Below are 72,089 nucleotides of genomic sequence, written 5' to 3'. Positions count from 1 at the left end.
ATACATAAACAACCAATTATATCCCTGTTTATCTGATGTTTCAAAACAACCGTAATGGTCAACAGCTTAGAAATACAGATGGCTACATATATTTGTAGACTTTTTTCCTGAGAAAATCAACCAGATATACTAGATAGTGTATGTATTATCCTGTCAAATCCTATCTGCTTATTTGACATCATATCATAAAATAATATTTCAAAATTAGCTTAAACTAATTTAAAATTAGCTTAAACTGCTTTGGAGAACAATTATAAAGACTGGCAAAAGGCCCCAAATTTATAGAGAGGGTAGTGACACCTGTCATTGAAAAGGATGTGTCAAGGAGAAATTTTGGAAGGGTTGGTGTAAGTCGCAAAATTCTCTAGTATTAAATTAATGATGTAGAAAGGGAAGCAAACTGCACATTAGTGGGATATGTGAATGATAAGGGATTGGTAGGTGTACAAAAGAGGAGACTAAACAGAGAAATAAATCGACCTGTGCAGATAATGAATATAGTAATAAACATAAAAAACAAAATTCAGCTTGAAAATATGCAATTATGTCAGATCGCTACCTCCAGTAGTGATACTCAGTACTTTTAAAAAGAGCCTAAGTTAAAATTCAACAGCTTTATAGGAAGACCAGAAACAGAGAAGGGAATTGTGTATTTGTTTCTGTGTGTGTAGATTTCATTGTATCTAAAAAAACAATCCAGCTCCACCGGCTTCTATTCTGGAACATTCTAGAGCCACAACAAACTCAGGGCCTCGTGGCAAACATATTGACAAGAATTAGAGCTTTAGTGACTAGAGTCTATAACAGAGTGAGGATAGGCTAATTTTACTACTTAATAACCATGTTTCTAATCTATTTTTCCCCTGGAGTTACCTCACCACGACTTTTTTATTATTATTATTATTTTAAAATGTTTTATTTTAGGGAGGGGCACAAGAGCGATGGGAGGAGCAGAGGGAAAGAGAGAGAGAGAGAGAATCTCAAGTAGATGTCACATTGAGAGAGTTGCCCTACAGGGGGCTCGATCTCACAACCCTGAGATCACGATCTGAGCCAAAACCAAGAGTCAGACACTCCACCAACTGTGCCACCCAGGCAGCCCCCCTACACCTTTTAATGTTCAAATGTAACAGAACACAGTAAGCATCAGAACTTTCTACATACCAGTCTACTCAGAATTGAAGTCTCCAGTTCAAATGAAAGCACTTTCAGTTTTTTTGCCCATTTCTTGTCATTTGTCTCAGAACTCTTTCCCCCACCCACCCTCATAGTCCATATTTTATAGATAATTTCCTACCTAACTGAAAATAGATATAGAGGCAAGAACTAAAATCTACAGAATATTCCCGAACGATGTTTTAATCAGTAATAAATCTCCCTCCTAACTGTTACATGTGATTAATGTTAGTAGTTATAAAATCCCTCTATTCAAAAGGTGGGTAATGATATGAAGTGATCCTTCCCTCATAAAATCTGATCGACTTTAATTATTCTTATCTACATCTCAGAGCTTTTTCAGAACTCAGGGGTTTAAGGCTTCAAGGATTTCACAGAGATTTATACAAACAGCCTTCATGACTCATAACTCAGAATTTCCCAAAGTGTTTCATGAACTACCAAATTTATATACATTTATATATACATGTATTTTTCAAACAGTTCTGTGAGCCAAACGTTTACAGAAATTTTGTGTTTATAACATTGGAGAAGAGAATTAAACCAGCTTATTTTCTACACAATTTACCAGTTTTCTTTGCTGTGATGGATATGCTTATGTCATTGATTGTGGTGATGCTTTTATGCGTGTTTGTCTCCAAACTCATCAAGTTGCACACATTAAATACGTGCGGCTTTCTGCATATCGACCACACCTCAATCAAGTGATTAAAAAAAAGATTTCTTTGTCGATCTCACTTTTCCCCCAAACATATTAGGCCCAAACTTCATTAGTAAACTTTTTTTCATTAAAAAAAAAATATGAACAGAAGAGCACACAAATCTTAAGTATAGACTTGAATGCATTTTTCACAAAATGGAAACACTTAGAATCGGATCAAGAAGCAGAACACCATAAATAATTCAGAAGCTCTGCTTATGATTGTTTTCATTCATGACCCTCCCCCAATCTCGACATGTACCACCATACGTTATTTTGCTGGTCTGAATTTATAAAAATGAGACTGCACAGAATGCAGACTTTTGTGGCTGCCTTATTTTTAAACCATAAAAAATTTAAACTATTTTGCAATGGTTGTAAATGCACATGAAGATTTGAGAAACAGTATACAGAGATTACATATATCCTCACCCAATATTCCCCAATGGCAGAATTGTGCCTAACTGCAGTACCATATCACAACTGGAAAAGGGACATTGAGACAAGCCACCAGACTTACTCAGATCTCAAATATTTACATGCATTTGTACGCACATGTATTTAGCTGTATGCGATTTTGTCACATGCCAATATTCATGTAACTGTCGCTATAGCCAAGACGTAGTCCCAAGAATGGTTTTAACATCACACTGGTCCCTTACGCTTTGCTCTCTCTTGGATAGCCACACCAACTTCCTACTGCATTCTCTCCCACCCTTCTTCTCTTCCTTCCCCTTACCCCTAACCCCTGGGAACTGGGAATTCCTTTTCTGTATCCATTATTTTATCTCTTCAAGAGTATTACAGGGGGTACCTGGGTGGCTCAGTCTGCTAAGCAGCTGCCTTTGGCTCAGGTCATGATCCCAAGGTCCTGGGATTGAGTCCCACATCGGGATCCTTGTTGCAGGGCGCCTGTTTCTCCCTCTGTCTATTCTGCCAGCTGTTCCCCCTGCTTGTGTGCCCTCCCTCTCTCTCTCACAAATAAGTGAAAGAAAAAATAGAGTGTTACAGGAATGTAATTGCATGGTATGTCACTTTTAACATTTGCTTTTTCACATAGCATAATTCCCTTAAGATCCATCCAAGTCATTGCATAGTTCAGGAGTTTGTTCCTTTTCATTACCAAGTAGTATTCCATGGAATGGATGTACCACCGTTCTTTAAAAATCCACCCAATGGAAAAAGAAAATTCACCCACTGTAGGATATCCGAGTTGTTTCCAGGAGTCAGTTATTCTGACTAGAGGAGTTCTGAACATGCATGCACTGAACATTCATTCAATGAACACACACACTGAACATAGATTCTCAATTCCCTGGGATCACTGAACAGGAGTGTAATTGACAGATCCTACACAGATGTGTGTTTAGTTTTGCTGTGTTTTGTTTTTCAGACACTGCTAAGCTGATTTCCAAAGTCTATCATTTTATACTCCCACTAATGTATGAGCAATCTGGTTTATCCACATCCTTGCTAGCATTTGGTGTTTTCACTATTTTTTATTTTATCCATGTGGATAGGTGTGTGATGGTATCTCACTGTGCCTTAATTTCCATTTTCCTGAAATGGCTAAGAATGTTGAACTTTTCATGTCCTTACTTGCCATGTGTATATCTTCTTTAGTGAAATATCTATGTCTCCTGCTCATTTTCCACTTGAATCATTTTCCTATTTTTATATTTTGAGAGTTCATTTTTTTAAACTACACATTTTTTTTTGTCAGATAGGCATTTTGCAAATATTTTCTCCCAGTATGTAGTGTGTTTTCTCATGCTCTTTACAAGATCTTTCAAAGAGAAAAAGTTCTTTTTTTAATTTTATTTTTATGAGGGCCAACTTACTCATTTTTCCATTTACGGTTCATGATTTTGGTGTCAACTCTAAGAACTTTTTGGCCAGCCCTACATCTTGTCTTGTATACAAAAAAAAGTTAGTATTTTAATATTTTAATAGGAATTTCATGAAACCTACAGATCAGGTAAGAGAGAATTAACATCTTTACTATCTTGATTTTTTTAATCTATGAGTGTGGTATGCATCTCTGCTTATTTAGCTCTTTTCAAAAATTTATTTCATTAGCATTTTATAATTACCATATAGATATTGTACATGTTAAGGTTTTAACCGAAGTAATTTATTTTTCTTTAGATGGTGTTTCCTTCTATACTGAAAGAGTTCCACACTTTCCCATCTTCCTGAGAACTTGCTATTTGCTGTTTGTCTTCTTAATTTCTTTTTATTTTAGTGGTATAATATTATAATTAAAATATTTCTTGGGGTGCCTGGGTGGCTCAGTGGGTTAAAGCCTCTGCCTTCAGCTCAGGTCATGATCTCAGGGTTCTGGGATCAAGCCCCGCATTGGGCTCTCTGCTCAGCGGGGAGCCTGCTTCCCCCTCTCTCTCACCTACCTCTCTGCCTACTTGTGGTCTCTCTCTCTCTCTGTCAAATAAATAAATAAAATCTTTTAAAAAATTAAAATTAAAAAAATATTTCCTGATCATTAACAATGTTGAGATTATTTTCTCATTTCTTCTCTTCTACAAAGTACCTGCACAATTCATTTTCCTATTTTTCTATAGAGTTGTCTGTGTTACTGATTGGGAGTAATGAACACACACACAAAATTAAGTATGTATGTACACACATTAAAAATACATATTCTAGATATGTTTTTTGTGAAATGTATATATGGTAAATATCTTCTCCCCACACTTTTTGTCTAATGTATATACTGTAAATATCTTCTCTCCATACGTATTTTATTTCTTATTCTATAAGTGGTGTTCCCAGAAGAACAATTTCATAATTATAATAAAGTCCAGTTTATTGAATAAAGCTTTTTTGTGAGTTTAAGAATTCTTTGTCTACTCCAAGGTTATGGATCTTCTGCAAGTTCTTCTCCTCATGTGCTTTATATTTTGACCTCATACCCCTTAATTAAATAAATATTTTGGGGTTTCTGGTTGGCTCAGTTGGTTAAGCATCTGCCTTTAGTTCAGGTCATGATCCCAGGGTCCACTCCCCAGGGTCCTGGAATCAAGCCCAGAGTCAGGCTCCACACTCAGTGGGGAGTCTGCTTCTCTCTCTCCCTCTGCCCCACTCATGTACTCTCTCTCTCTCCCTCAAATAAATAAATAATCTTTTAAAAAAAGACAAAGAAACTTTTCCCCACACAGCACAGATAGAGAAATGTCACTTTAAATTTCAGAGTTAAGTTTCAGAGTTCTTTCCATGGAATATGTAAATATTCATCATAACTGCACTGAGACTTCCTAACAGACAACATTTACGGGTTTCTCTTTTCTCTCAGTTGGCAGTGCTTCGGATGACTATCCCAGTATTTCTCATAGCAGTAAGACAGTAACCACACAGTGAATGATTTAGAAGCTTCAGGGAATGATATCAACTTAATATCTTAATTAAATCAGAACTGTGATTCAGTCTAGGGTCCATTCCAGAGTTTTTAACAGTAATAAGAAAAAACATGGTGATTTTCGTTTCTGTCATTTTTGGTCTAAATTTAGGTCACATTATCATGAATAAAGGTGGCTGTGGAAATACATCTTGGGCTCAAAGCTGTGAGGCAGTTTGGCATCTCCTTCAGAAGCTCCTATCCTGAGCCTCCAGCTACTCGGGGTCCTGAACAATGAGACCAAAACCAGTTACATACAATCTAGTGAAATGCTCGTTGGTATACTTTTTCTTAGGAATAAAACTAATGTAGAGAGGTATGAGGGAAATGCAAGAATTTACAGGTTTAAAAAAAAAAAGCAAACACAACATATGCATATATTTGTGACTAAGAATAATAAACACAAAGTGCTTGAATTTTATATGTTGAGTGTATATATTATTTGTTAATACATTGGGGTTATACATGTAAACATCTGATCTTAACACACATATTACTTCTGAGTGTCTTATATTTTTAAAGATTTTATTTATTAATTTGTCAGAGAGAGAGCACAAGCAGGTGGAGCAGCAGGCAGAGGGAGAGGGAAAAGCAGGCTCCCCACTGAGCAGGGAGCCTGATGCGGGGCTCGATCTCATGACCCCGGGATCATGACCTGAGCCAAACACTAACCCACTGAGCCACCCAGGTACCCTAGCATATTATTAAAGATGTTTTATTATTACACAAATGTCATTTTTGTAAGATTTGAGGGTGAAGCAATTTTTAGAATACTTTTAATATTACACTTTTCACACCTGCATCCTACGAAAGTAATAAAACATGAGCTTAAAGCATTAGAAAGAAATTTTAGTTAATAATACAACTTAATTTAGTACTTATAACAAATACAAAATCAATAAGGCAAAACACATTATAATTATTTTGATATACAACTTAATATGTTTGAAATAGATGCTAATTACAGAATCAGCCAATATTGGACCTTTAATCATAGATAATTAGCCTTGTGATGAATAGTAACAATATTTAGAAGCTTCCGCATGGTGGATATTTGCTGTACGGGTCTACTATTTGTTGGATGTTACCAGATTCTTATTTTGACTAGTTATACACTAATGGGATTTCTTCCTACAGTTTTATAAGATTATTTTTATCTTTGCACATAAAACCGTGCAATATTAAATCATTCAGCTGAAAGGATATATCTGAGATTCTATTGTTCTCCATTGTTACAAATTGTTTTTACTGAGACCTCCATCCTTATCCGAACGACATCGTCTCACTCAGATTAAGGTGGCCTGCCTCTTCTCTGCTAGGATGACAATGATGATGTTTTCTAAGACAGAAGGATCTGTTATTTTCAAACACAACTGCTTTCCCACATCATTATTACAGGTAAAGATGTGATAACATTTCATTTTACTTAAAATCAGCTCGCATCACACATACAACATATACTATAGGGCTCTTTGGGCTAAATATATCCAACAGAAGAGTTAGAATAAAAGCTCAAAATACTTTGTATGTCAACTAAGATATTAAACTCTTTACCAAATTACAGGATAAGGAAAGCTATGTAAAATTGCTTGACACAGAGCATTATTTTAATTCTAGGCTCCTTAGTACATGTTTATGCAAAACACTCACCCTCCCCAAGCCCACCATGCCATCACCAAGGCTCATGTACACACGTATCTTTAAAAAGCAGTAGAGGAGGGCGCCTGGGTGGCTCAGTGGGTTAAGCCGCTGCCTTCGGCTCAGGTCATGATCTCGGGGTCCTGGGATCGAGTCCCGCATCGGGCTCTCTGCTGAGCAGAGCCTGCTTCCCTCTCTCTCTCTCTGCCTGCCTCTCTATCTACTTGTGATCTCTCTGTCAAATAAATAAATAAAAGAAATCTTAAAAAAAAAAAAAAGCAGTAGAGGAGAATGTTCCTTCAAACTTTTCAGTTACCTTACACATATTGCAAAGGAATAATCCTAAATACATCCTTTAACTGAACTTCCCACCTGTAAAAACAGATGGTAAGGCTCAGACCTACTGTAGCAGAAAATGCTTCCCAGAAAAATTGGATGTTGGGGCGCCTGGGTGGCTCAGTGGGTTAAACTACAGACTTTTGGTTTTGACTCAGGTCATAATCTCAGGGTCATGAGATCAAGCCCTGCGTTGGGCTCTGTGCCGGGCACAGAGCCTGCTTGAGATTCTCTCTTTCCCTCTCCCTTGCACTGCCCTCCTCCCCGGCTCTCCCTCTCCCCATAATTAATTAATTAGTTAATTAATTAATTTTTAAATGGAGCTTATGATGAACTAATTGTTTAGAAAATCACTGTCAAAACTGCATAAACCACCCATATCCAGCACTTTCTCAGAAAGCTTCCAAGACAAGGAGCATTTCCTATCTCTTGTTTGTCCTTGACACCTTCATTTTTTTCTCCTCATGCCCATCCTCTAAACACTTTCACCAGTATTTCTTTATCTTCCAAATTACAAAGATCTTAACTCACTCATGTAGCCTCCATCGGAATTATTCTTTTATATGGGCAAAGACTGTATTTCTGAATGCACAGCGATTTCTTTTAAATAAACCAGTGGAGGACAAATAAACTTGGGGAAACAATAACACTAGAAAAGTCTGACATTGGATTTATCTTCTGCTTGTTCCAAAGTCATATTTTAGGGATCACTTTAAAAACAAAGACTGCATTTGCTTGAGCAGAGTTTTATTATTTATGCCCTTGGACTACAGTTTAATTTTGTACTACAGACAGATGATGTTTCCACTATATATTGTTAATTTAGGGAAAAAAACAATTTTTATTGTCTTTGAAAGCTAAAAAGTTGTGTCAACTGGCATGTTACTTACACAGATGGTTTAAGAAGAACTTCGAGTTGCTTTCTGAGAAATTGTTTACTAGCTTTTTTGAATAATGAGAAAAGTTTCAATTATTCAATTATATCAGTCCCTGCCAAATCTCTGATTATTTCAATTCGATGGCAATGTACTTATTTAACAGTAGCGACAAGACGTTCTCCAGGCACTCAGTAAATGCTGACTGATTCTATAAAGTGAGTATAAGTGACTTAATCCAGTAAACTCACAAAACTCCCTTCTGTAGAATTTATGGTTTGTGTGAGGAGAAATACACACATAATAAAACGTGGAAATTAACTTAGATATAGGAGTTTTGAGTTAAAATGTAATACACACAGAAATATACTTGGGACAATTGGAAAGGAGGGAGTTCCCTGAGAAACTGTGATCTGACCAGGTTTTTGAAAATCTTCGAGGCGCTTCGAAGACAGGTAACACTTCAGTCTGCTCCTAGTGACACAGAAGTGAAATTACCATCACCGCTGCTCTGTGCCTCACGCGGGCTTCTGTCATTCCATCCCCAACAAAACTCTACTCCGGGGTGTCCTGACATCCACCCCCCAGGGCTTTATAAAACTGACACATCTCACTATTGTTTCATCAACCATGTCCTGCGAGCCCAGCATGGAGCCAAGTGCTGTATATGGAGTAGCTTTTTATTTAGATGTGGTTACAGCTCTCTAAGTTAAATACGAAGCAATAAAACCAAGATTCAAACTTTGGTCTCCTTTTAGACTTTAAACTATTATTCCCAGGTCCCAGATTCAGAAACAAATAAAGCTTTTTTTCTTTTTTTTTTTTTTTTTTAAGATTTTATGTATTTATTTGAGAGAGAAAGCATGAAGAGCAGGAGGAGAGGCAGAGGAAGAAGAGGAAGGGGCCGACTCCCAGCGGATCAGGGAGCCAGACACTCAGGAGGGCCGCCCTCCCCTGCAATCCCAGGACTCTGGGATCATGACCTGAACTAAAGGCAGTGAACCAACTGAGCCAGCCAGGCATGCCACCAGGGTAAGTTCTTGAGGTCATCTCTCCCAACAGCCCTTGTAATCAATAATCTTCCCTCTCTTCCAGAGTTTTCCCCTATATGTCTCCTAGGTTAAACCACCATGTGGCTTACCAAAACCCAGCTTCTTAAGTTTGAATTGATCAATACAGCCTCAGCCTGGGAGCCCCAGAGAATTCTACACATAGACTTTAATAAAAGGAGCTCTGCCCTGCTGTCTGCACTGTGTCTTGACCTCCCTCTGTGGCCTCTCAAAGTGTCCCAGTTTTTTCTTCCAGGACCCATGAATAATAAACCTGATTGCAATTCCTCTTGCAGTCTCTGATTGAAGCAAGCCTCACCATCTGGTACCCTGTGCTTCCCTAGTAAGTGTTCATTTGACAAATTCATAATAACAGATAAAACCTTTGACTTACAGAACACTTCACTTACTGTGCAACTTGTCAGATTACTGAAAATTTAAATAAGAGGAAACGGTAAGAAAAATGAACAAACACCAGGAATCAGACTCTAAAGGATGTAATAAAGAAAAACTGCAAAAGAGCAGCAGTCAGATGTTTAATTTTCTGCCCTTTCTACAGCCACCTGCTATAAGGAAACAGACAGAAACCCTGGGACACTAACAGGGTTCACCATCTGATTCCCTGATTCCCCCTGTTCACTTACTAGCTGGCTTTGGCAAGTCATGTAGCCTGTTTCCTTCCTTTTCACATTGGTTTGGTTCATAACAACTCTCCTAATTTTTCAGGACTGGCCATACTTGAACTACAGGGATTAGCTTAGAGTAGCTGCCCCATAAAGAACAGGAAATGGGGGGCGCCTGGGTGGCTCAGTGGGTTAAAGCCTCTGCCTTAGGCTCAGGGCATGATCCCAGGGTCCGGGGATTGCTGGCTCTCTGCTCAGCAGGGAGCCTCTCTGCCTGCCTCTCTGCCTACTTGTGATCTTTGTCTGTCAAATAAATAAATAAAATATTTTAAAAAAAAGAAAGAAAGAAAAATGAAACAAAATAGTTCTCTCCAAAAATTACATGACTAAAAACAAAGGCACGTTTTTTCCAAACAATATTATTATTGATATTGGGAGCAAATTGGAGTACAATATGAAAAGAGTAGGAAACATTTACATATAAATCAAGATGAATCTCATAATCAAAATAAAAAAGGTTAAGTGGAAAAATATTGTTTTAATTTTTAAATAAGAACCGGGTTTGGAATCAGAGAATGTTAGAAGTTGTAACTTATAATGTAAAGGTGTATAAATTAAAGCATAAAGTTGCTTGAAATATAAACAAAGAAAATGAGCTTGAGACAATAATATCTGAAAATTAATAAAGCAGAATTTAGAGAGGAAATGCAGAAAAGTAAATTACAGGGAAATATTCCAGTATTACATAAAAATGGAAAGCATGGCTGCTCTTAACAAGAAAAATAAAGAGAAAGGCTTACACAAAGCAAACCAAATGTTTATTTTTCTTACTTGGCAAAAGGTGCCCTATTGCTATATTAAAGGGAAAGAAAAATAAAAGGCTGAGTTTCATTTCTTATGAATAAAAGGAAATATGGGCGTCCCTGACTCCCAAACTTCCTGACCCTAAAAAGGCATTTAGCTTCCTTCTTTGAATTTCGTATCTTTATGATTTTAACCTGGTCCAAGACAAATATTATTAGAGCTTTAAAACGTCGAAGCCCTTTGAAAGCACTAACAGTTCCTTACGAAGTCTACTCCATTGGCCACCTCTACAAAATAATGGTTATGTTTCTTACTTTGATTTAAAATTAAATTCCCGGTTAATAAAATTGAAAGCCCTTGCTCTATTTTCCCAGTGATGTTTTAAAAGTTGTACTTTGTTTATTTTAACTATATCCATCATGTTTTTATTATTTTAGCCCAGACCCATTGAATCCCTCTTCCCACATAGTTTCACTTCATAATGGAGTTTATGGATTCTTGTCTCTTCAGCTTGATGCTGGCTTACAGTCATGATTTTTCCCTCACTGATTGGTCCAATCTACTTCTAAAGCATTAGTATATTTACATGGGCAGACTGTAGTTAGTAGTGAGAATATATAAACAGAATGTACAATCTGAAAATCTATTTTAGGACTCATAGAGATTTCACTTAAAATAATAGATCCTTTGGACAATGAACAATTTTTCTCATAATATTTGAAGGATAAACAAAGCGTTTAACCACCTCGTGACTTCAATCAGTGTTACTCAGTATGGTACGGGATTTAAATATACCAAGTACTACTGGTCTTTGTTTTCACGCAAAGTTGATAAATGAAAAATTCGGAAACCTCAAACTGTTTTGTGTCAGTCTGTCATTGTGAGGTCTGTATTTTCCTTTATAAACCATTTCTGATAAAACGACTCTTCCATAAGCTTCATAACCACTTTATGAGGCAAATAGTTATTTTCTGTTTTAAAGCAATAAACTGAAGTACTGAAATTTTAATTGGCTTGGTAACACTCATGCAGCTAGGATCGGCTATTGAGAATCAAACCAAATAAACCCATATACAAACATATATATCAAAACAAATATACAGATGTATAAATTTGCCCCAGGACTGGTTTAGTGGATTCGCTTAAGTTGATATGTGCCACGGTTTCATTACTATTCAGTTTAAAACATTTTCTAGTTTCTATTGTGATACCATTAAAAATCCATGGGCCATTGAGAAGTATATTTGCTAATCCTGGGGATTTTTAAAGATTTTATTTATTTATTTGACAGACAGAGATCTAACAGGAAGTCATCGAGTGCAAAAGCCCATACATGCTCATTATGTAAAGCTGGGTAAGATGTTTAAATCTTTTGTTTATTAGGAGATATCAATAAGAGAGTGAGGAGGAAAGCCACATAGTGAGAACACATATACTAAATATTATATCTAATGGAGAAATCTTCCCTTAAAGACTGAGCCCAAGACATCACTATATAAACCAGTATTTAGTCACTGTTGTTAGACATAAGCTACCATTAAATTAAGAGTAAGAAATAAGAGGTGTAAGTTTGGAATTGAGTGGTACTATTACTATAATTATATATGACTATCATCGGCACAGGAAAATCAGGAAAAACAATGGCTGCATCAGTATGGAAGAAACGAGAACTCCCTAAATAGCTTTGTGAAAATGGATTAGATATTTGGGGAAAAATAAATTTAGATTGGTACCTCACGTCTCACTGTATTCTGATGAATATTCCATTCTGATGGAAATTTAAATGTAAGTAAGAAGGCTAGTGAGAGAGAGAGAGAGAACATAAAAGTAGTAGAAGGAGAAAATATAATGTAGTATCTGCGGTTTAAAACTAGGAGTGGGCGTGAGCTTTTTTAAGTATGACCCCAGAAACTAGAACTCGTCAAAAAAAAGGGGTACAGTGGTGCCTGCGTGGCTCAGTCAGTTAACTGTCTGGCTCTTGACTTCAGCTCAGGTCATGCTCTCAGGGTCATGGGATCAAGCCCTGTCTGTGTAGGGCTCTGTGCTCAGGGCAGAGTCTGCCGGTCCCTCTCTCCCTCTGTTCCTCCCCACCACTCTCTCTCTATCTCTAAAATATATAAATAAAGAATCTTTAAAAAAAAATGATGGGGGGGGCGCCTGGGTGGCTCAGTGGGTTAAGGCCTCTGCCTTCGGCTCAGGTCATGATCTCAGGGACCTGGGATCAAGCCCCACATCAGACTCTCTGCTCAGCGGGGAGCCTGCTTCCCTTCCTCTCTCTCTGCATGCCTCTCTGCCTAATTGTGATCTCTGTCTGTCAAATAAATAAATAAAATCTTTAAAAAAAAAGATGGTATATCTAACAATTAAAAAATAATAAAGTTCCCTAGGTACCAAAATTATGATGTATTTCAAATGCCTATATTCCCCACAAGACCTAATTCTATGCACTGACAAAACAAACTCCAGGTATATTGTTATAGGGTATTAACCAGATTAATCTTATTTTTATTGAAACAAACCAAAGATTTAAAAAAGCTGAAAAGGTAATGCAAATATTGACTAAAATGAAAAACAAAGAACTGGTATTTGCTCTTCAATTTATCAAGATATATTATAAAATTTCAGGAACTCAAAAATATGCTAACACTTCTAGAAGAGACAAAAGACAGATGGGAGAGAGAGTTTAGCTATATTCAACTGTAACATGATTTGTGTTATTAAAGGGGAAGGTGTAAACTGTATAAAAGATGGTGTTTAGGAAACTGGCTTTCTATGTGAAGGGAAAGAAAGTTTACATCATCTATGGATTCAATCTACAAGTATTTACTGACTTCCTGTTTACTGACTTCCTTATCTTCCAGTGACTGAAGATATATCCATGAACCGAAGTCTCAACCTTTATAGAACTAAATACAGGATGTATTAGATGACAGCATTCACCCTGAGAAGAGTCAATCAAGAGGGTAGGCAGTTTGAGAAGTTCTTTATAGATCCTGGATATCAACCTTTTGTCTGTACTGTCATTTGCAAATATCTTCTCCCATTCCCTGGGTTGCCTCTTTGTTTTGTTGACTGTTTCCTTTGCTGTGCAGAAGCTTTTGATCTTGATGAAGTCCCAAAAGTTCATTTTTGCTTTTGTTTCCTTGGCCTTTGGAGACATATCTTGAAAGAAGTTGCTGTGGCTGATATCGAAGAGGTTACTGCCTATGTTCTCCTCTAGGATTCTGATAGATTCCTGTTTCACGTTGAGGTCTTTTATCCATTTCGAGTTTATCTTTGTGTACGGTGTAAGAGAATGGTTGAGTTTCATTCTTACACTGTTGGTGGGAATGCAAGTTAGTGCAGCCACTTTGGAGAACAGTGTGGAGATTCCTCAAGAAATTAAGAATAGAGCTTCCCTATGACCCTGCAATTGCACTGCTGGGTATTTACCCCAAAGATACAGATGTGGTGAAAAGAAGGGCCATCTGTACCCCAATGTTTATTGCAGCATGGCTATGGTCGCCAAACTGTGGAAAGAACCAAGATGCCCTTCAATGGATGAATGGATAAGGAAGATGTGGTCCATATACACAATGGAGTCTTATGCCTCCATCAGAAAGGATGAATACCCAACTTTTGTAGCAACATGGACGGGACTGGAAGTGATTATGCTGAGCGAAATAAGTCAAGCAGAGAGAGTCAAGTATCATATGGTCTCACTTATTTGCGGAGCATAACAAAGAACACGGAGGACATGGGGAGATGGAGAGGAGAAGGGAGTTGAGGGAAACTGGAAGGGGAGATGAACCATGAGAGACTATGGACTCTGAAAAACAACCTGAGAGTTTTGAAGGGGCGGCGGGGGGGTGGGGTGGGTGGGAGGTTGGGGAACCAGGTGGTAGGGAGGGCACATACTGCATGGAGCACTGGGTGTGATGCCAAAACGATGAACACTGTTATGCTGTAAACAAACAAATAAAAAAATAAATAAATAATTAAAAATTTAAAAAAAAAAGAGGGTAGGCAGTTGTGATGGTGCTGATGGGGACCCTGAGGCAGGGGTGCAGCTGGAATTGGGATGGGGTGCCGGTGAGAAGGTGGTGGTATAGTGGCACTTGCAGTCATGGTGGTCTTGGTGGTCTTGGTGCTCATGAGGGTGATGGTATAGGTGTTCCTTAGATTGGGATGTGTGGTTCACTTTATTCGGTGTTGGAGAAGACCTCATGTTAGGTGTTCTTTGGCTGAGAAATGAAAGAAATAAGGAAGTAAGGAAAGCAGATGGTAAAGTGTAGAAGCCAACTTTATGAGTTGTGTTAGGCATGCATTAAGAAAAGGAAGGAATCTTGTATGCCTGGAGTGATAGAGGACAAGAAGGTATATTGAACAACTGGGCACACTCATGGTAATCAGAGAAATGCCCTGAGTTAGCATGCAGAAAGCAAACACACACACACACACACACACACACAAAGATGCACATGTATAAAGTTCTCCTTCTAATGAGCCTTTTTCTTTCATTCAACATTTAATAACATTCCCACACGTTGTTTTTCCTGCGGTCTAAACTGCTCATATTTACTGCTATTACAATTTATATGAAATCTTTGGAATACTGTGAATGTTCAACCTCTTCACCTCCTAATATTTTTTTCTATATCGAGAAAAAAAATCGAGAATAGTCATTAATGCAGATGTGGGGATTTTTTTTATGCTTAACCCCTCAATTTTAACAACTTAGCCAACTTCAAAGTCACTAATTTCTGTCAATTCTTAGTAATCCTTTAAGTAAAATGATACATTTCCTGGTACTTTCACTCAATATTCATTTCATTTTAAATAAATCCAGAAAAAGCCAACAAAAGTTCACACGTCAATAACTGGGTTAAGCCACGTATCTTACTTAGGTGAAGTAAGTCAGATTTACATAAATAAGTCCAAATTTCTGGCTTAGTATTGTATTCTATTAAACACAACACTACATGTTGAAAAGAGCAATTTCTAAATAGGATTTCTGGTGAATATACTAAGACTCTGTCTCTAATGGTTTTTACTATATCAGTCCCTTTGGTAGCTGAGATTAATCGGTTTTACCTTGACTTGTTTTAACTTGATCTTCTATTTAGTCCCACTGAAGACCATGAAGAGAGACAAGAATCTTAATGTGCTTAGGTTAAAAACTATCTTGGTGAGAATTCTACAAGGCAAATGTTATTCCTCATCCCTTTGCCTGATGTTAGGTCATCAGGAAATAAGATGTTTAATCAGGAATCCACATTCTAGGTAGATAAGCTCTAGTTAACCTTTTGCTATCTGGCAATGGTATGAGGCATGTCCTGAAAAGCAGTAATAATAAAGAACCTTTGAAATATATAGGTAATAGATTAATGCATTCTCCCTGGAGAACTTCTAAAAATGGAAATAATACTGAATAATTTTTTGAGCTCTATGAATCTTTTGAGCCTCTATCAAGGCTAACCCATATTATTAGGATTTTATACTTCTAGACCTTATTCTATATATTTACAGAAAACATAAGCATCTGTCAGATATATTATCAAGTACACATCTGGTATGTATCAAGTGTATCTAATATGTATCAGTCTTCTGTGAGTAATTCTTTCTTCTATTTTTAAGGTTCTATGAAATATGTGTGTGTGTGTGTGTTTATGTGTGTTTGTGTTTGTATGTAATATATTTTTAGGTAAGAAGGAGAAGGAGAGAAAGAATATCAGTAGGCTGCGTGCCCAGAGCAGAGCCTAACCTGAAACTCAATTTCACTACCTTGAGATCACAACTTGAGCCTAAATCCAGAGTTCCATGCTTAACCAACTGAGCCACCCAGGTGCCCATGAAACATATTTTTTTGTTTGTTTGCTTTTTACATCTATATAGACAATCTAAAATAGGAAGTAGAAAAAAGATGCAAAGCCTACTATTTTTATGACCCTAAAATTAAGTTTATTGTGTTATATTAATTTTAGAAAGTAGTGCCAGGGTCAATATTGACTATCCTGATCCTTAATGAAGTCTTGTGCTCTAGTTTCCTTTGTGTTCAGTAATGTGAACACAGCACCTAGACATTAACTGTCATGCTACTATGTGCTCAGAAAGTGAGGTACCCTCCAATGAATGAATGGAATGAGGGAAAAAATTTGTTTTGGCGAATTAAATCCAAGAGTATATCTATAAGGAAACATCTAGTGACCCCATCACTCAAAACAGATTGATAAGCCTGCAGCACTGTTAATGAAGTATAATTTCCTTTCCCAGGACAGTGTTGGCCAGAGCACTGGAATCAGCACTGGTGTGTTGGATATCCTATTTACATCGTCATCACCGTCATTACTATTACTGTTACTTTTATTCCTACCTGCTCTTCCATTACCTTGGTTCAGTTTGCTACCCAAATAAGTCATGCTTACTTTAGGAGCTTATTTTCCTGTCCCACAGACAGTTCCCCCTCAGTTATCTGAAGAGCCATTTCGGACCCTGGAAACTTCTAGAGGTAAGAATAACTAATGAGCAGGGCACCTGGGTGGCTCAGTGGGTTAAGTGTCTGCCTTAGGCTCAGGTCTCAATCTCATGGCTCCTGGGACTGGGCCCTGTATCAGGCTCCCTCCTCAGTGCTAAGTCAGATTATCTTCTCCCTCTGCCCCTCCTCACTGTTCCTGCTCTCTCTTTACCTCTCTCAAATAGATAAAAAATATTTTATTTTTTAAAGATTTTATTTATTTATTTGACAGAGAGAGAGATCACAAGTAGGCAGAGAGGCAGGCAGAGAGAGAGGGGGAAGCAGGCTCCCCGCTGAGCAGGGAACCCAATATGGGGTTCAATCCCAGGACCATGATATCATGACCTGGGCTGAAAGCAGAAGCTTAACCCACTAAGCCACCCAGGTGCCCCAATAAAAGTATTTTAAAAAGAATAATTAATGAGTGTTATTCTGTCACAAATAAGATAATACTGATTTAACCAACTCATACATGAAAAGAGATGAGTACACTGTTGAATATATTAATATACTTTCCTACTTGCATTTCTGTATGTATATTTCCCCCATACTCAAAATCTTTTGCATCCCCAAATGAAACTTCATCTAGAAATGTAATCATGATACATTCAGTAATGAAAATACAGCTTCTTCATTCTTCTGTCTGATTAGATTCTCCTGACAAGCCATTATCCCATAATCGACTTTTCTTATTTGTGAAGCTAAATTCCTTTTGACAGCTAACATCACCAAGTCCTTATCCAAGACGGGGTGCTTTGCACCCAAACTCCAAAATGCACCAGTGCAGTTCAGTCAGGGCTCCCGAGGGACTAGACACAGTGTCCCATGTGCCATTGACATATGAAAGTTGAATAACTAATTTGGCTACGTCACAGAGGCCAAGTGTGAGAATTCCATGCACTACAGCCTGCACCAGCCACACAGACTCAGCTGTTCTTCGTTTACTCTAGAGCTGGCAGCCTTTCAGTTAGCCAAATAGTTTCATCAGACCACCCAGGCATGCGGTTGATATTTCCTACAAAGTCATAAAGCCAAGTAAGTGTGTGCTGTTTCTGTCTTCCACTTATCTGAAATGGTTTGAGCTCAAAATAAATAGAATTTTAAAATGACATCTATTTGCTCATTAGGTGATCATATATTTAATCTAATTATGCCTTAGTTGTTCTGCAGTGTTTAGTCACTATTTTAGATAGTGAATTACTAGGACAAGTTTTATCCATTTTTTTAAAGATTTTATTTATTTATTTGACAGAGAGATCACAAGTAGGCAGAAAGGCAGGCAGAGAGAAAGGAGGAAGCAGGCTTCCTGCCAAACAGAGAGCCCAATGTGGGGCTCGATCCCAGGACCCTGGGATCATGACCTGAGCCAAAGGCAGAGGCTTTAACCCACTGAACCACCCAGGTGCCCCGTTTTATTCATTCTTAATTATTCGCCCCCACAATGGTGTCTTCATGATAGTTCTTGAGTCATTAGTAAGTGAAAAGTCAGTTATCTGTGGTATGTTCTCTACAATTTTCCAAGCAAGGCAGTTTCTTCCTTAATTTCAGAAACCATGCTCTTTCTTTCTAGAACTAGGACAACACCAGCTCTCAAGAACATTCAACTCCTCTTCCATTATAAGTCTATTAAGAATTACAATGTCAGTGATTGAACTGTACACTCCATCCCTATAAAATGTCAAGTTGCTACAGTTATACTATCGATTATTATTATCATTGATAACCTGGTGATTCCTTTGAGAAATATACCTCTACAGACTTCAATGCATTCAGCTCTCTGATGGAAACTTTTGGACTCGTGGAAATAGCAAATCACTAAATCATTAAAGCTCTTAATTCTCATTTTGTGTAAAAGCAATTCACTATTAGAAAATAGTTTATCACAGCTAGGGTCATTCCCACCAATTGCTCTTTCAAAGGATTTTTTAACTGTGTAAGGAAAATGTATTCCGGAAGAAGTATGAATAGACGTTATAGTTGGATGTGATGTGAAACCTTAAAATAAACATTTAGTTGTTGGTCAAGAGAATTTCAAGATGAACTAGTGTGAAGGCAATGTCAGCAATGATAATATTCACAGAGATGATGATAATTTTGTCACTGCAGTGAGAAATGTATCCTGGAAGATATTATTAGGAAAATTAGAAGTGAAGACAATAAAGTCAGATCTTTGACTTGGTTTGTCGATTCCTTATCAACCTGAGCTTATTATATCTTCCCCCAAAATTAATTAAATAAAACTCAAAAAGATCTGTTCCGTTCAGAGACTGGAAGGCTCACCATTGTCAAGATGTCACTTATTTCCAAATTGATCTATAGAATCAAGGCAGTATTAATAAAAATCCCAACATGTTATTTGTAGGTATCACCAAGCTAATTCTAAAGTTTATATGGAGAGAAAAATACCCAGAAGAACCAACACAAAAGTGAAGGAAAAGAACAAACCTGGAGGATTGACGTTACAAGACTTCAAGACGTACTATAAAGCTGCAATTGTCAAACAGTGTGGTATTGGCTAGAGAATAGAAAAAAAGATCAATGGAACGGAACAGAGAGCCCAGAAATAGACCCCTGTAAACAGTCAACAGATCTTTGATGAAGGAGTAAAGGCAATAAAATGGAGTAATTATAATCTTTGCAACAAACAGTTCTGGGAGACATTCACATGCAGAAAATGAATCAAGATACAAGCCTTTCGGGCACCTGGGTGGCCCAGTTGGTTAAGCGACTGCCTTCCCACTCAGGTCATGATCCCAGGGTCCTGAGATCAAAACCCACATCTGGCTCCCTGGTCAGTGGAGAGACTGCTTCTCCCTCTCCCTCTGCCTGCTTGTGCTCTCTCTCTCTCTCTCTCTGTCAAATAAATTAAATAAAATCTTAAAAACAAAACAAAATAAAATAAAACTGGGCTATGATATTTAGCAAACTGGAGTAATAGTGGAATCAAGATAATAAGATGGTTTCACATACCTATAAGCCCCCATAGCTATAAAAACAGAGCTAAATTGGATATAAAGTGAAAAGAAATTAAAGTTATTAATGGGTTCATATATGGAATAAATGTATCTGTGATTAGGAAATGAAATGACATAAATCTTGAAGCTACTGGATTGGACTGGTGAGCCCTGGGTCTGTATACAGTCACCAGCTGCACCTGCAAAGACCAGACAGAGTTGCCAAGAAGGTTGGATGATGGATCAGACCTCCAAATTTGAAGCCAATGCCAGGAGAAGGATTAATCCTGCTTAAGAAAGAGGCTAGGGGCGGCTGGGCGGCTCAGTGGGTTAAAGCCTCTGCCTTCGCTCAGGTCATGATCCCAGGTCCCACGATCCCAGCATCGGGCTCTCTGCTGGGCAGGGAGCCTGCTTCTACCTCTCTCTCTGCCTGCCTCTCTGCCTACTTGTGATCTTTGTCTGTCAAATAAATAAATAAAATCTTAAAAAAAAAAAAAAAAAGAGCCAAGCACAAATGCAGAAACAATCAATATCAAAGAGCTCTGGATGCACTACAGGGTATGGAGGGATGTGAGAGAAGAGCCTGGAATTGTTTGAGGCCCAAGTTGGAAGCTAAAATGTCTCCCTTGACTATATTTCTGAAAGCCCTCAGCAAAAGAGGAATCATTTCCAATTGCCATTGACAGAGAGAGAGGTTAGGGAGGTGGGTGAAGTATTCCTAAACCATGGCTTCTGGCTTCTTGATGTGAATATGGGAGGGGAATCTAATCATTTTAAAAGGCGGGACTATGCTGATGAAGTCCCATTGAAGGAAGATAGTTTTTTTCTCTGGTCCTCAGGACACTCAGTTCATTTGGTCAAGTTCATCAGTTGATTACTATAGTCTGCAAAAGACAGAAGAGCTTGTTCCATTTGCTATCAAGATTGAGATTTGTGGGGTGCCTGGGTGGCTCAGTGGATTAAGCCGCTGCCTTCGGCTCAGGTCATGATCTCAGGGTCCTGGGATTGAGCCCCGCATTGGGCTCTCTGCTCTGCAGGGAGCCTGCTTCCTCCTCTCTCTGCCTGCCTCTCTGCCTATTTGTGATCTCTCTCTGTGTCAAATAAATAAAATAAAATCTTAAAAAAAAAAAAAAAAAGATTGAGATTTGCTTTTAGAAGTACCGGAGAAGTCGCACAGGGTCAGTATGATCCAAAATGAAAGTTCATGACCTCTGGTTATTTGAAGCTTCTGGTGCTCATGCAATGCTACATGCTATTCTAGGCTCCCTCGTGTTAACTTTCTTTTTTGTACATTTTTGTTTTCTCAAGACATTTTCTCCTTTTCTCCTCTTACATAGATAATACAGAGTCATTCCATAAATACATAACTATTTATGTCTAAATAAATGCATGTCTTCTCCTTCCTGCTGCCTAAATGATCTACCTCTTATCTACTTTCTACCTCTATTGTCAATAGGCAAAGATCCTTACCTTCTTAAAACCCTGAGTGAAATGAAAGCTTAACTTCTGCTGTCTTCTGGCACTGTTTTTCTCATTTCCTCCAAAAAGTCTTGAAGTAACAATCTAAACACATTATCTCCAAATCTTCACTGTAGACCCTTGACCTGGTCATAGTTTGCAGATCTGAGGGCCCTTGTAATTCTACAATTTTGGCAAGATGCTAGAGATGTGAGGTTACATGTTTATAGATGTTAAAGATTCTTTTTTTTTTTTTAAGATTTTATTTACTCGCTTGACAGAGAGAATGAGAGAGCACAAGCACGAGGAGTGGCAGAGGGAGAGGGAGAAGCAGGCTCCCCGCTTAGCAGGGAGGATACAGGGCAGGATCCCAGGATCCAGGGATCATGACCCAAGCCTAAGGCAGATGCTTAAACAACTGAGCCACTGAGCCTCCTATACAGGTGTTAAATTTTCACACTAAGTCATATCAACGTAATTCTGTGCCACTTGTGGGCAACACACACATTCCATCTTTTCATATCATAATAAAACTCAAGTCATATACATTTATGTACTGTCATACTTCCACTAAGGATGTTTTAAGATTATTTGGGGACGGGGCGCCTGGATGGCTCAGTGGGTTAAGCTGCTGCCTTCGGCTCAGGTCATGATCTCAGGGTCCTGGAATCGAGTCCCGCATCGGGCTCTCTGCTCAGCAGGGAGCCTGCTTCCCTCTCTCTCTCTCTCTGCCTGCCTCTCTATCTACTTGTGATCTCTCTCTGTCAAATAAATAAATAAAATATTAAAAAAAAGATTATTTGGGGACACTACGTTACATAAACAGTGTTTTATTTGAAGGACACACTAGAATAAAAAAAAATGTTGACTATCCAATGGTGTGTATTTTTAAATAATATGAGACTTTGAAATGTAATTCAAATTCAAGGATAATCTGATTAAAAAGACTATTCAGCTAAAACTATTAAAAATGTGAGAACCTTACTATTTCCTCAGTGTAATCCACCAAATTTCATTTCACACATTTTTTCTTTCCCTCTTTACATTTCCCTTCTGCTCCTTGGGTTCATACTACGTCAATATTGCTTAATATTGTAATCTTCTGACAAAAGGGACTCAAATGTTTCCTAATATAAAATCTTTAAACCTTATTGTATTCAATTCTCTTTATTCTGGTTAAGGACTTACTAAATCCTTGCCTAGGAAAGAAAAATTTGTTGAGGAATTCAGTCTTGTCCTGGGCAGATACATTCTAGGCCTTCCCCAGCTCTTCTAATTAGTCATTCATTCATCCATTCATTCATCCATCCATTCATTTATTGGTGTAGTCAGAAAATGAAAAACTGTCAGTATTATACATAAGGTCACTGGAGATATTATTGTTCCATTCTTATCCAAAAAGAAAAAAGGAGCCAGAAGCTTCTGACAGACTATGAAAAGGTTTCAAGGGAGATTGTGAAACCCAATTTCCAATGACCTAAGTAAAAATGCAGGAAGTGGGAAGAACTATCTTTAATAAAAGAATCTCAGAAACGATCTTTTAATAGAACAGGCCCAATTTGTCCAGTGTAATTCCTTTCACTGCCTCTTTACTTCTACCTCAGAATTACAGCTCATGTCCCTCAGACCTTCCCCTTCTTTTTTTTTTTTTAAAGATTTTTATTTATTTATTTGATAGAGATTGCAACCAGTCAGAGAGGCAGCCAGGGAGAGAGAGGAGGAAGCAGGCTCCCCGCTGAGCAGAGAACCCAATGTGGGGCTCGATCCCAGGACCCTGGGATCATGACCCGAGCTGAAGGCAGAGGCTTTAACCCACTGAGCCTCCTGATGGCAACCTTCTTCATTTCTTGCCACAGGCAGATCTCACTTCTGCCCCCTTTCCTTTCTATTTCTGTCTCTCATGGAAAACTTGAGAGATTAAATCACCAGGACTTTTTTTCTCATTATGTGGGTATTCAAAACTGTACCGTATCCAGATAAACAGATCTAACACCTCAAAAAATTTGATGGAAAGAGCAATCATTAAACTTCAATTATTAATATATGTTGGCATCTTATTTCATCAGGCTAAAAGCTGTAGCTTAAAGAAAAGTATTCAATTTGAGCTTCATAATGGCTTAATAATGAGTTTATTAAAGCTTTTAAAAATAAGAAATGTTGAGCTCTCAAAGCTATGGCATAATTTTTTAAAATCTTTTAAATTTTAGTTTATTAATATAGAGATTTATAAACTGTCTTAGAAAAGAAGCCCATAGAACACTCCCGATAAACAGATGGCATCTCAGACAAATTAGAATGAATCCATCATGTTGTAAAACCACACAGAGGATGAAATAAGCCTCTCTTAGAGCAACTCTCTCATAGGCGACAGCTGTAAGTTCCAGAAAGAATACAGAATGTGTCTTCTAAAAGTACTAAAGAGAGACCAGAGGTAGGTGATTCTGGAAGGGGGCTTTTGTTTGGAAGAAGAGAGTGGTACTGGATGATTTTCACATTTTTTAAAAAATATTTTATGTATTTGACAGAGAGAAATCACAACTAGGTAGAGAGGCAGGCAGAGAGAGAGGAGGAAGCAGGATCCCCGTGGAGCAGAAACCCCGATGCGGGGCTCGATCCCAGGACCCCTGGGATCATGACCTGAGCCGAAGGCAGAGGCTTTAACCCACTGAGCCACCCAGGTGCCCCGATTTTCACATTTTTATGCCTTCTGCACTGAGACCAGACACCAGTTGAAACATGGGAGACTGCTAAAAACTCTATCTGGCCTGAGGAACCAGACAGAGTATGAGACAACCAAACTTGTAGACATAGAGAGAATCACATAAAGAAGAGAACCAGAGAGGGGTTGTTCCAATTCTGGACATCAACCCTCCATAATCTCCAAGCAACCCAGAGTCCTGTATTAGTTGGTGATACGCTAAGCAGCCCAGCCGAGGATAGAAGAACAGAACTGAGATTTTTGCCCTGACACCCAAATATGTCCAGATGTCAGGTCCAACTCATTTAAGGACTAGTAGCTGAAAGAAAGAACTCAATACTCTTCCAAGGAACACAGCAGAATCCAGAGTATTCATGGTACGACACTTACATTGCATTTCTTTTTTTTTTTAAAGATTTTATTTATTTATTTGACAGAGAGAGATCACAAGCAGACAGAGAGGCAGGCAGAGAGAGAGAGAGGGAAGCAGGCTCCCTGCCGAGCAGAGAGCCCGACGCGGGACTCGATCTCAGGACCCCGAGATCATTACCTGAGCCGAAGGCAGTGGCTTAACCCACTGAGCCACCCAGGCGCCCCTTACATTACATTTCTATATAATTCAAGGTATCTTCTTATTCCGGTATCCTGATTTTGGGCACTTGACTAATCCTACACAATCCATGGTGATTTACTAATATGTATTATTGTGATATGCTCACAAACACAACACTGGCTCAAAGAGAGATTTTCTTTTTTAAGCAGTGGAAATTTCAGAGACATTATTTCAAAGGTGGGCAGAAGCTTTGCCTTAAAAAAAAAAATCCTTTCAAAAACAACAGAGTTAGCTTTTGCCCATGCATAAATTTGGCAGTCTGCATTTCCTCTAAAATGTATTTGAAGCTCTTTTCCACAAATATGTATGTTTTTTTAACTTAATGCACTGGAACTCTGCAGGATTTTAGCATTGTTTTCCTCAATTTGAGCTCTCATAAAGCACTGTACATTGTCTTCCTCTTGATACCAATTTACATCATTTAAAAAATTCAATAGGAAAAACTGACAATAAGTGAGAACTTTTCTAAATCTATGAAAATCAAGTTCTCTTTATTCTGCCTGACAAAAGCAGGCAGTCTTACTAGCTAAAACTGATTCCAAGCAATAATGCACTGAAAATGACAACTTCTTTGTGGAAATAAACAATATATTCAATTAGACCCATTTCCTTTGGAAAGTACATCCCAGAGGTGAAACATATTTTTTCTTTCTGATGGTAGAATTTCAATAATGATGAACAATTGAACATTATTTTTTAAATACAAAGAGAGTTGTATATTGGGGTACCGTGTGGCTCAGTTGATTAAGCAACTGCCTTCAGCTCAGGTGATTACCCTAGGGTCCTGGGATCGAGCCCCATGTCAGGGTCCCTTCTCCTTGGGTAGCCTGCTTCTCCCTCTCCCTCTGCCAACTGCTCCCAGGCTTGTGCTCGCTTTCTGTCTCTGTCATATAAATAATTAAAAATCTTTAAAAAAGAGAGAGTCATGTATTATAATTACTATCAATTTTGCAAATAGAATTTAGAAGAAATGATTAGTGGTAGGTCCAATGTGATATTTTTGGGGGTGGAAGGAAGCTAAGGTTAAAAACATGGTCAAGAAAAAATTCCAGAATATAATACTTCTGATGGAAATATTGAAGAAGTTAAAAAAGAAAAGAATTATAAAGAGAGTCCTTAAATTACATGAAGACTCTGAAGGTCAACATAAGCAGAAAAGTGTGAATTACTAAGACAATGTGTAAACTCACTAGAGAGCCAAATGAATAAAGGCAGCCATTAAGTACCATATCTAACTGTCTAGAGGTGCCAATGATCATTCAAATTGAATAAAATGAGTACAAAGAGATGAGAAAATATCAATTACTTATATAAAAGACTAAGAGGAATATACTTAGATTTTCCCAAGACACCCAAAAGTTCAACTTTTTTTTTTAATGTCTTAATTCTTCATCCAGTAAGTAATTAATGACCTCCTCCTAGTGGTCAGACCATGTACTCTGTTAGTGGTTGGGATACCAAGGTGTAGTCAACTGCTCTAACCACTGAACACACCCCCATGGGATACTGAGGTGAACATTCCAATGCTTCCATTCGTGGGCCTTTAGATAGGGAAGGGGATTCAGGGAAAGGGCAGGCACACAATCTCAGTAGTTAATGTATTATTGTAAATTAAGAAAAGGAACACCATCGTTAGAAAGTGAACGTATAACAAAGAAACATGATGAACCAAAGGTGTCAGAGAAGGCAACTCCAAGAAGTGACAAGAGCTGATGAGAAGCTGTTAAGTAAGAAAAAAGGGATGGAACGGCAGAAATTTGAGTCCTGAACATCCTTCCAGAAATACACTAACTGTCGCTACCATATGGAAACCCTACCCCCGTTACCCGTGATAAAGTTCATCAGTTCCTTCAGTGGATAGGGCTGCCTCACTTTTCAACACAACATCGTAATAATATTTGGCACGTTTTTACTTCATTGAGCTCTTTAAAGGAAGAGTTCATGTGAGGGAACTTTATCTGCAAATTTAGAGAAATGAATCACCACAGTTTTTAAATTTTGCTGAGGTAAATGAGGAATTTGGGAGATAGCATGGTGCCTTTTGTGGTAAAACTGTTACGTTCCTGGATGCTTGGCTTATCAAAGATGATCAATATAGACTGATTATGCATTGTTTATAGGTATTAATGTCTATTTTATGAAGAGTAACATAAAAACAATAAACACTAAAACTGCTCTTGGACAAATACCTACCACACACACAGACACCCATGAGACCTACGCATGTCCCTATACAGAAGCACATGGAGAGACATACAGACCTGGGTGCCTTAATTCCCTCCATCATTCTTGACTAAGAGCAAACTTCGATCTGCAAAAGTGTACTTTTATTAAGTTTGAGTAAATCTAAAATAGGATCCAAGTCAATCATATCGAAACATATTGTTTCAGGATATAACATTTTCCTAAGGTAATAGAGTTAGAGAAGATAAGAAATCTTACAGTTAGAGTGTACATCCTAGCATGAAGTCCGTGTTATTTTTCTGTAACTTTAATTAGATAATTGAAGGAAATGCTCGCTCAAAGTCTTAATAAAAATAATGGAATATTTATACAACACCTGAAAAGAGCTGATAATAACATAATAAAAGCTGTAAAATAGATTTCCAACTTTTGATAGCATTTAAATGGGAAGTTTAGAAATTAAATAATTGCCCTATCTCCAGATATCCTCTTGAGAATATAAAAATTATTTCCCAAAAATAGAAACTTCTCATTATTATAAATTAAAGTTGATAAAAATATTTTGAAAACATGATAAATCATTAAAATCACTTCAGAAGAACATACCTCTTGCTCTGTAGAAACTCATCTTAAGCCAAATTATAGAATGTTAATATAAAAAAATACATCCATTTATAGTCCCATTGTATATGCATTGAAAAATCTATCTCTTCTTTGGTTCATTTTGGAGAAAATGATTAAGGTAGAGTTACTTAGTTCATGTGTACCATATTACCATATTTCTAATCTAATGGACCTCTTAACATTGTCGTGTCCCAAAACTCACTTCTTAGTACACTAGTTAAGCTTATAACCTTAATTTTCTCATTCAGTCTTTAAAATACAATCTATGGAATTTAGATGACTATTAAAAAATGTCTAGGGGCACCTGGGTGGCTCAGTGGGTTAAAGCCTCTGCATTCAGCTCAGGTCATGATCCCAGGATCCTGGGATTGAGCCCCGCATCGGGCTCTCTGCTTAGCAGGGAGGATGCTTCCCCCGCCTCGCCCCCCCCGCATGCCTCTCTGCCTACTTGTGATCTCTGTCTGTCAAATAAATAAATAAAATATTTTTAAAAATAAAATAAAAAATGTCTAACTCTAGCACAAATCTTCCTGATGAGCTCTGAACTCATATATACAAGCGCCAACTCAACATCACCACAGAATTTTAACGTACCTCCAGCTTCAGCTGTCCAAAACCTCTCCACCAATTGCCTCCATTCTTTTTCCAAACAACAAAAACCACGGATGGATACCTCACCTTCTTCTTTCTCTCATGTCATTTTTTTTAAAAGATTTTATTTATTTATTTGACAGCGAGAGAGAGAGATCACAAGTAGGCAGAGAGGCAGGCAGAGAGAGAGAGAGAGAGGGAAGCAGGCTCCCTGCCGAGCAGAAAGCCCGATGTGGGACTCGATCCCAGGACCCTGAGATCATGACCTGAGCCGAAGGCAGCGGCTTAACCCACTGAGCCACCCAGGCGCCCTTTCTCATGTCATTTTTATTGAAGAAACAAACCCTATGGTCAAGCTTTTACATAAAATATATCTAGAATCTGACCATCTCTTAGACCACATTCCCTGTCACCATATGGGTATGAGAGAAGTTCATTAACCTTACTGCAATCACTTCCTTATTATTCTTTTTTCTTCCATTCATGTCCATCCTATAGCCTAGTCTCAAGATCAAATGCATAGACATTGGTACTTTCAAACAGTGTTTCTATCCTCCTTGTCCACACTAAGATGTCCACTTAACACACCTTACCAGATGTTGAGAATTACATGGAAAGAAAAGAAGCTTATAAAGAATGCCTAGGAGGTTTTTAAAAAGCACTACATTTCTACATCCATGCTAAAATAATAAAAGTAACAATCATTCTGACTTAGTTGGCCTCTATGGCTCTTTTTACACTTATTGATGTCATTAAGAAGTTCAAGGCAGTCTAGATCAAGAGATAGTCAACACGCTAGGTGTGCTGACTTTCTTGCCTTGTTAGGAGAACCATGTCCACAGGAACAGGGCAAAGAATTGGTGAGTTTTTATGGATGCAGGGGTGTCTAGACAATGAAGTACCTACTGCTCAGGTTATAGATGTAAACGTGTTGGTGAAGAGGACCAGCCCCAGCAACAGAGCCCAGATCTATGTGTTTTAACACAGGATAAACTATGATGGCAGGTTTTTAAAACACTGAGTGATTACAAATGTCTGAGGTCATGTGATACAAAATTCATTCCCACCTTTTCAGCCCCTAAAATAAGACTCTGAGTTTTAGCACCTTAGAACATATGACTCTCCATAATCACCTCAGTAATGATATCATTTCATTCCAGTTATAAAACAAACTACCCAAGAATAGGCTGTAATACAGAGAAGACTACTTAATCTTACTGAACTGCACACCCAGTGAATTCTCAGGAAGTACCTGTCAGAAAAACAGAGCTAATGTACTGAAGTCCACCTAAGACAAGGTGGCCATCAATAAGGCAACATACAATAGAAATAATAAGCTCCAAAATAGATATTTACTTTATATAGTATATGATGATCCACAAAGGAATGAAAATGAAATAGCTTCTTATGAAGTGGGTCCTAGGAAGGGCAATGTCTCCTGAGCCCTAAGTGCCTTTGTGAATCCTCCACTAGCCCAAGAAGGATCCCGTTCATCAGAGAATGGAAGAGATGCCTTTGGCTCTCTGTCCTCTGTCGTCATGGGTATTTGTCGCAAGTGTTGAGGGAGCTTTAAAACCCAGCACTCAGAACTGATTTCTCACACTTCTTTTAAGCAAAGAAAATTCTGCTCATCTTTTCATGTGTCTGTTAGCCATTTGTATGTCTTCTTTGGAAAGCTGTCTGTTCATGTCTTCTGCCCGTTTTTTGACTTGCTTGTTTTTTGGGTGTTGAGTTTGAGAAATCCTTTATAGATCTTGGATACCAGCCCTTTATCTGTAGTGTCATTTGCAAATATCTTCTCCCATTCTGTGGGCTGCCTCTTTGTTTTGTTGACGTTTCCTTTGCTGTGCAGAAGCTTTTTATCCTCTTCTATTTTTTTTTTTTTTATTTGACAGAGAGAAACCACAACCAGGCAGAGAGAGAGGCGGAAGCAGGCTCCCTGTGGAGCAGAGAGCCCGATGCGGGGCTCGATCCCAGGACTCCGGGATCATGACCTGAGCCGAAGGCAGAGGCTTCAACCCACCAAGCCACCCAGGCGCCCAGAAGCTTTTTATCTTAATGAAGTCCCAAAAGTTCATTTTTGCTTTTGTTTCCCTTGCCTTTGGAGATGTGTTTTGAAAGCAGTTGCTGTGACCAGTGTCAAAAAGGTTACTGTCTATGTTCTCCTCTAGGATTTGGATGGATTTCTGTCTCACATTGAGGTCTTCCATCATCCATTCTGAGTTTATCTTTGGATATAATTTAAGAGAATATTTGAGTTTCATTCTTCTATATATAGCTGTCCAGTATTCCCAATACCATTTATTGAAGAGACTATCTTTTTCCCACTGGATCATTAGCCAGCCATCAGGGAAATTCAAATCACAACCACATTGAGATACCACCTTACATCTGTTAGAATGGCAAATTGACAAGATAAGAAACTACAAATGTCGGAGAGGTTTGTAGAGAAAGGGGAACCCACTTACACTGTAGGTGGGAAGGCAAATTGGTATAGTCACTTTGAAAAACAGTGTTCCTCAAAAAGTTAAAAATAGAGCTACTCTATAACCCAGCAATTGCACTGCTAGGTATTTACCCCAAAGATACAGATGAAGTAAAAAGAAGGGCCATATGCACCCCAATGTTCATAGCAGCAATGGCCACAATTCCCAAACTCTGGAAGGAGCTGAGATGCCCTTCAACAGATGACTAAATAAAGTAGATGTGGTCCATATATACAATGGAGTATTACTCAGCCATCAGAAAGGATAAATACCCAATGTTTGCATCAACATGGATGGAACTGGAGGAGATTATGCTGAGTGAAATAAGTCAAGCAGATAAAGTCAATTATCATGTACTTTCACTTACTTGAGGAACATAAGGAATAGCATGGAGGACATTAGGAGAAGGAAGGGGAAAATGAAGCGAGGGGAAATCAGAGGGGGAGATGAACCATGAGCGATTATGGACTCCAGTAAACAAACTGAGGGTTTTAGAGAGGAGGGTGGTGGGGGGATGGGAGGGCCTGGTGATGAGTATTAAGGAGGGTACATATTGCATGGAGCACTGGTGTTATACACAAACAATGAATCATGGAACACTACATCGAAAACTAATGATGTACTATATGGTGACTAATATAACATAATAATAATTTAAAAAAACCTACATGGTAAGCTACTAGTAAAAAAATCTACTCATTATCCCAACATTTCAATTTAAGCTATTCTCTAATTCCAGAGAGATATTAATAAATCAATTGATATATCTGAACAAAATGGGAACTGTGTTAGTTAGTGTCTTGCAACCAGTCGATTATCCAGACTTTCAGATAACACATATGAGCCAACCATGAGAGACAGGCAAGAGTCCAGCCTGCTTAAAGCCATGTGACTCTGCCTCTGCCTACCCTGCACTCAGGAAGAAGTGAGCACAGCCCAAAGTGGACAGAAAGCAAAAGAGAAATGAGGCCTCAAAACCAGTCATTTGTTATTCTCCTGCTTAAAATTATCCATTGGCTTCCAATCCCATTCAGAAAATAATCCTTATTCCTTTCTAAGTTAGAAAGTCTTACATAGTTATCAGTTCTAACCACACCTCCCTTCTTGGATTTGTTCAGAGAGGAAATGTCCAAACTCAGGTCCTCCACAGAACTCTGCTCTCACTCTTCCCTATGCCTGAAGGAAGGCTATTTCTTCTAATTCTTGTATGTTTCTCCCTGATTTCATTCATGCATAAACTCAAGCACTGCTTCCCAGAGAAGACTTCCATAACCTCCTTCTCTAAAGTAGTCTCTCACTCAACACTGCTGTCCCTACCACTTTCTACTGCCAGTTGGTGCCTACCTTGAACCTAAGTCAAGGTGATTGTCACTCCTTAATAGTATATACAGGGGTACCTCAGTGGCTCAGTCAGTTAAGTTCTGACTTTCGATTTCAATTCAAGTCATGATCTCAGGGTCCTGAGATGGAGCCCAGTGTTGGGCTCTGTGCTGGGCACAGAGATTTCTCCAGATTCTCTCTCTCCCTCTTTCCCTCTTCCTCTCCCTCCCTCTCTCTCTCTCTAAAAAAAAAAAGTAGTATATATAAACCACAATTGTCTGCTATCTGTCCTTGACCCAAATATAAATCTGAAGCAAGGATTCCTGTTGATGATTTATCCCAGTCACTAAGAACAGTGACAGTCTGGCACATAGTATATACTTACTAATATTTTTGAATTAACTAACAGTTTAAGGATATGTTTAAAAAGTATGAGAGGTCATTTGTCTCTCTATTTACTTTATTCCCTACTTACATTTACACCAACTTATTTTAAATTTTATATTCTGTGCGATGTGGCTCTTTCCTGAAATTTATATTTGTTTACAAAGTATTAATTCTGGAATATAGGCAAATCTGTTCATTATTAGCCCAGGGCCACCTTGCTCTGGATATGATTTTCTATTGCAAAATCAGTTCCAATGAAAGATACTATAACTTCTCAAATCATTTTTGGATAGTTTTGCAAAACTGAAATGTGACAATGATGGAAAGGAATGCAAATTAGAAAAAAAACCTACAAATGATTTTTTTTTAAAGATTTTATTTTATTTATTTGACAGAGAGAGATCACAAGTAGATAGAGAGGCAGGCAGAGAGAGAGAGAGGGAAGCAGGCTCCCTGCTGAGCAGAGAGCCCGACGTGGGACTTGATCCCAGGACCCCGAGATCATGACCTGAGCCGAAGGCAGCAGCTTAACCCACTGAGCCACCCAGGCGCCCCTACAAATGATTTTTGATAAAAATAGAGCATCTATAGACAAAAACCCGATATACAAATTACTGGCATAGGAAGTCCTTAAATGGTTCTTTTCATAGTAATACCTTGTTATCATAATCAACGGAGAATTACCTCTAGAGTATTTTTAGACTTAAGATGCAGTGCTGGGCACAGTGTGAATAACAATAGAGCTTAGGGAATTCCAGTTAAATCATGAGAGTAAGACATATATTAAACCACTTAAAATAGAAATTTCAGACAAGACATGATAAACGATGACTCTTGGAACACAGAAAAAATAAAATAAAATTTAAAAATAATTAATTAATTAAATAAATTTAGGAAAAAAGCATGATAATTGAAAAAATGTGTCACAGTGGGTCAAAAGACAGAAAGTCATTGTAGGCTAAGACAGCTAATTGGAAGTGAAATAAAAAAGAGAATTGAAAACTGTCGGTGATTCACAAAACCGATAATGAAGAGTAATTCAACAGGGATAAAAAGGTGGGGAAGATTGAGCACAGCATCAGCAAGTAGCTAGTAAGTCACCAGAGCCTTGTAACAAAAGGGAGGTTCTGCAGCATAAGAGAAAGAGACATATCTTCTAAAAAAGTTTTGGCCACATTGTGGAAGTGGCCAGAAGACATCAGAAAACATTCTTCTGAAATGTCCTAAAAGTGCAAATATGAGTTATATTTAATCTTGCACGGTAAGAAACAAATTCCTTTAGGGGCGCCCAGGTGGCTCAGTCAGTTAAGTGTCTGCCTTCATCCCGGGTTATGATCCCACTGTCCTGGGTTTGAGCCCTGCATCGGGCTCCCTGCTCAGCGGGTAGCATACTTCTTCCCATCCCTCTGCTTGCTGCTCCCCCTCTCTGTGCTCCCTCTCTTTCTGTCAAACAAGTAAAATCTTTTTTTTTAAAAGATTTTATTTATTTATTTGACAGAGAGAGGTCACAAGTAGGCAGAGAGACAGGTAGAGAGAGAGGAAGGGAAGCAGGCTCCCTGCTGAGCAGAGAGTCCAATGCAGGGCTCCATCCCAGGATCCTGGGATCACGACCTGAGCTGAAGGCAGAGGCTTTAAGCCACTGAGCCACCCAGGTGCCCCAAACAAGTAAAAAGTAAAAAAAAAAAAAAAAAAAAGGAAGGAAAGAAAGAAATTCTTTAATAGATTTTCTCATAAAATGATGCTTATTTGGACAGTTTGCTCAGTATCTGAATATATACACATATTTCATCTCTGAGAGAATCCTTCTTCATTAATAGTAAACTTAATCATATTTAAAGAAAGTATTTATGCTTTCCTTATCATGAATTTTATCACTTTCAGGCAAAATCAGCTTCATAAAACAAACAGAAAAGCTTTATGAACTACTTTATCTTAATCATCAAGTTAGAAAAAAAAATTGGAAATTTTAATGAGTATAAACATATTTTCAAGAAAACTTCCTAAAGCAAGGAGAAGAAAAGTTTTGTTTTGTTTTTGTTTTCTTTTTTCTTTTGCAGATTTGAGACCTCCTCGAATTCTCTGATACCAAACAGCATTCTTGGGGCAGAACTGTTACCCTTTCTTCAGCAAGAGACAAACTAAAATTTCACTCCATGACTAAACACAAGGCCAATACTTGGCTATCATTCCTAAAGTGTAGTGGTTTAGACTCCACACTTGGCAGGATTCACATATATAGTTCATACAGATTGAGGCATAACTCTTAAAATATTTGACACAAACCCACTAACTTTATTACACTGGATTTTACAAAGAATTCTTTTGATATTCCTAATGCCAGGAAACATTCAACTATTGTCCTACGTAAAAAAACAAACAAACAAACAAACAAACAAACAAACCCCTGATATTCAGAATCCTAATTAGCAGTGTTGAGACTGGACCTCCTGATTAGAACTAACACTTGACATCTCCTGGAATGTGTGTTCTTAATCGAAAATGCTTGCCATACCTGGATTATAGTTTAAACTGTAAAACACACACCATCTATCAGTTTGCTGGCGTATTTTAAATTATTGATGTCAGTATAAAAAAATATAGATTTTCTAAAGTATACACTTTATTTTTTTTTAAATTTTATTTAGGTGACAGACAGCAGGAGCACAAGCAGGAAGAGGGGCAAAAGGAGAGGGAGAAGCAGGCGCCTCACTGAGCAGGACCCCTGGGATCATGACCTGAGCTGAAGGCAGATGCTTAACGCACTGAGCCACCCAGGCGCCCCTCAAGTATACACTTTAGTCTGTACTCACAGTTGCATATGAAATGGTGATAATTATTCTATTTAAAAAATTTGTCCAATTCTAGATGTAAACACTAAAGAGGCTAGGACAGTCCCATACTCTTTGTAAAGTGTATAAAGCTTAGGATGAATATTAAGCAGTATCACAAATGAGTACATTACTGAGTTATTTGGGGACAGAGACTTGGGGATTTAGAAGTTGCTGTGATGACTTTTACATGGAGTTAATAAAGAAACAGTTTCTCAGAGAGCAGTGGGACTTGGAAAGAACAGGGAGAGGTACTGGGTAAAAGGGTTTTTTTTGTTGTTTTGTTTTGTTTTGTTTTGCTTTTTAGTTTGTCTTTGCTTTACACAGAGAGAATAACTTTGTCCAAGACACAAAGTGAGAAAACATAGTTTGTCAGAGCATAAAGTAGAAATAAATGATAAATCTATGACCTATGTTAGAACCCTTAGGTGTTTTCTTTTTAATTATTCTAAATTTAGTAAGAAATTAGAGAACTTTGATACTAGACGGTATTATGCTAAGCAAAATAAGGCAGTCTGAGAAAGACAAATACCAAAAGATTTCACTCATGGGAATTCAAGGAACAAAACAGATGAACATAGGGGAAGGGAAGGAAAAATAAAATAAGATGAAAACAGAGAGGGAGACAAACCATAAGACACTCTCAAGTACAGGAAAGAAACTGAAGGTTGCTGGGTGGGGGGGATAGGGTAACTGGGTGATGGGCATTATGGAGGACACTTGAAGTAATGAGCACTGGTAACATGCAACTGATGAATCATTAAATTGCACCTCTGGAACTAATAATGTTAATTAAGTATATGCTAATGTAGTTAATTATTAACTAAGTATATGTTATATTTTTATATATAATTGTGATTATTATATATAATTGTTATATAATAACAATTATACATAATTGTTAACTAAGTATATGTTAATTAAATTGAGTTTAAATATTTTTTTTTAATTTAGAGAAAAGAAAAATTTGGTATTATTTAGACCAAAAAGTAACCTGGAGTATGTTTTGAAAAATTAACCTGAAAGCAAAATTGAGGTCAGAATGGAAGCAAACTACAAAGTCATGGAGAACAGCTCATTCATTCATTTGCTCATTTAACTATTCCTGGTGTTCCTGGGCTCGTGCCAGCCACAACAAGGGGAAGAGACAAATCTTTACACTATGTAGTTTATGGTAGAGAAAAAACAGTTAAAAGACAGAAATATATGAAACAAGATGGGATTGGGAGGGAGACAAACCATAAATGACTCTTAATCTCACAAAACAAACTGGGGGTTGCTGGGGGGAGGTGGGATTGGGAGAGGGGGTGCGGGCTATGGACACTGGGGAGGGGAGGCGAACCATAAGAGACTATGGACTCTGAAAAACAACCTGAGGGTTTTGAAGGGTCAGGGGTGGGAGGTTGGGGGAACAGGTGGTGGGTGATGGGGAGGGCACGTTTTGCATGGAGCACTGGGTGTTGTGCAAAAAGAATGAATACTGTTACGCTGAAAAAAAAATAAATAAATAAAAAGGGAAAAAAAAAAAAAAGACAGAAATATAATTAAATTCTAGTTGAATAGAATTAATAGTTACAGTTATCACTAGAACCAACGAGATTAAGAGGGAGAATACTCTAGAAGAGAGGCTTATTTGGGGCTCAGTGGCCATTGAAGGTCTCTTTCAGAAAACGGCATACAAACTGTGTCCCAAAGGAAACAAAAGAGCTAACCTTACAAAGAGGTAGGAAAAAAGCTCTTCAAGCAGAGAGGATAGCATATGTATGAGATCCGACATGGGAAAAGCCTTCAAGTAGTTGAAAAAAGGAAAACATGACAAGTAATTTGCAGACAGAACAGCATGACATAAATGTGCAGCCATATGAAGGGACTAGATATTGAGGGCTTTAAAACTCATTTGAAGTTTTATATTTTATCCTACATTCAATGAAAGCTATATATGACTTTAAGGTCTGAGAGTCATGTGGATCCATTTTATGTTAAAAGATTACAGAAGGCCTAGGTAAAACAGAAAGAAAACTGAATATGAGTGAGGAAAGTACAAATGAGAATAAGATGAACCAAGTGCTTATAAAAATTTAAGTTTATCAGAACACAGCAGCCAATTGATAGAAACAAATATGCGGAGGCTACAGGTTGAATCATAGGGTCATAAATAAAAATAAGAAAAATGAGGAGAAGCTGGTGGTTGGAAACAATGAGTTTTTAGTAGTCACTGTCACATTTCCACTACAGCATGTAGATATGCATCAGCTACTTTAAAAAATTGGAGCCCAGAACTTCTACTAGCCAAAATGAGTAAGGGACCAGATTCACCCTCTCGCCAGGAACAATGAAAAACACAGACAAAATGAATGAAACAATGGTCTTCGATACATTGAAAAGGAGGTAATTAAAGATAATGATCTCTGGGACAGATAAATATAGGTGGGATGGAAGATTAAGGTAAACTTTATAATTGCCCCAGCTCTCTACCTGAAGTTTACATAGAAGTTTGTTCAGGGAATTGGAGCCCAGTCAGAGCCCAGTAATCTCTCCGACTTGAGGAGACAGAGACCAGAACAGTCAAGGCAACTGAAGTTTGCCAAGTGGAATAGAGAAAGCCTCATGTATTCAGCTGGATATTAAGCAGTGCAGGTATGTGAGTCAGCCACTCAAAGAGGGGGAAAAGAACTACCCCAAAGACTTAGAAACAAGAGTGCATATAGCTCAGACAGTGTATATAGCCCAGTGCAGAGAGCTCCTATCAGATAGACTGAAAATCCCCATAGTTTATAGGACTTTCTAGAACTCAAAAGGATTCTTTCTAAGTAGGAAAGAAAAAAAAATAAGTAGTAAAGAGAAAAAAGTAGTAAAAAAAAAAAATTTGCTGCTAAGAAAAATAATTTCTAAGTAGTAAAGAAAAAAAATCACACTGTTTCTAAGTAACTTCACCACATGCCGAATAAAGTTCAAAAATATTTTTAACTCTTTTTTTAAGGTTTTATTTATTTATTTGACACAGAGAGAGACACAGAGAGATCACAAGTAGGCAGAGAGGCAGGCAGAGAGAGAGGGGGAAGCAGGCTCCCCACTGAGCAGAAAGCCCGATGCAGGGCTCGATCCCAGGACCCTGAGATCATGACCTGAGCTAAAGGCAGAGACTTTAACCCACTGAGCCACCTAGGTACCCCCCAAAATATTTTTAAAGCTACAAAAATATCCAGCACTCAAAAGGGTAGAATTCACCATGCCTGGCATCCAATCAAAACTCATAATAAAAAGAAAAAACAATTGATCAAACTGAACCAGAAATGACTTGGACAATATTAGAAGTTATTAAACTGTATCTCAGGAGACTAGAGAAAAGATTTAAAATGTTAACTAGGTACACAAAATATATTAAGAAGGGGCAATTCAAACCTATGGAGATAAAGTAAGAATATCTCAAATAGCAAATATATCAGGTGAAATTAAGTGGCAGATAAGATGCTGGAGGAAAAAACAGATGAATAAACTTAAAAATAAAACCACAGAAATTATCCAAAATAAACCAATTAGAGAAAAAGTAAATAGGAGAAGTGACCAGAATATTAATGAATAGTAGACAAACTTCAAGCAGAAAAATATATTAATGTATACATTTAAATATGTGTTTTTTTAAAAAGATTTTATTTGTTTATTTGACAGAGAAAGAGAGATCACAAGTAGGCAGAGAGGCAGGCAGAGAGAGAGCGAGAAGCAGGCTCCCCGCTGAGCAGAGAGCCCGATGCGGGGCTCGATCCCAGGACCCTGGGATTGTGACCTGAGCTGAAGGCAGAGGCTTTAACCCACTGAGCCACCCAGGCACCCCTATAAATATATGTTTTTATAAATATATATTTATATATATCAAACACCTAAGCTGTTATAAACAACTTGATAATGATGTGATCTAATATAGGTTTTTTTGTTTTCATGTTTCTTTCATGCTCCTGGGATTTCCTCAGCTTTCTTGAATCTAGTTATAATTTTCATGAAATTTGCTATGTTTTTGTTTATCAGTTCTTTAAATATGGTTCTGTCCCCTTTCTGCTCTTCAGTGGCTCTCTGTGAAGAAAACCGATGACGTGTCATAAGGCAGCCTCATGGGGAGGTTCCCATGAGTGATTGCAGAAGTAGATATTCTGGGGTTTACCAATAATGATGTGAGCCAACCTGGAGAAAGATTCTCCTCCAGTCTAGTGTTTAGATGAAACCCAATCACAGCTGAGAGCTTGACTACAATCTCATGAAAGACCTGAACCACATTTACTACCTAAGCTATGACTGATTTGCTGACTCACACAAACCATAAAGTAATAGGCATTTATTGTCTTAAGCCAGTAGATTTTGGGGTGCTTTGATTTGGGGGTAACAAAGTAACAAATAGTAACACAGAGTAACAATTATGAAAAGTCTTAAGAGAAGCTAGAGGAAAAGAAAATAAGATAACAGATTCCTTATCAGAAAACATGCAAGATAACAGCATAAGGAATTCAGACAATGATACTCTAAGAGTGATGTAATGGGACAGATGGTAGCTACACTTGTGGTGAGCATAGCATAATGTATAAACTTGTCAAACCACTACGTTGTGCCCCAGAGGCTAATGTAACATTGTGTGTCAACTATACTCAAATAAAAAAAAGAAGAAGAAAGGGGGAAAAAACACACACACAAGGAAATACAGAAAAAATTTTAAAGTACGGAAAGGAAAAAAAAAATCTGTTAACTAGAATTATATGCTCAAGGACATACCTTTCAAAAGGTTTCCCTAAAAGAAAACACTAGAAAAATAATGACTTTACATTAGTTAGTTCTCTGAAACATTTAAGCAGGATGTAATTCTATCTATACTCCTACAGAATATTAAGAGAACACCTTCCAACTAATTCTGAGACCAGCCTTAGTCTAATACCATGACTTCATGAAAGTATTAAGAGAAAGGAAAACTAGAGACTATTTATCCCTCAAAAACATGGATGCAAAAATTCTTAACTAGAAGTAAGTGTGATCTAACATTTGAAAACTAATTTGTTATTCATCCCATTTAACAAACTGAAAGGAAAAACCATATAATCATATCAACAGAGGCAAAAATTGTATTAGCTAAAATCTGACATTCTTCCCTGATAAAAACTGTCAGTAACTACACAAGAAGATTTCTTCAACTTGAAACATAGCATCTACAACATACCCACAGTTAATGCAGTTAACGGCAAAAGAATTGTTTTTCCCCCACATAAAATTGGAAGAAACGAGGATGTTCGCTCTCAACTATTCTATTCAACATCACTCTGGAGGTTCTATACAGCATAATAGGTGAGAAAAGGAAATAAAAATGTCCATATTGGGAAAGTAGGAAGCAAAGCTTTATTTACCTACAGATGACGGGACTGTCTTATGAATAAAACTCTATGGGCTCTACAAAAAAGCAACGACAACTAGTAAGTTTAGCAAGTTTGCAGAATTAAAGGGCAATATGCAAGAATAAATTGTGTTTCCATATGCTACAAATGAGAAGTCAGAAACTGAAATAAAAATACTATTGATAAAAGCATCAAAATGTGAAATAAATACCATTATTTTAAACACAACTTAAATTCTGAGCCTGAAGAATATAAATTTAGCTAATTAGAAAATAGGAAGTAATAAAGTAGTTCAAATGTGTCCAGAATTTCCACGTGGAATCTCCAGTTGACTTAAGTGGTTACTGTCTTTTATCAACCACAGAAATCTTATTCTTTTTATTTCTCTTTCTAAAACTTGAGCAACATTTCTTTTATGTACATTCATAGAGTTCTGTTTTTTTTTTTTAAGATTTTATTTATTTATTTGACAGAGCAAGAGAGACAGCGAGAGAGGGACCACAAGCAGGGGCAGTGGGAGAGGAAGACGCAGGCTTCCCGCCTAGCAGGGAGCCTGATGTGGGGCTCGATTCCAGGACCCTGGGATCATGACCTGAGTCGAAGGCAGACACTTAACAGCTGAGCCACCCAGGCACCCCAGAGTTCTATTTAAGCACACTCAGTTACTTATCAATTATAATCAGGACTTAAATTTGATTTTCAAATGAATGAAAATAGGGAGAAGATGAAGGTCCTGTCATTTTACTGCAGGTTAGGATGAAGAAAATAAATTATAAAATCAAGTATCTTTATCTAGCTGTTAAAAAAAAAAAAGGAACTACCTGAAGTAATATGAGCAGAGGCATATAGCAAGAAAATCTGGATTAGAGACCCAAAGTTTGGCCTTCATGTGGCCCTACTGTGTAAGGCTGGTTCAGGTCTTATCTGGAGGAACACTGAGACCAAGGGATAGAGAAATAAAGACCGTGCCCAGACAGTCATTATAATGTATTAGACAGCTCCAGACTATTCATAATTCAAGTAGTGGTTGACTTCATTCTTTTTTTCTTTTTAGGCTCACTTATAGGTACAAAGTTTCTTTTGTCTCATAATATGGATACGAAGCAGTCAGGTTCAGAGAAACCAATTACAAATGGACACATCTAGACATTTATTTTTATTTCTACAAAACAACATTCTACAAAGTGAATTATGAGATCCCAGCCAATGTTGTGGAAGTATTTTTATGCTTTTTTTTTTTTTTGAGTTAACCAAAATTAGTATTCCTAAAGTGACATTATCTAAAATGTGTCTTAGAAATGATTATATTAATAATTTTTTGAGCATCGATTCAGCACTTTAAGGTGTATGCTCAGGAGGCACGTATCCAATATTTTAAGAATACGGTGTGGCAACATTTCTCAGTGGTTTAAGCCTCTGCCTTCGGCTCGGGTCATGGTCTCGGGGTCCTGGGGTCGAGCCCTGCATCGGGCTCTCTGCTCCGCGGGGAGCCTGCTTCCTCCTCTCTCTCTGCCTGCCTCTCTGCCTGCTTGTGATCTCTCTCTCTGTCAAATAAATAAATAAAATCTTTAAAAAAAAAAAAGATTAGTTTAAAATAAAATTCTGTGTTTTCTAAACCCATGAAAATAAGATGGGATCACTGGGATCAAGAAAGAGAAAGATGCAAACTCAGTCATGTTTATCAGTTCATTTAACAAGTGATGTTTTGATGTTTAAAATTAAGTAATTTGATACATAAATTGGGGCTACAATTTAGTTATATATAATTACCTACCAACTCCATCATGCTTAAAGCTTAAATTAGTCTGAAAGAATATGAATGGCTTTCATTTGTATTACAAGGATATACTAAGAATTCAATTTTATTTCAACTATCCAAGGAAGGCCTATTTATATTGTCCTAGTTCATAAGCCATAAAGCATTTATGTTATTTCTAAATGTACTTAATGTCCCTTTTCTGAGCTACACTGATAATACTGTAGAGAGAAGAGTTATCTCTGAAATGCATAAGAGTCTCTGCTTCTTTTGGGGGGTACAGACAAAGGAGACAACTATACCGACATTGGCAGGAAAAAATATTTTATGTGAGTATGATAAAAATGTAGGTTTTTTGAAATCAGCCCAGCAGGAATTACATTATTTGTTCTTACAAAGATACTAGTCTCCATTCTAAAAGATAATAATTTCTTGCTTCAGCTGTTTTTTAGCAATTTAAACTTGACATCTTTCTTTTCAGTCATTTGAATTCTGCCCTACGTATATTTTTTAAAGGGTAAGTGTTATTTTGTACTTTCTTCCACAGTAGTAAATATATTTGGTCCTAGATGACTCAAGCAGAGTTTATAGCTCATAGCAGGTCATTTCCCTCTGTCCCTCTGCTAAGAGTAAATGACACTATTTTTATGATAGTTTTTGCTCACCAGAATTCTGCTATTTATTTAGTGAATAACTTGCCCACTTCCATCCATGTCTTTTCCCTCCCTGGACACCACCTATCCCCTATCCTGCCAAAATGCACATCATAAACACAAAAAGAAAAACACTGTCATAGAAATTCATCCACAGTTTCATTCTCAAGTATTATGTCTAACCTGTGTTGAATATGGTTGTTGCCTTCAAGATATTAAGAACTCCAATGAAAAGATAAAAAGAATATGACTGAGGAGACATACTGCTTTAATGATGCCATGGTTTACACACAAACCTTTCTACAATAATGAGGAGATAACATGTACATCATTTCTAAAATAAGAAATAATGCCTGAATTCAGAATTCATCAATACTAAAATTTTTCTTTCTTTTTTTTTTTAAAGATTTTATTTATTTATTTGACAGAGAGAGACAGCAAGAGAGAGAGCACAAGCAGGGGGAGTGGGAGACAGAGAAGCAGGAGAGCCTAATGTGGGACTCAATCCCAGGACCCGGGATCATGACTTGAGACAAAGGCAGACGCTTAATGACTGAGCCACCCAGGTGCCCCAAAATATTTCCATTTTTTACAATCAGTATGCTATCTAGTTATTCTTTGTATATTTTTCCTCTTTCTGGAATGGATTTCCTTCTATGTTCTCATGGTAAATTCCTACTGTTTGAGACTCAGGTCAAATCTGTTTTTACTCCAGGAAGCATCCTTTGCCTTATTCTTCTTGAAACAAAGTTGATCAAATTTTCTGTTATATCACCACCATGGTTCCATTTCAACATCTGCCAAACTCTGTTTCACTTGACAGCCCAAATATCTGTCCTACAATGTTTATCACTCATCTTTGCTTCCTTAGCACCCAACAAGAGCCCAGCATGTGGTGGATATCTTATGAATAAATGGATGAATGAATGAATGGATGAATGAATGAATTTAGCATCACCCTGAGATAAAAAAGAATAGATATTAAGTCAGAATTCCATGAACACACAAATGCTCATTAAATCATGCATTATAAGCTGGAGACACCTTCTCTGTGCCAAGTGCATTAAATCACTTCATTATCAAAACTTCATAAAGTATTCATTTTATTCCATTCTAGAAATGAAAATATTGAGACTGAGAAGTTAAATAACTTATCTTGAGATATTTATGCAAAGGCAATAGAAGCAAAAATAAACTGAGACAAAATCAGACTAAAAATCTTCTGCCCAGCAAAAGGAAATCATTAACAAAATGAAAAGGCAATCTACCAAATGCGAGGAACTTTTCTTTACAAACCTTATACTTGAGAAAGGGTTAATATCCAAAATATACAAAGAACTCATACAACTCAATATCCAAAAACAAACAATCCAGTTTAAAATGGGCAAAGCATCTGAATAGACATACACATGGCCAACAGTTACATGAAAAGATGTTCACCATCACTAATCATCAGAGAAATGCAAATCAAAACTACAATGAGATTTCACTTTATACCCATTAAAATGGCTATTACTAAAAAGACAAGAAGTAATCAATGTTGGCTAGGATGTGAAGAAAAAGAAACCCTTATGCACTGTTGCCAGAAACAAACTCATGGAGAAACTATGGAAAACAGAATGGAGGTTCCTCAAAACATTAAAAATTGAACTACCATATGACCCATTAATTTGCTCCTGGGTATTTTATCCAAAGAAAATGGAAATTCTATCTCAAAAAAGAATAAAGCACCCTCATATTCTCTGCAGCATTGTCTATAATAGCCAACATATGAAAATAACCTAAGTGGTCACTGATGGATGAGTGACTAAAGAAACTGTAATACGCATATGTGCACATGCATGCATCCAATGAAATACTATTCAGCTATTAAAAACGAAGGGCCATCTGTACCCCAGTGTTTATTGCAGCAATGACTACGGTCGCCAAACTGTGGAAAGAACCAAGATGCCCTTCAACGGATGAATGGATAAGGAAGATGTGGTCCATATACACAATGGAGTATTATGCCTCCATCAGAAAGGACGAATACCCAACTTTTGTAGCAACATGGACGGGACTGGAAGAGATTATGCTGAGCGAAATAAGTCAGGCAGAGAGAGTCAAGTATCATATGGTCTCACTTATTTGTGGAGCATAACAAATAACATGGAGGACATGGGGAGATGGAGAGGAGAGGGAGTTGAGGGAAACTGGAAGGGGAGATGAACCATGAGAGACTATGGACTCTGAAAAACAACCAGAGGGTTATGAAGGGGCGGGGGTGGGGGGCGGTGGGGGGGTGGGGGGTGGGAGGTTGAGGAACCAGGTGGTGGGTAATAGGGAGGGCACGTACTGCACAGAGCACTGGGTGTGATGCCAAAACAATGAACACTGTTATGCTGTAAATAAACAAATAAAATAAAATAAAATAAAATAAAAAAACTAATGAAATACTATTCAGCTATTAAAAACTAATGAAATCCTGCCATTAGTGACAAGAGGGATGGACCCTGAGGGACTTATATTAAACGGAGTGAGTCCCACGGAGAAAGACAAATACGTATCATCTCACCTGTATGTGGAATCTGAAAACAAAAACAAATACAACAGCCACAGCCAAAAATAAACCCCAAAAGCAAAAATCCAAGTTTACAGATACAAGCAATAGACTGGTGGTTATTAGAGGCAGGGGATTAGGTGACGTGGATAAATGGCTCAGGAATTTTCAAAAGTTACAAACTTCTAGTAATAGAATAAACAAGTCATGGGAATAGCATGTATAGCATGACGACTAAAGTTAATATACCATATTACATATTTGAAGGTTGCTAAGAGAGAGATCTTAAAATTTCTGGTTACAAGAAAAAAAAACACTGTAATTAGGTGTGGTAGTAGATGTTAACTAGATTTATTGTGATGATCATTTCACAACATATACAATAATCTAAAACATTAGATTATACACCTAATACTAATAAAATGTTACATATTACATACCTCAATATAAAATATATTCATCTATCTACCTCTAAATTAAACCCAGGCAGTATGACTCCAGAGCCATTATATAAAAATGGCAAGCAGAATAAATGGAAAATGCACAGCACTCCCTTTTGGAAATGGTTTCAGATTTATAAAATATCTTGTAGAGTACCACAATCTAAAATTAACAACGACTAGAAATGAAAATATTTTCTTAAAATTGTTATAGATATATAAACTATTACAAATACAAAATAATCAGATAGTGAAAATTATACTGTGTTGATATTAATAAATGTTTTAATCACTCATGAAAAACCATCAGGTAATATGGAAGATGAGTACAACATTAAGGAGAATCTCTTATTAGAACTACACTAATCAACTGCCTATTTTATTAAGTTCCTTTATTGTGCTTGACTCTAGGAGTGGGAGATATGGAGGAGAATTAGGAAGAGTATTGCTACTTTATGGGTTAGTTATAATCCCAATGGTTAATTGTAACTTATCCAACTGAAACAATGAGTGAAAAGTATTTGCATGTGCCTTGAACTTGTTTTTAATTACTTCTCCCAACCCATTAATTCTTAGACCCTTTTATCTGGTTATCTTCTCTTTTCCTTCAGAAGATCTAATATTAAATGCTATGTGTTTCCAGATGTATTCTTTAATCCTTAATTTAGGTTATAATACAGTAACACAGGTTTTTTGTAGCAACAATGTCCATCACCTAATGAAAGAATGTAACCCATCGCATTGTAATCCTCCTCATTCTGTTGCTTTTCCACAAAATCAGAAGTTCCCAAAGGACAAAGCATTACCTTGTTCAACATTGCCTTCATAGTGCTGGAAAAAGCAGTGTTAGTCAGGGAGACTTGCATTACAGATTTCATGGATAAAATAAAAACGATGCGAAGAGGAAAGCAAAATATGATTCAGGGGAAACCCTGATCCTTGTCCAATGGACACCTAATCTGTTTGGGTACCTGAGAAATACGCACCCAGATTATGAAGGGCAGTGAAAGGCAGGGCAAAGCTTGGTGAGAGAGACTATTTTGAGTGTAAACGATGCAAGGGAACAACAATTGTTGTATTTAAATAAACATAATCTGGTAGCCTAAAAGAAGAGTTGATGGAAGCAGAGAAATCCTGAGCTAGACAGAGAAATGAGAACTAAAGATAGGAGAGACTCAGTGGGTTAAAGTCTCTGCCTTCGGCTCAGGCCATGATCTCAGGGTCCTGGGATCGAGTCCGGCATCTGGCTTTCTGCTCAGCGGGGAGCCTGCTTCCCCTCTCTCTCTGCCTGCCTCTCTGCCTGCTTGTGATCTCTGTCTGTCAAATAAATAAATAAAAATTTTAAAAGGCGAGACTCAGGGGGCATCTGGGTGTCTCAGTGGGTTAAAGCCTCTGCCTTCGGCTCGGGTCATGATCCCAGGGTCCTGGGATCCAGCCCCACATCGGGCTCTCTGCTCAGCAGGGAGCCTGCTTCCTCCTCTCTCTCTGCCTGCCTCTCTGCCTACTTGTGATCTCTCTCTCTCTGTCAAATAAATAAAATCTTAAAAAAAAATTTTAAAAAGACGAGACTCAGGCAACACATGTCATTGTCATGGTCATGACTGTCATTGACTGAGAGCTTACTAGGTACTATGTTTTACGAAGATCAATTCATTTACTGTGAGACTAGTATTTTGAGTCCTATGGGGTAAGCAAGGAAACAGGACATGTGCTAAGTGTGGTGGGGATCCCCTAAAACAACCTTCAGTGATCCCCTTCTCCTTATGTTCATATCCTTGTATCACTGCACTCTGTGAGTCTGGGCTGGGTTGCCGACCTTCTTCTAACAACAACAATGAAAACATGACCCAAGTGATCAAAAGTCACTTCTGAGATTAGATTGTAAAAGGCTATTGCTTCTGTTTTATGAATCTCTTACTCTCCTTGAATCACTTACTCTTGGGGAAGTCAGCTGCTGTGGTCTGAGCAGCCCTGTGCTAAGGGCTCCATGAGTTAACTTCGAGGAGGATGCTCCCCAACCTAGACAAGCCTCAGAGTGACCACAGCCTCGGTCAACACATTAAGAGCACATTTGTGAGATCCCCTGAACCTGAACCACCTGGCTAAGCTGTTCCTACATTCCTCATCCACTAAAAAGAAACTGTGAGATGATAAATGCTTTTTTTCTGGTCTAAACTCTTAAGTACCAGGGTGAAGTATTACACAATAATTGATCACTGACACAGACAGTGACAAAGGATTAAAAGCCCAGCTCCTGAGTTTACACCGTCTACTGTTAACCAAGTTGACATTGAAAGACAATCGCTCCACAGGATGTTACCTTTTTTTATTTCAAAGGTGGGAAAGTGAAACAATATGCATGTTGATAAAACAAGTGTGACCAGTGTACAAATATAACAAATATAATTCTTTTTCTTAGTTTGTTTAGATGAGTTTTTTAAAGAAGAAAAATTTAATATTACCCATAAGGCTGCAATTTACTACATAAACCTTCATAGTTTTCCAACATAGCAGTTACAACTTGAGTATTCTCCGACCCCAGGGGAATGGGAAGAAGAAAGAACGTGGACACTTTCAGGGTCATAAAACTGATGAGAACTGAATGGGCAATGAAGATGTCAGTCCTCGAAATGAATGATGAATGATGAAGAAAGTTCTTGTAGCAAATGCTGCAACGTATCTATTCCAAATCTTTTAAAAAAGGATTTTTTCCCACAGTGCAAGACCTGTTGATGTTATCAAATACTATAGTGTTTGTTAACTTTGGCTCAAGCCACACTTACTGACTTGACTTCAAGTGACTTGTACAGGTGGCAGTTATACTGGGTGTGGGAGGGCTCCGTGTACTAATGGTGCAGGATTGTGGTCATCTGAAAATATACGTACATACTGCTCACATTTCAAGTTCTCCCAGTCTGATCTTCTATGGAGACTTCCTTATAACCTTATTTTCCTGGAACACCTGGGTTGTTCAGATGGGTGAACTCCCGACTCTTGATTTCTTCAGCTCAGTTCATGATCTTGGGGTCATAAGATCCAGCCCTGCTTTGGGCACTGGGCTCCCTGCTCAGTGGGAGTCTACTTGTCTCTCTTCTCCCCTCTGCTTCTCCTCTCCCCATCCCGTCCTCAGTCATGCTCAAGCTTTCTCTCTCAAACAACCAAACAACCAAATAAATAAATAAATAAAATCTAAACAAAACAAAACACAGCCTCATTTTCCTGACGTTGACAATTCCCTTTTTTCATAAAAAAGCAAAGGTTTTTGGTCTCACTTAGGCTTATGTATCTTTATTTGTTATGCTCGGGTTCCTCTTATTTGCATGTCTTCTTTAAAGGTCACCATTTGTGAATTAAACTAATTTATTACATATGATTATCATCAAGATCATCAAATTATTTTCATGTGCACAAACATATTCATCTTCATGATTAAATGTTAGTTGTCAAAACAGAAATGGGAGTTTAGAAGCTGGAGCCACTGCAATTTGCACACGAGTTACACGCCGACAGTAACGTATATGCCTTAAATTTCCTGGGTGTGCAGCTCTGCCTACCCTGGCAGCAAGGCTGTTCTTTTTTTTTTTTTTAACATTTTATTCATTTGAGAGAGAGACAGAGATGAGCTAGGAGAGGGGCAGAGGGAGAAGGAGAAGCAGATTCCCCAATGAGCAGAGAGCTCTACCTGGGGCTCCATCCCAGGTTCCTGAGATCATGATCTGAGCCGATGGCAGATGTTTAAACAACTGTGCCACCAAGTGCCCCTATTTTTATTTTTTGTTATTTAAAAAAAATCACAATACATGATATTTACCCTCTTAACAAATTTCTAAGTGGACAGTAGAATCAGGATCTGTGTATGGCACAGTAAACCATCAACTGTAAGCCTAACATCGTACAGATAGCCAGAACTCTCATTTTGCTTGACCGAAACACAGAACACATTGAACAGTCTTCCTTCAGTTCCTTCTCCTCCCAGCCCCTGGCAACCACCATCCCCTCTGTTTCTATGAGTATGACTACCAGAGATTCTTCATGTAAGTGGATAAATCTTGAGGCCATTAGGCTACGTGAAATAAACCAGGAAGAGAAGTACAAATACTTCAAGATTACCATAATCTTTGAATCCACAAACCGCTTCTGAAATTTTTTTTACATTGTAAGTTTTTTTTTTAATTGTGTTATGTTAGTCACCACAGAGTACATCGTTAATTTGATGTAGAGTTCCACGATTCATTGTCTGTGTGTAACAACCAGTGCTCCATGCAATCCATGCCCTCCTTAATACCCATCACCAGGCTCATCCAACCCCCCAGCCCCTCCCCTCTAAAACCCTCAGTTTGTTTCCCAGAGTCCATAATCTGTCATGGTTTGTCTCCCCCTCTGAACTCTCCCCCTTTATTTCCCTTCCTTCTCCTACTGTCCTCCATGCTATTCCTTATGTTCCACAAATAAGTGAAATGGTATAATAATTGACTCTCTCTGCCTGACTTATTTCAGTCAGCATAATCTCCTCCAGCCCTGTCCAAGCTGATGCAAAAGCTGGGTATTATCAATGCAGAGGGGGCACACACACTCCCAAATACACACGCACAATAAGGACAACACAGCAACCTCTGAGGACCCTGTGTTTTATCCCAGACCAGCACCGTGAACAATCAGGCGAGAGTCAGCATCAAGCCCTTCCACGAGACAACTGGCCACCTACTCTCTGAATGCACCCATTTAGACTGGGTATCGTAAGATCTGATTCCAACCATGTCACGGTTCAGCACTCTGTCTCTCTTTGATTAACTGAATGCCAAAGCCCTCCCTTCTCCATACTGTCTTGTGACTGCATAGAATTGAAGGCTTGCCGTGGCAGCCGATGGGCAGGAACAGGAAGGCACGTTAATAATCTATTAAAGAGTATAACAGAACCTCAGAAGTATCTATTTAAAAATAATATTCACCCTGGAACAGAGATCTGAAACGTAACCCTTTCGTGGTTACAAGCAATGATGCTACAATACTAAACCACAAAGAGCAGGCAACACGAATGCTCCTCTCTACGTGAAAACCCTGCAGCATTGCACGCACTTAATAAAAACATGAATTCCATGTAAGAGAAAAGCAACCCCAAAACGCACCACTGTCTCTGTTTCAACACCTTTCTACTCTGCACCATTTCTTCAAGTGCCGTAAGGACATACGGAAAACTAATTTTAAAACACGTACGGATAAGAAAAACTCTAACTATGTCCCAACCTGCTGGCTCCTCCAGGGAGTATGTTCTTGCCTCCAAATCCTATCACCAGTGGGATCCATCTAGAAAAAAAAAAGAAAGAAAGAAAGAAAAAAGTGGCAAAGCTTCAGCAGCTTCTTATTCTGTCTAAAGAAAGGATTACGGAAAAGTTCAAGTCTGTTTGCTCCCTCTTCTGTATTCGAGCATACACGCACGAACGGGTTCCAGAAGACGGATGATTTGAAATCCGACTCCTAGGGCCTGTACTGTGTCCTTCTGAATGTATATGTCGAAGTCTTAACCCTCAACGTGGTCATGTTTGGAGATGGTAGGGATGGAGCCTTTGGGAGTTAGGTTTCGAAGTGGCTTCATAAGAGTGGGGCTCTCCCGATGGGATTGGCATCCTCCTAAGGATAACGGAATCCATCCTACTAGAAGTGGCTGTCCACAGAAGAGAGCTCTCACCAGGATCCAATTGGTTATTATTTATAATTTGGACTCCCACCTTCGTCTGTGCAAAATAACTGCCTGTTGTTGGAACCACTCAGTCTGCAATATTTTATTATAACCCTGGACTGACCAAGGCACTTCCATATACATTAGCGAACACAACGGATTAGAGCATCGTTTCAAAGTAGCCCTTGTGCTTCACCATCCCTCCGGAAAGCTTAATTTTAGCGTATTTAGCAAGAGATGAAAATGAAAGCAACCTAAGGTAATTGAGAGCATGTATTCTAGGCTCAACAGTTTTATTGTTAAAATGCCTTCCATATTAGCAAAAATAAAATAAATTCATTAAAACCTATTCATCTTGGTTTTTCTTTTTTTTCTTTTTTTCTTATTAACATATAATGTATTATTAGGCCCAGGGGTACAGTCCTGTGAATCATCAGGCTTACACACTTCACAGCACTCACCATAGCACATACCCTCCCCAGTGTCCATAACCCAGCCACCCTCTCCCAACCCCTCCCCCCAGCAACCCTCAGTTTGTTTTGTGAGATTAAGAGTCTTATGGTTTGTCTCCCTCCCGATCCCATCATGTTTCATTTTTTCCTTCCCTACCCCCCAAACCCCCCATGTTGCCTCTCAAATTCCTCATATCAGGGAGATCATATGATCATATGATAATTGTCTTTCTTTTTTTTTTTCTTTGTTTTTCCACTTTATTTATTTTTTCAGCGTAACAGTATTCATTCTTTTTGCACAACACCCAGTGCTCCATGCAAAACGTGCCCTCCCCATTACCCACCACCTGTTCCCCCAACCTCCCAGCCCTGACCCTTCAAAACCCTCAGGTTGTTTTTCAGAGTCCATAGTCTCTTATGGTTCGCCTCCCCTTCCAAATTTTTTTTTTTTAATAAACATATAATGTATTTTTATCCCCAGGGGTACAGGTCTGTGAATCGCCAGGTTTACACACTTCACAGCACTCACGATAGCACTTACCCTCCCCAATGTCCATAGCCCCCTCCCCCTCTCCCAATCCCACCTCCCCCCAGCAACCCCCAGTTTGTTTTGTGAGATTAAGAGTCATTTATGGTTTGTCTCCCTCCCAATCCCATCTTGTTTCATTTATTCTTCTCCTATCCCCCTAACCCCCTATGTTGCTTCTCCATGTCCTCAGCAATTGCACTACTGGGTATTTACCCTAAAGATAAAAACATAGTGATCCGAAGGGGCACGTGTACCCGAATGTTTATAGCAGCAATGTCTACAATAGCCAAACTGTGGAAAGAACCTAGATGTCCATCAACAGATGAATGGATAAAGAAGATGTGGTATATATACACAATGGAATACTATGCAGCCATCAAAAGAAATGAAATCATGCCATTTGCGACGACGTGGATGGAACTAGAGCGTATCATGCTTAGTGAAATAAGTCCATCGGAGAAAGACAACTATCATATGATCTCCCTGATAATTGTCTTTCTCTGATTGACTTATTTCTTATTCACTTCTATTTATTGAATTGCCCAGAAAAAATAATCTAATCAGTTAAATAGAAACAATTACCCAAGGATATTTTCCCCACCTCTTTTTTTTTTTTTTAAAGATTTTATTTATTTATTTGACAGAGAGAGATCACAACTAGGCAGAGAGGCAGGCAGAGAGAGAGAGAGGAGGAAGCAGGCTTCCTGCCGAACAGAGAGCCCGATGCGGGGCTCGATCCCAGGACCCTGAGATCATGACCTGAGCCGAAGGCAGAGGCTTAAACCACTGAGCCACCCAGGCGCCCCTCCCCACCTCTTTTATTCAAAATAATTTTGCTCGAGCCTTTTTGTCTCAAATAGAACAGTTTATCATTATTTTAAAATTGAATACTTACTACCATAACAAACACTGTGATTTAACACATATAATTGATACCTGGCAATAGAAATACTGCCCAATTTACTATTGTTCTAGGAAATAATGCATGATATCAGTTTTACTGCATTGTCTCAAAAGCTAACTATATTTGGGGGCGCCAGGTTGGCTCAGTTGGCTGAGCCTCTGCCTTCAGCTCAGGTCATGATCCTGTTGTCCTAGGATAGAGCCCTGCATCAGGCTCTCTGCTCAGTGGAGAGCCTGCTTCTCCCTCTGCCACGCCCCCTGCTTCTGCTGTCAAATAAATAAATAAAATCATTTTTTTTTTTAATTAAGGGAGTTGAGGGAAATTAGAGGGGGAGATGAACCATGAGAGACTATGGACTCTGAAAAACAATCTGAGGGTTTGAAGGGGCAGGGGATGGGAGGTTGGGTGAGCCTGGTGGTTGGTATTATGGAGGGCACGTTTTGCATGGAGCACTGGGTGTGGTGCATAAACAATTAATTCTGGTACACTGAGAAGAAATTAAAAAAATTAAAAATTTTTTAAAAAAGGGGAAAAATTAACTACATTTTACTATAATTGTAATTTGTGACTTCTCTTGAATCTGAACTTTTCTCTATTTGAATTTCTATCTCCTCAGTTTTTTTTTCACATTACAATAATGTTATTCTCATTCATACTTTTGGTACCATTAATTTAGTGATATTTTATTCTTTTCTATCATTTTATATTTATTGTTTTTGCCAAGTGCAAAACCAGTCACTCCAAAAAATATAATTTCTAAATCAAATAAATTACTATACTAAAAATAATAGATCAGTGAAATTTATCATAAGATTTAAAATATAAGGGGTGAGTATTGGGATCAGTTCTAGTAAGAATAGCTAAAACTCCCAATAATATTAATATTGATCATTATTCCCTCCAATCTTTCTGCTTTTTATTTCCTCTTTTTCTCTGTTCTTTAACTTGTTCAGGGAAGACAGATAACATTAATCCTTGTAGAAGGTCCTGACAAATATATCCACCAAGTCATTAGCTGAACTGCAACAAAGTCAGGGTAAATGATGGCTTCACGGAGGAATTTGTTACAAGTCAGTTAGCCACACTGATTAGCAGGGTTGGACAGGGACATTCTCAGAAAATTCCACAGCAGAAAATGAAACAAAATGAGGATGTGTGGCCTAACATTTTTTTAAACTTGATTCTCCATTTTTACAAGGAGAGAACCTTAAAATTTCTTCCAGTAATTTGAGTCATTAATGCTAATCATTGCCTACAATGAGTAATTCTGAGTAAACATATATTTCCTCAAGTGTGAATTTCTCTAATTATATATATGTATCCCATGCAGGGCAAAGGATACATTTTGGCCTAAAATTATTCTCCATTGATCTGTACTACAAATGGGACATATTAATAGTATCTCAAAAAATTTATAACCTATACCATATTTGGAAGAAAGGTACATCCTTTTTTTTTCCCATTTTATTTATTTTTTCAGCGTAACAGTATTCATTCTTTTTGCACAACACCCAGTGCTCCATGCAAAACGTGCCCTCCCCATTACCCACCACCTGTTCCCCCAACCTCCCACCCCTGACCCTTCAAAACCCTCAGGTTGTTTTCCAGAGTTCATAGTCTCTTATGGTTCGCCTCCCCTTCCAAATTTTTTTTTTTAATAAACATATAATGTATTTTTATCCCCAGGGGTACAGGTCTGTGAATCGCCAGGTTTACACACTTCACAGCACTCACGATATACCCTCCCCAATGTCCATAGCCCCCTCCCCCTCTCCCAATCCACCTCCCCCCAGCAACCCCCAGTTTGTTTTGTGAGATTAAGAGTCATTTATGGTTTGTCTCCCTCCCAATCCCATCTTGTTTCATTTATTCTTCTCCTATCCCCCTACCCCCCCATGTTGCTTCTCCATGTCCTCATATCAGGGAGATCATATGATAGTTGTCAGAAAGGTACATCCTTAAGAAAACCACTTTTTGGACATGGAGGACATTGGAGATAGAGAGGAGAAGGAAGTTGGGGGAAATTGGAAGGGGAGGCGAACCATGAGAGACTATGGACTCTGAGAAACAACCTGGGGATTTTGAAGGGGCGGGGGTGGGAGGTTGGGGGAACCAGGTGGTGGGTAACAGGGAGGGCACGTATTGCATGGAGCACTGGGTGTTGTGCAAAAACAATGAATACTGTTACGCTGAAAATAAATAAATAAAATAAATAAATAAATAAAATTTAAAAAAAAGAAAACCACTTTTTGTCTGCTTTTATTACTGTAACATTGATAACCTGAAATACCTATTAATTTTCAACTATTTGATGATCTTTACCCATTCTACTTAAGAAGCAGTCAGTTAGTCTCTGTATCTCTAATTCAGGCTTTGGCCGCCACATCAAACCCAGGAGGCCCTCACTTTTGATATGCAAACACTAGATAACATGCTGATGATATATCTAAGACAGAACGCCATGGGGAGAGCAACAGAAGAACGGGTAGGCTGGAAACTGAACAGCTTTCCAATCTTCTTGAACAAAATGTTCACACTGTAGGTATTAGATTGGGTTCAAAGGAATTTCAAAGAACCAAATGTCTATTCATAAATAAACTTGTAACCATGCACAAGGCACTTTCACATTGCCTAGAGACACTAATAGCTACTGTCTTAAAAAATGAATGAATGTTGTTAGATATCTACACAAGTCTGAGTTATTAGAATCTGGGACTCGAATAAATATACAAAAAAATATGCTGGGGGTGGGAGCATGAGAGAACCTTCAAACGATGATGAAGATCTGGTATCTTCTATAGAAAGAGAAGAAGGAGGATCGCATAGGAACAGTTTCTGACAGCAGGAACCATGTTACAAGAAATTCATGACTAGCATGAGGAGTCTTCCTTCCAGAGTTAGCCACTGGAAGAGTAAACATCTTGCCGTAATGGGCCTCCCATGGCTGCCTTGGCTTTGAGCTGCCTGTACTGTGCTGTATCCACAGTGGATGGCCCCAGAGATATGTAGCTAGAGTCAGTCAGTTATGCTCCTCACATAGGATATTGGAGAAATACATTTCTAGGTTCACCAAAAAGTCCACTCTATTGTTCATTATCTACTGTTTTAAAAAAGATTAGGGTACCTTGGTGGCTCAGTGGGTTAAAGCCTCTGCCTTCAGCTCAGGTCATAATCCCAGGGTCCTGGGATCGAGCCACGCATCGGGCTCTCTACTCAGTGGGGAGCCTGCTTCCTCCTCTCTCTCTGCCTACTTGTGATCTCTGTCTGTCAAATAAATAAACTGTTTTTTTTAAAAAAAGGATTTATATTATTCTAGGCCTATTGTGATACTTTGCTCTTTTGCTCATTCTCCCTAAGTGGGAAAGCATCCCGAACAAAACAGCAGATGAATGAATCATCAGTTCTCTTGAAATTACTCTGTAGTATTACTGTAACTGTATTCAAAGACCTACCAATTTTATCTCCACGTTATTGATAACAACCAGATTATTCTAAAACATCTGAGAGGAAAAAATGTGCAAAGGATTCAAGAATATTACAGAAAAATATGTAAAACCCAAAAGCAAAAACAAATTTTGCAGTATTATATAAGAGCATAAAAGAACAGTAAAAAGTTCACTGACATATAGTGGGGTATTGTTAAGCATCAAACAAATATGCCAACCCAAAATTTAAAAGTGAAAAATTTGTATTTAGGGAATCATATAAGAAGAGCTGGCATTTCAAGTTTGGATGAAAAGAATGTGCAAGATAACAAGTGTTATTATATATCATAGTACACCTGGAATTAAATTGATAGACTGAAATTAAACACTAACTCATAACTGACAGAAGCATTCAATAGAATGAGAAATACAGTAAAAAAGAAAAAAGATAGTGCATATAAATGAGTTGAGAAAGCTTTCTTGAACATGATAACAACAAACTCCATTCTTTCCTCTGATGACTATTACAATATCAAAATGAATAACTTATTGGTCCCATTTACAGTTGCACCCAAAACTATAAGATACCTAGGAATAAACCTAACCAAAGAGGCTAAGAATCTATATGCAGAAAACTATAAAGTACTCATGAAAGAAATTGAGGAAGACACAAAGAAATGGAAAAATGTTCCATGCTCCTGGATTGGAAGAATAAATATTATGAAAATGTCTATGTTACCTAAAGCAATCTACACATTTAATGCAATCCCTATCAAAATACCATCCATTTTTTTTCAAAGAAATGGAACAAATAGTCCTAAAATTTCTAAGGAACCAGAAAAGATCTCGAATAGCCAAAGGAATATTGAAAAAGAAAGCCAAAGTTGGTGGCATCACAATTCCGGACTTCAAGCTCTATTACAAAGCTGTCATCATCAAGACAGCATGGCACTGGCACAAAAACAGACACATAGATCAATGGAACAGAATAGAGAGCCCAGAAATAGACCCTCAACTCTATGGTCAACTAATCTTCAACAAAGCAGGAAAGAATGTCCAATGGAAAAAAGACAGCCTCTTCAATAAATGGTGCTGGGAAAATTGGACAGCCACATGCAGAAAAATGAAATTGGACACTTCCTTACACCACACACGAAAATAGACTCAAAATGGATGAAGGACCTCAAAGTGAGAAAGGAATCCATCAAAATCCTTGAGGAGAACACAGGCAGGATCCTCTTCGACCTCAGCTGCAGCAACATCTTCCTAGGAACATCGCCAAAGGCAAGGGAAGCAAGGGCAAAAATGAACTATTGGGATTTCACCAAGATCAAAAGCTTTTGCACAGCAAAGGAAACAGTTAACAAAACCAAAAGACAACTGACAGAATGGGAGAAGATATTTGCAAACGACATATCAGATAAAGGGCTAGTATCCAAAATCTATAAGGAACTTAGCAAACTCAACACCCAAAGAACAAACAATCCAATCAAGAAATGGGCAGAGGACATGAACAGACATTTCTGCAAAGAAGACATCCAGATGGCCAACAGACACATGAAAAAGTGCTCCACGTCACTCGGCATCAGGGAAATACAAATCAAAACCACAATGAGATATCACCTCACACCAGTCAGAATGGCTAAAATTAACAAGTCAGGAAATGACAGATGCTGGCGAGGATGCGGAGAAAGGGGAACCCTCCTCCACTGTTGGTGGGAATGCAAGCTGGTGCAACCACTCTGGAAAACAGCATGGAGGTTCCTCAAAATGTTGAAAATAGAACTACCCTATGACCCAGCAATTGCACTACTGGGTATTTACCCTAAAGATACAAACGTAGTGATCTGAAGCACGTGCACCCAAATGTTTATAGCAGCAATGTCTACAATAGCCAAACTATGGAAAGAACCTAGATGTCCATCAACAGATGAATGGATAAAGAAGATGTGGTATATATACACAATGAAATATTATGCAGCCACCAAAAGAAATGAAATCTTGCCATTTGCGACAACGTGGATGGAACTAGAGGGTATCATGCTTAGTGAAATATGCCAATCGGAGAAAGACAACTATCATATGATCTCCCTGATATGAGGACGTGGAGATGCAACATGGGGGGTTAGGGGAATAGGAGAAGAATAAATGAAACAAGATGGGATTGGGAGGGAGACAAACCATAAGTGACTCTTAATCTCACAAAACAAACTGGGTGTTGCTGGGGGGAGGTGGGGTTGGGAGAGGGGGAGGAGGGTTATGGACATTGGGGAGGGTATGTGCTATGGTGATTGCTATGAAGTGTGTAAACATGGCGATTCACAGACCTGTACCCCTGGGGATAAAAATACATTATATGTTTATAAAAGAAATAAGAAATAAATAAAAAATTAATAACTTATTGGTAAAACAGTGTGCTTTCTTCTGAGAGGCTTAAGTACCTCTCCCCATTATATTTTCCCCATAGACATAATGCACCCTCTACCCACTGACAACAGGCTTAGCCACACTGTGAGCTTTAGCTATGGTGTATGAGCAGGAGTAATGTTGGCCCCAAAGAAGCAAGAGACACATGCATGAGACTGAGGCTTTGTTTTCTGTCTGGATCCTGGAATAGGAAAGACACACAGAACAGAACACACAAGACTCAACCCAAAACTAACCATCAATATGAGGAAGAAATAACTATTTCTGTAAGCTACCCATTTTGGGTTTGTTTATAGTAAAACATTACCCACAGAGAATTCTAGTATATACAATATGGTACAAATAATCCTACTCTTACAGTTTCTTCAGACGAAATTCTCTCTTCCACATCATACATCTCAGATTTTTTTTTTCTTTTTGGTCACAATCAGATGGTTAAAAAATATATACCTGAATATAAAGATCTAAAAAATAAAATTAAAAAGTATAATTGTTTGGCAACATCATCCTCTTGCATCTTGAGGAAATAAACTGGTGGGATTATAAAGCAAGTACATACTTTTTTCTATTTTAAAATGCATGGTATTTCTCTGGTAACTAAGGGATATGAAATGCAACCTAATTAACCACAAAAAGCATTGATAATGGGTTACAACCATGACTTCATTGTAACTGAGCACTTTGGGACAAATCGTAAGGGATGAGTTGCTCATGCTCCAGATTGTCTATGTTCCACCAAAGTATTAAATTGGATCTTTACTTTCCAAAATGGATTCCCAAAACATACTCCATGATAAATGTGGTATGGCCAGTGATCTCAGGAAAGGCTGCACACCATAATTACCTCTGAGAATTTATGTAACCACTACCATCACTAAAGTTCTGATCGCCATGAAGAAAATACAACTATTTAATTTGACCCAGAATGTGCAGGCTTATGTATCTTGGGGGCCGTTTCCACCAGGAACCCCTATTATCATCTTGCTAAACTAGTTTTCCTACAGCACATTTGTGGAAATGTGGAACAAAAGGGCCTAAAGAAATCAAGTGAGGTCATGTAAGTTTAACTTCCCAAGAACTGGCTTCCCTGACTTGTATCTTGGACTTATTATTTTTACATCTAGACAAGAGACTAACATTTATCATTTGGCAAAATGACAGTAGATACCTTTTGGTTGTTATTGTTACAGCCCAAATGTCCCCTCTATAAAGAGCAAAGCAACAACAAAATACTCCTACAATATAATATTAGGAAGAGAAATATTTCTCTATATGTGAGTTTGTATATTCTCTTTTAACACAACTCAAGTGTTTGACTTAGCATTTAGAAAACTGAGAACCCAGTTCAGGGCACTAATTTCAATACTAAAATCAGGCATTTTTTGACATGTATTTCTCTACTTTTTCATCAGTTTATTTATTGTTTTCTTTTTTTAAGATTTTATTTATTTATTTGAGACAGAGAGAAAGATCACAAGCAGGCAGAGAGGCGGGGGTGGGGGGGGTGGGGAGCAGGCTCCTGGCTAAGCAGAGAGCCTGATGTGGGGCTCAATCCCAGGACCCTGAGATCATGACCTGAGCCGAAGGCAGAGGCTTAACCCATTGAACCACTCAGGTGCCCCTGTAAGTTATTTCTTATTTGTTTTTAAAGATTTTATTTATTCATCAGAGAGAGAGAGAGAGAGAGAGCACAAGCAGGGGAGAAGCAGAGGGAGAGCCAGGCTCCCACCAGGAACCCGATGTGGGACTTGATTCCAGGACCCCAGGATCATGACCTGAGCTGAAGGCAGATGCTTAACTGAGTCCCCAGTCGCCCCCTCCCCCATCAATTTATTTTTTAAATATGGATCTTTGATATTATGTTTGATTTGGATGGACTGTCTCACATCCTTTCACAAAAGTAGTATATTTAATATACATTATGATGTTTTCTAAGTAAGAACTGCTCCCTTAGGGTGACATCTTTATATATACTCAAGGAATTAACAAAACAACGCTATTTTATCAAGTTAAGAATTACCTGGACTGTGCTGTCAAGAGAACCACATTCTAGACAGAGAAATGGTTGGTAAGGAACTTGGAAAACTTTTCAGTCTTCTAAGTCTCCTAGTCCTCATCTGCAAACCAGAGTAATGAGGAGACCCACCTCACAGGCGTGGGTTCAAGAACAGCAAGAGACCTTTCTCAGAGCTGAACTCATAGTCTGACTACCTCAGGTCCAGTTTCCTAAACCAGATAACATACTCTTCCTTCTCTCTTCTACCCAGGTAAAGTGTGCAATTGTGGTGATGTGGCATGATGAAACCAACAAGTCTAACTCGAACAAAACACCTCCGTTCTCTCTCTCTCTCCCTCCCTCTCCCTTCCCACCCTCCTTCTCCTCTTCCTCTCCTTCTCCCTCTTTCTTTCTCTCAGTCTTACTCTATTTTCCACAACCATTTTTCGCTGCTATTGCGGGAAGACTGGATGAGTATGGTCCATATATGAGAAGGAATGAAGAAAAATCATGGAATCTTTCAGACAACCAGTCACGCCAATTTTAGCACTCATGGATCTCCTACAGCTTTTTCAGACTTCTGTGTTCAAAGTACTGCATCCATCAGTCCTTCAGATGACAGCCCAAGAGATCTAAATTTACATACGACTTATGTTATTATTAGTGAATTTTTTCTGGGGAAAGTACAACTTCCTTCCTTCCTTGACTTCCTATCCACTCAGTGGAAGATAACCCAATTCTCAATCATGACTTTCTAGCCAGGCATAAAAGGCAGAGAATCATTAAAGAATTTACAGAAACAACCTTCTGTGTAAGGAGGAGGATGGCACCCAAAACTCCTGATACTTGCACATTTCTAGGGCCAACTGCCTTGTTTTTCAAAGTTTTCTAGTTTGCTTAAATTAAAGCAAAACGAGGCATAAAATAGTCACTTCTTATGATTGCTCCTTGCTGTTTTCATATGCATCTGGCACATTCAGAAACTTTTCAGAATTTCTTCCCTGTGAGTGTATTACTTACTGAAGTGAAAATCTTACCTACTTGATCTCCTCAGTGGTTTATTTACTCCTGAGAAACACGGCTGATGAGGCTTGCATGGCAAAGCCTGCATTCCACTTAAAAAAGGGTAGAGGCGTGCCTGGGTGGCTCATTGGGTTGAAGCCTCTGCCTTCAGCTCAGGTCATGATCTCGGGGTCCTGGAATAGAGCCCTGCATCGGGCTCTCTGCTCAGCAGGGAGCCTGCTTCCCCTCCTCTCTCTGCCTGCCTCTCTGCCTACTTGTGATCTCTGTCAAATAAATAAATAAATAATCATTAAAAAAAAAGGTAGAGAATTAAAAAAAAAAAAGGACAGAGAACATATATGGTTGGGATATGTAACTCTGAGTGTGTATGTAATCCCCCTGCTTCTTTGTATGGAAGCTCCAAAAGACTTGTAGAAATGAGTGACTTGGGCCCAACAGTGCCTTGCTGTTCTGTCATGCATAATAATACGACCTAATTTATCTTGGTTGTCCCTTACAACAGAAGCAATATATTAAGAGATACCAAAGAATACAGAAAGGAATGAGACCTATATTTGCATGCATTTGGAAATGCTGACAATTAAAAACTAAATTGAGGGAAAGAAAACTTGACCAAATATTTAAAGGTGAGTATTATTAACTCTTCCTGATAAACTACTAAAATCAGGTATTCTTTTATTGTTTTTAATATATATAGGGGGGAAGCTACGTGAACTTAGAGATACTTCCACAAATTAAAAACAGAAAAATCACATATTAAGAGTGGATTTTGAGCAAAACCCTTTCCAGGGGCCCACTAGAATACAGAGATGATACTGGTAAGTCTATGACCATTAAGGATTTCCCACAGTAGCAGGACACGTGACACAAGACAGAGTGTGCTTGTCTGTTTTATTCAAAATTTCGCTATGAGAGGTAAGAAAGAAGAGAAAATTCCCATCTGCTAAGGCCATGTCTATTTAAGTCTTACCAGTTTTTTTAAGTTTATCTGGCACGAGTTTGATTTCCAAGTAGCCCGTCCTCATTTCTGAGGACATCAGAACATCATCAGGGTGGGCAAGGACACACTAAGTCTCGGGCACAACATCCACCCACAGTTATCATGCTCTTTAATTCTCACAACAACCTTTTCAAGAAGTTACTACTACCTGCATTTTATAGATGAGGAAAGAAAGTCACAGTAATCAGGTAGTTAGTCCATGGTCACTGAGTCACCAAACAAAAAAAAAAAAAAAAGAAAGAAAGAAAAAGAAAATGGAAGGGAGAACTCTTAGATCTGAATCTTTTTTCACAGTCTTGCCTTTTTACCATGAGTTTTTATTTATTTTTTAAAAAATTTTTTAAAATTTATTTATTTGAGAGAGAGAGAGAGAAAAGCATGAGAGGGGAGAAGGTCAGTGGCTCAGTGGGTTGAGCCTCTGCCTTTGGCTCAGGTCAGGATCTCAGGGTCCTGGGATCTAGCCCCACCTTGGGCTCTCTGCTCAGCGGGGAGTCTGCTTCTCCTCCCTCTACAGCTTTCCCTGTTTGTGCTCTCTCTGACAAATCCATAAATCCTTAAAAAAACATACAAACAAAGGGAAGAACAATTTTGTTTTTTTCCTCCAAATATTTATAAAAGGGGCCTAAGTAGACAGTGAAGGAGGTGTCAGAGTTAATAAAGAATGAATTCTGTTATGCTGAAAAGAAATTAAAAATAATAATAATAATAAAAATAAAGAAAATGTAAATTTTTTTTCTAAAAACATTTATGAGAACAATTAGGCTTAAAAGAAGCAAGAAGGAGTAACTGGTGCACATGTGGAAGAAAATGCTTAATCTTTTCTTAATTTGTTATATGGAATATATATATATATATGTGCGTGCACAATAAAATGTATTATGTACATATAAGTTATATATATTCTTTTTGGGGACAAGAATTTTAGTCTCTTTTGTTCACTAGCATAGCCGAACTCCTAGACCGATACAAGATCAGCACTTTGTGGAAAGAAATAGCATAGTTTCCAAATGCATATCAGTGGTACACGGACCACACATTTCCTGCATGTTCTACAGTATATCAATGTTCTCATTATTTCTGAAAGTTGAGAGCAATATTTACTTAAAAACTGAAACTTGCATACCTATTTAAAATGCATACATTTTGGAGACCACAATTTGATACACCAGCATTAATGAAAGCCAATACAGAAAGCAAAAGAATGAGCAAGTAAAGAACTTATACCTCCAAAAATCAAGTATTTTAGATGCCAGATTAAACTCAAACCCAGGGGCGCCTGGGTGACTCAGTGGGTTAAAGCCTCTGCCTTTCACTCAGGTCATGATCTCAGGGTACTGGGATCGAGCCCCACATCGGGCTTCTTGCTCGGGGGGAGCCTGCTTCCTCCACTCTCCCTGCCTGCCTCTCTGACTGCCTCTCTGACTTGTGATCTCTATCAAATAAATAAATAAAATCTTAAAAAAAAAGAAACCACAACTCAAACCCAGATAAGACACGACTATGTAGGGTCAGGAAAATATGTGGGGCTGTTCAGTCAGAAATCAGTGTGGGTAAGTTTCTAACGGGACTCTTGGAAAGAACAAATCCCAAAAGAAGATAGAGCCAGATGTAACAAGCATAACATACTCATAAAGGCTCAACAACAGACAGAGGAGAAGAATGTGGAGAAGTAGAGTCAATGTGGTATTTATTTCCTCATGGATTTCTCTAAGGGTCCTCATGAGAAGAACCCCCAATAAATATAGAAAAAACTGTTAACTCACAACTCTGTAACATGTAAGAGTGCATGCAATGAAGTGTTCATGACCTTCTAAAAATAATTTCAGCAAAAAGAAGAAAGAATATCACAAATCCCAGGGTGCCAGAAACATCATAAAGAGAACATGAGGGCATTATTACCGAGAGACCTGATTAAGAGCACAGTGCCTGGGTAAAATAGTAATGGCACGCAGCAGATCTTGAAGAGTCCTGAGTGTGCAACAGAATCCAGCCAAGGAGAAAGTCAAGCTCAAAGTCAGGAATTAAGTAAAAAAAAAAAAAAAAGAAAAAAAAATTAAGGGGAAAAAAAAAAGTTCACAAGATGGCTGACCAGATGGGTACATGAGCCCACATGAGTTAACCCTGGGCATTTCTCAAAGAATTTAAGCTGGACAGTGTCAAGGAGATGTAAAAAGCCAGGAAAAGTGGTCTCCTTTGCAACTGCTGGCTAATTACTTATGTGAAAATTGGGAAACTAGAGTAAATCCTAAGAGAGAACAAAAACATTTCATATGCATTTTCTAATGTGACCACATTACTACACAGTAATATATACAAAAGGTAAGGATCCATGTGCACTATGTTCTTGGTGAGAATTTTAGCATACAATCATTCTTACTTTTTTTTTTTTTCCAGAGAGGAATTCCAAAGGAGAAGCATCAAACATGTCCCTTCTTGCTCTGCTTTTCAGCGAACAGACTCTTCGGAAACAGCGAGACAGTAAAAATATTGGTTTGGCCCAGTCCTTGAGAAGACAGGTTCTCCTGTTCATCTGTATATGTGGCAATGAATACATTCTAACCTTACTACTGTGAAAAATATCCAGAAAATGGCACACCCATCATCTCTGATTATTTTTTGTGCCCGTGACAGCCTTAATCTTCTTCTGAACTTGACTAAAGTTTAAATAGGCTTCTTCCTCACCACCCAAAGGCCTCCCTTTCCTTATAACATTTACTCCAGAAAACATTTCATTGTAAATACATTCACTGCCCTTTCAGATATAAATCAAGCCTGCCCATGACTTTTCAGATTCAGGCATACTTTCTCAAGGACCTGGGAGTACTTCCTTTGACTAATAGTCATTTAAGGAAGATAAACCCCCCATATCCCAGGTTCTGTGGGAGGGTACGAGCCCACCTTTTGGCAGAACAACTTGCTCCAAATTCCAAAAACGACCTCCTATTATGAAAATAAGAGAAAGTTTACCAATGCTCCGATTAAAGCCAATTACCAAAAAGAGGTGTCCTATGATCTCCTCAACTTAGCTTTTTCTTTTTAAATTTTATTTATTTTTTTAAAAAATTTTAAATTTTTTTTATGTTATGTTATGTTAGTTACTGTACAGTACAGCATAGAAGATATTAGGAGAAGGACAGGAAAAGTGATGGTGGGGAAACCAGAGGGGGAGAATAACTCAACTTAGCTTTTAGCAATGCTCCAGCCCTATATTAGTCAATCATCAAAAAGCACGAAATCTTGCCATTTGCAATGACGTGGATGGAGCTAGAGAATATTATTCTAAGCGAAATAAGTCAGAGACAGACAAATATATGATTTCACTCAGATGTGGAATTTAAGAGCCAAAACACAGGGAGGCATGGTGGTTCAGTTGGTTAAGCATCTGCCTTAGGCTCAGGTCATGATCCAGGGTCATGGGATTGAGTCCCGCATCAGGCTCCCTGCTTCTCCCTCTCCCTCTCCCCCTGCTCCTTTTCTCTCTCTCTCACCTGCTCACTTTCTCTCTTAAATAAATGTATTGAAAAAAAAGAGATTCTCCAGCTCTGCCTTTCAAGCAACCATGAGCTCAGAGTGAGTTCTGACCTCTCCACTCAAGTGCAATAACCTTGAATAAAGTCTTCTTTCCCTGTTTAACTTTGTCCAGTTCATCTTGAGTAGTTTTGTGTTGACATCTGGTAAAATATAAATTCTTCATTTTTTCATATATTTAAATTAACATTCTTCATGTGAAATAGTGAGGATCAAATTTCCAAACACTTAATTCATTTGTCCAATTTCCTGTAATCTGTTTAAGGCATTTTTTTTTAATCGTAGTAGATAAATATAAGAAAGGAGAGTAGATGCTGTAAAGTTTACAAAATTGTTACTGCTTCTTAGAAAAATGTTTGTTATGTAAAGAAAATGGATAAAGGATGTTTTAAAAAATAATCTATAAATTTAATTGTGCATGCTATCTTTCTCTTCCAGCAGCCAAGTTAAATTAAGAAGTGCCTAGTTTTATAAATGCTCAAGGGAAACACATTAAAAACGAATACAAATATCCAAAGATAAACTAACTGATGACTTAACCCAAAATTTTAAAACATATTATTGCCCAAGGAGTCTGTAAATAATTAAGAAATTCAAAGACTTTAGGTTCGTGTATCCAAAATCTTTTCTGTAAAACACTAGTCCTCCAAAATGCTATAGGAAAATATACTTCCCTTGTCAAATATTGTGAAAAACGATGCATAATATATCATCAACATGGAGATTCAAATTGCACATTAGGTTATAAAATCTGAGCATTTTGCAGTAAACCATAAGTGTGTGTTTAACTCAGTAATTCCAAATTTGCTTTTCTAAGGAATTTTTCTTGTTGGTTTATGATACTCTTTCCTAAGCTCATTTAATACAGAGATCACATATATCATATATACATATGTTTATCTACTCTCTTGGAGTGCCTGGGTGGCTCAGTCTGTTAAATCTCTGCCTTCGGCTCAGGTCACGATCTCAGGGTCCTGGGATAGAGCCCTGCCTTGGGCTCCTTGCTCAGCAGGGAGCCTGCTTCTCCTTCTCCCTTTGCCTGCCCCTCCCCCTGCTTGTGCTCTCTCTCGCTGTCAACTAAAATCTTTAGGAAAAAAATATATACATATACCACATCGGGTAAGCCTACATTCAGTTTATAGGCTTTCACTGTTATTTTTCTTATTGTTTAAATTACTTCTTGGTTATTAGGACATTCAGGCCAGTTATAAACATATGCTGAGCATTCTTTCCACACCAAAGCCCAGATTTCATGCTGGGGAGCTAAAATGTACTGGAATACCTCAAGATCCCTTTAGGAAAAACATAAAAAGAAACATTAAAATTTCTTGGATCGTTAATATCATCTTGAGGGTTTTTTTTTTCTTTTTAAAAGTAAGATTCAGCACTTTTTTTAGTTTTAAAGACTTATCAGCTTCCCACTACTCCTAAAGCAAAATGTAATTCCTGTAAAATGGTACTCAGAATCGTTCCATTCCCCCCTCCCAGCCATCCACACAAACATTTTTCACTCACCTAATCTATCTGTGCTTCTCAAGACTAAACTCCAATTTGTTATTTGTTTTCTTTCTTTACAGTTGCCAACATCTTTCTCTGCCAAGAGCTCCTTCCAGCCTTCCCTCCCTGGCACATTTCTATTTGCTCTTTAACACTCGTGCAAACATTATGATAGTGTCTAGGGTGAAAAGATTCTACCAGCCACCCCATCTCAACCCCATCCAATGAAAAAAACCTCCCCTACAGAGCTGGGGAAGCTAAAAAATTCATTCTCCAGACCGTTCTGCAGCCTGGGAGGTGGCTAGAAGGATTGAGGGATCTACTAGTCAGATGTACTCCAAATGTGGAAGTCACAAGGGAAACACAGATTTGAATTCTGCGGCTTTTCTTACCAGCAAATAAAATCTGGGTGGAGTGATGTTTTTTTCCTGGGGAGATACTAACTGCAGCTGTAGTGTGTTACGGCCGTCAGAGGTGTGGGATGTGTGATCTGCCAGCGAGGGTGATGGCAGGCATGTCACTGTTCTCACGCTGGCCGTGATAGGAGGCAAGGAGTCAATTTCTGTCTGTTTCTCCCTTGCAGAGTGGTGATCTGGTTCTAGTTCTCCCAGGGCTACTGCTGCAACGTGCCCGTGAGTCAGGCAGATTCCCGATTACAGAAGATGGAAGTTTCTCTACAGCTCAGGTCTGGACGGTGGCTTTGAGGTAGGGCATTCTTAAAAGCCCGAGGTCTCGAGTCTTCAGCTGTCCTGAAGATTTAGCATCTGACTTAAGTCTCCAGGAATCAAGGCCCTTCCTGCTTAAACCAGCCAGAGTGTATCCTGCTCTCTGTAACTGAATCCTGACCTTTAAAAATATCATATCCTCAGTGAATTCTAATTTCCTAGGCATTTAGCTGTTTTCCTACCAAACCTGGCATACATTAATAGCATTTATCAAATCGTATGTGTATGCCCTTTCCCTGCAATGAAATCTTACTGCCTTTTATGACTGCCACCTTCTCCTTCTGCGTTCACCAAAAGGCAAAACTTTTCCCGCATCCGATCCTTTCTCTGACAGAGACAGCTGTCATCTTTTTTTAATTCTGCTGGTTGCCTCGTGACCCAGTTCCTTCATGAGCTTTATCAAATTATGCATTTAAATTACATCTTTTTTTTGTTGTTGTTAGGATAGGAGTGACCCTCCCTTACCAATATCTACATGCAAAGTGCAATCATAAACCACTCGTTTTTATGATTAGAAAGCATTTTCTAACAATGATCAGATAAATATTTCCAACATGCAATAGAGAATCATTTAAAATTTTTTAACAATTATATCTATAATTAATCTGGAATCTAATGTATCATATTTGGAAAAACCAAATAAAGAGTCCTCACTGATTTGAGATGCCAATTTGATTATGTTCCACAAATGACTTCTACGCTGGACATCCTTTCCTGCTCCAATGAGTATATGTTCATACATGAGCCTGTTGCTCTTACTGTAATTTAACCATATGTTTAGCACATGAGAGTACATGCCTTCTATCTTCTCTTCCAAAAAATTCCATGCGACCTCATTTTTTGTTTCCTTTTTTCAGATGAAATTTTGGATTTATTTCATTTTTAGCAATAATCTCATTGAAATAATATCAACTTTGGTGGTTAATTGGAGGAAGTATTCATTCCTTTGAAAATGAAGCCCTCCTAGACAGAAGCAAAGGGTTACTCTCAATTTAATCAGTTTTTCGTTGGCTTTGAAATGAAAACCTGTATTTTTCATTCATATGCTTTTTAAACCTTTCTTCTGATTGTAGTTGATATCTTGAAAGGAGATTTCAGAAAGCATTCATTTCTAATTAGCAAATATATGTGATTTTTTTAATGTTGATTTTTCAACTTATAACTTATTTTTATAATCAGAAATATGTGAATTTTATTGTGAGCCTTCATGAAAACTATTAGGACAATATCTCCTCTGACTAACTCTTTATATTAATCTCAATTATCATTTTATCTTTTTACCAGCCAGGTTCTTAAGTATTTATCTATTATACAGAACTTTCTATGAAGTGCTTATGGATTTCTCAATTACATTATTTTTTGTCTTATAATAAATTTGTCCTTTGTTCTCATTTTCCCTTTTTTTTTTTTTAAGATTTATTTATTTGACAGAGAGACAGAGAGAGAACACAAGTAGGCAGAGTGGCAGGCATAGGGAGAGGGAGAAGCAGACTCCGTGCTGAGCAGAGACCATGACTCAAGCCGAAGGCAGAGGCTTAACCCACTAAGCCACTCAGGTGCGTCATTTCCCACTTCTTTAAAGTACATTCTTATATTAGTTTGTAATATCTTATTACGATGATTTGATTGGAGTTTCTTAACTTTTGCTGCATATTAGAAGCATTTAGAAGAAACAACAACAAAAATCTAAGGATGCTAAGAGCCACTGCTGAAGTTCATAATTTAACCAGACTTATTCTTCATATGATCCTAAAATGCACACAATTTTCAGATAATTTGGCATCGATATTTCATATTCATACTCTAAATTCTTAAAGTTCTCTTTTTATCAATTACTAATAATGTCATTTCCTAAGTATTGTTAGATATTGTTTCTCTTTCATCCATTCACACATTCTATAATCTTAGTTTTCATCTCTTCATTTTCTTTAATTGGTGAGTTTTATTTTCCTTTGCAGTTGTACTCTTTTTGCTGCTATTTAAAATTGAACTCTGGTGCCTGCGTGACTCATTAGGTTAAGTATCTGACTCTTGATTTTGACTCAGGTCATGATCTCAGAGTTGTGAGATCCTGGGCATGGCATCTGCTTAAGATTCTTTCTCTCCCTCTCCCCTCATCCCTCCCTGCCCCACCCCCCAACTCACCCCCCCAACCCATATATGCATATGCACTCTAAAAATAAATAAATAAATAAGATTGAACCATAATGTTATGTTACCTTAAAATACAGTTTATATATTTTTAAAATTATTTATGGATAAGAGAAGCTATAACTGGTTGAATATATTAGTTTTATAGGTAAATAGCTTGATTGTGAAAAAAAGATAAATTATCTCCCTTTTGTTATTAAATGTAATGTCTTCTATTAACTCCCCTTCACAATAATAAAGATAAAATATAAGCATACGTATTTTTATAAAAATGCAAACCTTTTGGTAAATATATCAAAGGCAAAAAAAAATGGTTAAAATTCCACAGCAAAACATTTTTCTTTTTAACAACTGGTTCAATTTGTAACTCTTTATCCTTACCTACTTTGTGTAATGTGGTATCTTGATACAGAAATGCTACATAGTGAATTTTACAGCATTTTCATTATTATACAATATCCTTCTTGGTGTCATGTGACGATGTAAAGTTTCTATTGGAATTGTAAGAGCTCTTACTTTTACATATGTATTTTATAGAGCTAACCCTTGGACAACACAGGTTTGAATTGCACTGCCCCACTTATATGTAGACTTTCTTTGGCAAATACAGTTCAGTAGTGTAAATGTATTTTCTCCTCCTTATGATTTTCTTAATAACATTTTCTTTTCTCTACCTTTCTTTATTGTAAGAATACTGTATATAATACATACAAAATATGAAATATGTGTTAATCAACTACTTATATTAT

The sequence above is a fragment of the Meles meles genome, chromosome 3 (genome assembly GCF_922984935.1).
Source record: "Meles meles chromosome 3, mMelMel3.1 paternal haplotype, whole genome shotgun sequence".
Classification (NCBI taxonomy): domain Eukaryota; kingdom Metazoa; phylum Chordata; class Mammalia; order Carnivora; family Mustelidae; genus Meles; species Meles meles.
Note: the sequence above shows the minus strand (reverse complement) of the source record.